The sequence below is a fragment of the Hevea brasiliensis genome, chromosome 11 (genome assembly GCF_030052815.1).
Source record: "Hevea brasiliensis isolate MT/VB/25A 57/8 chromosome 11, ASM3005281v1, whole genome shotgun sequence".
Classification (NCBI taxonomy): domain Eukaryota; kingdom Viridiplantae; phylum Streptophyta; class Magnoliopsida; order Malpighiales; family Euphorbiaceae; genus Hevea; species Hevea brasiliensis.
Window position 1 is genome coordinate 72,884,897 of NC_079503.1, and position 72,089 is coordinate 72,956,985.

Here is a 72,089-nt window from a genome sequence, read left to right on the forward strand (position 1 = left end):
TGAGATTGTGAGATTGCATGGAGTGCAGTATCTATTGTATCGCATGCAGATCCTAGGTTCACTTCTAGATTCTGGGGTAGTCTTCAGAGAGCCCTAGGAACTAGATTGAACTTCAGTACGGCATTCCACCCACAGACAGATGGCCAATCTGAGAGGGTAATTCAGATCTTGGAGGATATGCTACGGGCTTGTGTTATTGAGTTTGAGGGTAGTTGGGATACACACTTGCCTTTGATTGAGTTTGCTTACAACAACAGCTACCAATCAAGCATTGGGATGCCTCCATATGAAGCTTTGTATGGCAGAAAATGTAGAACCCCATTGTGTTGGGATGACGTGGGTGAAAGAAAGATGATTGGACCCGAAATTGTTCAACAAACTGAAGAGAAAATCAAGGTGATCCGAGATCGACTTAAGACTGCATCAGACCGTCAGAAGTCCTATATTGATTTAAAAAGAAGGGATATTGAGTATGCAGTGGGTGAGAAAGTTTTCCTCAAAGTTTCTCCTTGGAAGAGAATTATGAGATTCGGCAGAAAGGGGAAACTGAGTCCTCGTTTCATTGGGCCATATGAGGTTCTGGAAAGAGTGGGTCCTTTGGCATATCGGTTGGCACTACCTCCAGAGTTGGAAAAGATACATAATGTCTTCCATGTGTCTATGTTGAGGAGGTATCGATCAGACCCATCTCATGTACTACCAGTAGAAGAAATAGAAGTGAATCCAGACCTCACATATGAAGAAGAACCCATAAAGATTCTGGCTTATGAGGTGAAGCAGCTACGGAATAAGCAGATACCGTTGGTAAAAGTGCTGTGGAACCATCATTCGGGCCAAGAAGCTACTTGGGAACGAGAGGAGGACATGAGGAGACAACACCCACACTGCTGTTGAGATTGATACTGGTAAAATTTGAGACGAAATTTATTTAAGAGGGGGAGAATTGTAACACCCCCGTTATATAGCCTGGTATATTTCACTGTTCCGGAGACCGGTGTCGGTCCGGACAATTAATGGGATTAGGGCCACACTTAAGACAACTTGAGAAGCCATAAACACAAATAATTAGTAATGTTTAATTAGTTAACTATAAAGAAGAAAAACAAAACATAAGAGGTTAAACGAGCCGAGAGTCACAATGATGAGTGACCTCCTGAACGCATCACGAAGTCGTTTTAAACTCAAATTTTGAACCGTTACAAGTGACGCTGCGGTCCTTAGGACCCTTATGAACACAGTGGAAAAGAGAAAATCATGAAAAGAAGCATTAAGTCGGTCAAATAATTAGGTCGAGAGCGGAAGAAATATTGGATTATTTGCACCAGGGATGAGCAGGCGAGGGCAATTTGGTCAATTGACCCGAGAGTGACTCGACCTAATCACAAATAAAATCGGAGAAAAGAAAATTTGAATCGAGAATTAAATTAAAGAACTAATAGAAAAAAAAGAGAAAAAGAGATGAAAATGAAAAAGTCAAAAGTTATGACATCATGCATGATGTCATAACTAAAGTAATAAATTGAATTATTTAATTTGGGAATTAGGGTCTTCCATAAGCCAAAAAAAAAAAAGCGTGTAAAGGAAACCAAAGGAAAAAATTAGGATTTTCTTCTTCCTTGCCACCCCACTTTCCTCCCAAATTCCTCCATGAATGGTCCTCCATTTAAGCTTACATTTAAGCTTAATTTTCTTCACTTAATCCAAATAACTCTCTTAAAAACCACCCTAGAGCTTGTTATTGCAACTTAAGAAGGAGATTACAAGAAGAAAGAAGAATTAAAGATAGGGTTTTGAAGCTTTAACAAAAGGTTAGTATGTTAAATTGTTACTTTTCCATTCAAATGCATGTTTAGGTAATTAAGTGAGCTAATAACTTGATTTAAATGAAACAAATATGGGGAAAGAATTAAATTGAAATTTTGGGCAGCTTGAGAGGAGTGTGGTTTGCATGAATATGATGCAATTGAGTGAGTTTAGAAGCTTTACTTAGTGAAATGATTAACATTAAAATTATTAGAAGTAGTTAAATGCAAGAGTTAGTGAGATTAAGGTTTCAATGCTAGAATGGACCAAAATTTGGAGAAATGCATAAATGGCATGTTTAACCTATTGTGAAATGAAATAATGGTCAATTATGACCAAATAAGTTGTGTGGGAATGATAGGAATGAAAACTAAATTCGGAGGTTAATGGTCATGCTGCTGGCAGCATGACCAAACCCACTGAAGGACCAAAACTCAAATTTTACAAGCCCAATTGATATGCCACCAATTGGAGATGAAAATAGACATAAAAGAGCACAATTTTCATTAAGGAACCATGGCCAAAAACTGACCAAAACTTGGTGAAACAATTGACCAAAGTGAGTTGATTGCAGGCTGCCACTGCACAAAACTGACCAAATGAACAGTAACTGTTCATTTGGTCATAACTCGAGCTAGGTAGGTCAAATTGACCTGAAATTTTGCCAGCAATTAGATATGATATAGACCTAAAACTTTCATGAAGAACACCAACCCAAATTAGGCCATTAACTCATTCAAATCATTGAGCAAAGTTAAAATTACTGTACTGAAATTCTGCAGAATTTTCATTGAGCAGCAATGTTTGGAGGGCTATAACTCTCTCCAGAAAACTCGGATTTAGGCGATTCTTGAATCGATGGAAACCTAAGACATAGTACAACATTTCATATGAAGAAAGTGAGACCGAATTATGAACTTAACTTGATCAAACAATTGACCAAAGTTAGACCAAAAATCTGCCAGCACCTAAATTGCAGTATGAGCGATTGCACGTGAACAGTAAACTTATTTTGGCCATAACTTGAGCTACAAAACTCCGATTGAGGTGATCCAAAAATGAGAATACACTTAAGACAATAAGGAACATTTTCTATGAAGGAAGTTTTGTCAAATTCCAACAGTAGATCGACCAATGGAATAGTGCAACTTCGGAAAACCAATAACGAAATTTTGCAATTTTGCCAAAATGACCTAAGCTTTAAACAAATGACCAAAACCAACAAGTTTGGTGACCAAAATGTGGTATGTGGGTGAAGTTGGAGTTCCCATACCCATTAAGCCTTAGAAAGTCAATAATTTGACTTGAATAGTGCAGTGAATAGTAACCCGAAACACAAAATTTCGAGAACGTCGAATTTAACACGTTAGAGCTAGCTAAATGTGAAGTTAAGTTTATTTTGGATTTATTTTAAGTTCTAGTACTGAAACATTGTAAAATTGTGTGTTTCAGTTGAAAAGAATATCGGGAAGGAACCCGAGGAACCGAGTCGAGGCTAAAGGACGACTCGTTTGAGGTTTGTGCACAACATATACTTTTATAATCATCTTTTGCATATCATTTTGAATAATTTGAAATATGGGATTATGGCATTCTTATGATGTTTGATCTAAATTGTTGAAAGTTATTATGTATATTTGAAAAGAAAATGTTTAGCAAATTGTTAAGATAAGTTTTGAAACCACAGTGTTATGACCACATATTTGAACACCTCACTAGCACGACTAGTGGGGGTAATTAGTTTCGAATTTTGATTCCTTCTCTGGAGAAGTGTTGAGGTGTGCCAGTAGAAGAGGATGTGAATGGATATTCATATATTTGAGCTAGCTAGCCTTGTGATGTGATTTCTCTTTAGCCTCTGGCTATTGAGATTCTATTTGTTTCGAATGGCATGATTTAACTGTGGGTTTTATGAAATGTGTTTTGATACTTTGAAATAAACTTGGTTTACATGTAAAATCTTACAATGCATGATTGTATTTAATTTTCATGTTTAATCAAATTTTTGAATGAATGTGCTTTAAGTTTTGCTTAAAGATTATTTTAGTATATTGTGCACCACTGAGTCTTAGTACTCAGCGATAGCTTTATTCTTTGCCGCAGATACAGAGATTAGAGGAGCAGCAGACTGAGCTGCTGAGGTGTGTGAAGTCATTAGTTTGAAGCCTTCGGGTATAATTTATACCCTAACTGTAAATACTTCTTTTGATGTATATATTGCACATAAATGTATGGACATGTAAAAATTGGTCTTGAGCAGCTTGTACACAAATTTGTATGAAGTTTGTAATAAAGTTTAGTTTGTGTTTCTTTTGATATAAATTTGTAAGGTTATGTATAAATTATTTTGTTTTTAATGAAATATGAATGATATTGATTGACAGTATTTTGAGAATTATTGAACTTGTGAATTTTGATAAATTGATTGAGTTTGATTGTGAAACCGAAGTAGTGGTTGAGAAAATCTTTTAGAAGTGCTTTTTACAGGTATTCGAAGAACGGTTTTCTCAAAATACAGAGGAAACTCTGTCAAAATTTTTATCAAATTTGCGGAAAACTAAAATGGCCAAAAATATTAATTAGTTTTAATTTCAACTAAATGTTTTAAATACTCATTAGAAATGCTCACCACTTGTCAAAGATAAGAAAATTGTTTTAAAATCCCTTGTAGGGTACTTAATGAGTTATCGGTAGGTGAAGTTCGGTAGTTCATTAGGTATTCTACGGGATCATGTTATGCCTTACAGAGGGGTAAGGTGTGACATGTATTCCATCATTTTATATTTCCTTACTATCCTTTAAGTATAATTCCAGACATCCTAAATGTTCGGACAAACATTAGTCATCGAAACAGTAGAACGTACAGACCATCGACGGTGAAGGTGTTACAGTATGTTTGTAAGGCATTTCTGAACATGCATCACTACAGTTTCAAGTGTCAAACTACGAGAGGATCTGATTCTTCCTCAGGATAGCAAGGGGGATACGCAGGCAGTTTAGGACTACGATCCTAAATACAAACCCACAACATTTCATAACAGATTTTTTGGTAAGTCCTTAGACGTTGTTTAGGGCATATGGCATAGTTGTGTAAGGCGTAGAAGAACACGCATTAACATGTCACCTGTAGGTGTGCAAGGCATAGTAGAAGATGCATCACCATAGTTTCAAGTGTCGAACTACGAGTGGGTCTGATTCTTCCTCAAGATAGCAAGGGAGATGTATAGGCAGTTTAGGACCAAGATCCTAAATACGAATCTACAATGTTTCAAATCATAGAGACTAGAGTTGCCATTATCATGAGATGCAAAGTGTATCGACAGAGCAAGATGCACTCGATTTTCAAATGACACAGTTATCACTGTTATGAGACCGTAGCTAGTCTCATGACGCAGAGTGTATCAACAGAGCAAGATGCTCTCGATTTTCACATGACATAGTTATCACAGTTATGAGACCGTAGCTAGTCTCATAACATAGAGTATGCCGACCGAGTAAGATGTACTTGATCCTTATAGCCAATGTTTCATAGTTATTAGAAGATTGAGTTTCACTTTGATGAAACTTGAGCAATGCTTTCACATTGATTTCAACTTTCACCAAAGTGGAGGGTAAACTGTAGACCCTTATTTTGTGATGAGTATGTGGATTGAGGTCGTGGGAAACCCAATGATGAAAAATTATATGACTATAAGATATAATTGGAGGTATAGAACTGAATTATTAATTCCGTGGCATAATCTTGAAAAAAAAATAATATGTTTTATGGGAAATTAATTTAATTTAAATAAAATTTTGTTTTGTTTAAATTTAATATAGGTAGTTCTTAAATAGACCTAATTAAGTTTAATTGGGTGCCATGGGTCTAAGTAAGCCTAGTTAGAAATTTTCAATAGAACCCATTTAATTTATTTTCTAAAAATTAAAATAAGAAAATATATTTCTCTCTCTCTCTCTCTCTCTCTCTCTCTCCCCCATACAAACTCTCTCTCCCGCTTAGCCCCACTCTCTTCCTCACTTCCTATTGGTGCTGCCTCCTTTTCCTCTCTTTCTATTGGTTGAAATACCTCACCCATATCTAGGTCTCATCCAAATTCCTCAATCCCAGTTGTTTAAGTTATGTGAACCTTATCACCCTAGGACTTCAAATCCTACCTACTGGAGGAAGAAAAAAAGAGGGGAAGATAAAAAAAAAAAGAGAGGGAAAAAAAAAGGAAAGATTCAGAAAATTCAGAGCTATTTAGAGATATTTTAGAGCTATAGGAGATTTAAATAGATATTCAAAACTCTTTTGGTTCTTTTCTTTTTTTCAAGAAGATTTTCTTGCAAGATTTTTCTTGAAGGTTGGTTTTTGTCATTTTATTTTCAAGATCTATTCCCTGTAATATTTAATTCTATGCTCATTGTTGCATGTTCATGTAGATTATGTAATCATGTTTAATTTGAGGAGATACACAATTCTACACATACTCAGTTTTATATCTCTCATGTTTTTATTATTTTGTGTTATCTTCTAAATCTTTAAAAATTTTAGAAAAATTATATTCATAAATTTTATTAATTTTAGGATCAAGAATCACTGAAAAAGCTTTTGTATTTTATAAGTTATGGCTATTTGAATTTAGGGTTCCTGCAAAACTTAATTTGTAGAATACCCAATTTATAAAGCCTATATCTCTCTTGTTTGTTAATATTTTTGTGTGAATCTAGTGTCTAAAATTAAGTTCAAAATCTTATGAATCTTTTCAAATTGGTTTCGCATTCATATCTGTTATTGTTGATAAGTTATGAATTTTACAAAAAAAGAAGTGTGATTCTGTCACTGGAAAAAATTGTGATTTGTGTAGACCATTCGCCTAGGGTTTTGTTTGGTTTATAATTTTTATAATCTTGTATGATGTTTTGGCTGTCTTCTGTAATTTTTTCATGATTTTTTGGCATGTCTAACTATTTTTTAAAAATTAGATTTCTTACTACTATAAATCTGCCAAAATCTGAAAATTGTATATTTATGCAAGTTCTTGTGTGTTCTTGGGTTCTAATTGATATTTGACCTATTTTTCTGTGTTCTTTTTAATTCAAGAGGTGTTATGAAGTGTTTAGATCATGCTAGAAGACTTAGACTATTAGGTAGTTGTAACTGATTAGGAGTTTTAACCTATTTAGGAGACTAGAGTTAAAATTTAATGTAAATTGTTATTAATATTTTCTTATTTTCTTTCTTTTTTTATTTTTTTTATTACAAACAAAATTGGTAAGTAGCCCTAAAGTAAGTATCAAAGAGGGCATTTGCATGGAGCTTACATGGAGCTAAACGAGAGTAAGCTAGGGATATTATTGTCATACTAAAAGTAAAGGCCTTTTTTTAAGGGTAGCTTGACCTAATGGCAACTGCAATTATCAACAAACAAGTAGCCCTAAATTTCTAAAATAATTATTGGCATGAAAATATAGTAATAATAGAATTTTTATTTGGTAAATTAAAATTAGCTTTGTTTTCAATTTAACTGACTTTTTATATGTAATTAATTTAATTAAATACTTGATAAATTAAAATTAATCTTATTTGTAAATTAAACAAATCTTGGCATGTAAAATAAATATAATTTAATACTTAGTAATTGTAAAATAAATTTGTATATTAGAAATCTTTATTAGATTATGATTGTTTGGGCCTTATGTGATATTAGAATAAGTTACACATGTACATAATTAATTTAGTTTAATTATCCTTAGGGTAACTTGGTGAAAAATTAATTAATTAGGTTAAATAGAAACTTATGGTTATTTAAATTGAATTTGTTTGTAAATTAAATTCTTAATAATAAATTAATTTTAGTCATCTGGTAAATATCATTTAAATAATTAGCAATCCCGTATATAGAAATTACTTGTGCATGAAAATTATTAGTAAACAACAACCATTTTGTGAATTATTTGCGTGTGTAGGATTAGAATTACATTTTTATGATAAAATTTAATAACAGAGTAATAAACAAGATTTCTAGAAACATTAGTAGAGGACTGGCACTCGAATTAATGAGGTTAGACCAGGCGTAAGGGGTGCCTAACACATTTCTTTTACGTACCCACTATCTCGAACCTAGACATTAAGTTATGGTAATGACGATTGTGGAAACTCTACAATGAGTAAGTTGCCATTCATGACCCTAGGAAGAAATACTGAATATGTCCCCATTATTACTCGGGTGGTGACTCTGTCTATCTATGACTTCGTGGCATAAATCCTCATTACCGTAGTAGTGTTATGAGAATACGGTACTTACCAGTAGTTTGATTCTATTAGGATTATATGAAGTGCATGTCTTAAAAATGCTGTCTAAAGAGGTGGTACTTAAGTGAGACCATTGTAACTCCACCATTTTTCCTAGGCATTACCTGGTACATTTTGTATAATTCTAGTTAATGATATTTTGCCTCACACCTTACTACAACCCCCATATCCCACAGGCACCATTTCTATTTCCGAAAATCTCTAATTACAAGGGAAAATGGTTGTGACTGTAGCGAGGGGGACTCAATAACGTGTGGTTTGCAAATTTAGAAGGGGGTGGCTTGTAGGAAAGGAGGGGGGCTGGGCCGCAAGAACAAAGGGTAAGTAGAAAAATAGCTTAAAGTCTTTTTTTTTTTTTTAAATATGATAATTACAATTTTTTTTTAAAATTTTATATATTGTGTATGTATTAATTCAGTTTTTCGTGTATATTAACATATTTAACATCAATTTATTAGACACATCAATAATATTATACAATATTTTATATATATATATATATATATATATATATATATATATATTAATTTTAAGCTTTATATTCTTAATCCTATTTTTACTCTTTTTATTTTAAGTTTCAAGTTTTATTTTTCAAAAAAAATAAATTAAATTTCAAGTTTTTTTTTCTTCACTTTAAAATTTCAAGGTGTTTGTATTTTTTCAGGAAACTCTTTTTTAATTTTTGTATTCCATGGTGTTTCTTCACGCTAAAATTTTATATTGTTTTAAATTAAAATTATAGTTTGGTTATATAAATTATATTTTTATGATATTAGAATTTAGATTGAGTAGCGTTAAAATTTATAATATTATAATTTATAAATAATTTAAAGGATGAAGGGCATTTTTGTCAAATGTAATGTATCCCTATAGATTATATATTGAAAACCAATAAAGATTATAAAATATTTTCCTTATTTTTGGTTAATAATTTTTTGTTAAAATTGTAATTTTATATTTATAATATAATTATTTTAATTTATTATTTAATTAAAAATAATATTAATAAATTTAATAATACATTGTTTGTGTGTTTTAAAAAAAATATTTTATATATTTCTAATTTAATTAGAAAGATAAAATGCGGTCAAATTAATATCGTCTTTTTTATTTTTTTTTAAATGTAATTACAAAAATAATATATTATATAATTGTATTTCTAAACAAAGTTTAATATTAATAGAGTTAAAACTCTATTTATTTTATTTAAGAAGTCAAGTATAAGATATAAGTATTTTAAATTCAGGAATATTAATAGAGATCATTTGAGTTTAGGGGTTATTATGAGATGAAGAACAGTATAATATAGAATAAAATTTTATTTCAATTAAATATTAGTTATTAATTTAAAAGAAAATGTAACAATCAATTTGGTGATTTAACGTTTTAAAAATTATTATTAAAATAAACTTCAATCTATGATTTATATTTTAAAATTATCATGCACTAAATATTATAATAACTAAAAATTTTATTAATAATAAAATTATTGAAAGGGTTAAAATTTAGAATTTAAAATTAATATATTGTTGATAATAAATTTTATTTTTATTTTATGATTATTTGAGGATAATAATTAAAAAATAATAGTTAAAAAATTGCATAATTTTTTTATACACATTAATTAAATTCAAATTAAAATATAATAAAAATAATTAAATTTTCATATGAGTTACCGTAGTGGGTGAAGAAAATGAAGACCAATTTCAAATCATTGGCATTGTCTTTGCTTCCTTTCTTATGTTTCTATCGTTAATTAATGTCCTCTATGCCTAAATGATAGATTTATTAGAATATTTAGATATCTTCGATTATGGCCAACTACAAGAGGATGAATGCAAGCCATCTCCCTGTAGTGCTTCTTCTCTTATTTATAACTCCTCAAACGTAACTTATAATTTTTAAAAAAATAAATAAATAAAAAAACTAAAAAATAAGAGCAACAAAAAATAAAAAATTTATTTTCTATTATAAATCTATCTCAATTTAAAATTTAATATCATAAAAATATAATTTATATAATTTTAATTTATGTTTATAAAAAATACATAATTATAATATTATCAATTTTTAATTAGTAAAAGAAATTTTAGTATTTTTTTTTTACATAATTTTCTTTCTTTTAGAGTTCTATTCTATAATAATTAAAGTATTTTAGTATTTTAGTATAATTTCATTTCTTTTAGAATCCTATTCTGAGCCAATACATCATAATTATATTTTATCTATAATTTCATCATAATTGTCATGCCTTCCGATTTGTCCATATGATAGGCAAAATAAAACTTTTTAATACATAGAATTTTATTTAAATAAAAAAATCTAAAAAACAATGCTAAATCTCACTGCAACTCAGACAAAATTTTCTTCTTTCATATATATATTTTTTATTTATATTGCATTCTTATATGGCATAGTTTAATCCTATTTTAGTTTAAATTTGAGTTAAATTATATATCCTAATTCCATTTGAATTTGCATATCCCCAAACAACGAGCTGAGAATTGCAATGTATTCAAGCAGATTCTTGTAGAGGGCTACAAAGTTGAAATCTAAGCTGGAGAATAGCTAATTTGTCAAATGCTTTATATTATTTACTACCATATGTTTGATGCTTCTATAGTCATCGAAGATAGTATCCTTAGTCCTTATATTTCAGGTTTATTTTTACATTTTTATTAAATAATTGCATAAGATAAAAAATTTTAAGATAAAGGAAGCTATTGAAGCCCAATTATATGGTTCTGTAACACCCCAAAATTTTAAATTTTATGAGCATTTTTGGTATTTTAATTTTATTTAAATTTTAGGAATTTTTTTGAGATTTTTCGGATTTTAAAAATCGAGTTCGATTTTCCGAAAATATAAACTTTGATGATTGATTTGATGGGCCCAGGAGGGGCTGTGTGATATGATTGAGCTGTGGATATATGGATTGTAAATATAGAAGTGTGTTTTGAGCCATTTTGCAGGTTGGGTAGGTCCTAGGTATAGGGGAGACTCTGCCGGATTTTCGGCACGACTTAGGACGTATTGGTCTTTTTCTTTGTTTGTATTGAGTCAAATTTATTAAATGATTGTAATAAATTGTCAGGTGAGCCGGGACAGCCTTCTTCCTCCGCACAGCCGCCACAGTGATTGTCGTCAAGTCTGTGAGTAAAATATTAATTTTAATTGTAATTTCGATATTATTATATGTTCAGCCTGCCCATGCATCACTTATATGCATATATTTATGTAGTTAAACTCTAGGCACGATTTATGATGCATTGATAACTGTTAAAGTGCCATGATGTTGTTGTGGTAATTTGGAGCAGTGTGCGTGCGTTGGCGTGCGTGTGATGTGGTGTGGACTATGGATAGGACGGGTAGTCACGGCTTGAGTTCTTCGCTGGGACCCGATCCTTCGAGGGCTAGTCACGGCTTGAGTTCTTCGCTGGGACCCTCGATTTGGTTTATTAAGCGAAAGTCCGGCTTGAGTTCTTCGCTGGCACCAGGTTGGATTTAAGAGAGTTGTATAGGGGATCAGCTCCCATATGTTATGATTGATGCTACAGGGTGCGTGAGTGCTCCAAATTACCTTTTTGATGTTATAATGTGAAAATGTTGTTGATGTTGCATTTCACTCTACAGGGTACATTAGTTTTAAATAGTTATAGAGATTATGGTTAAAATTGATATTTTACTCTCTGAGTCGAACGCTCGCTCCTGTTCAATATTTTTTTCAGGCTACAGGAGGATTTTATTTTGGTTAACCTGCTTTTCTCCTTCGCAGGTTATTTATCAATATTTGTGTAATTTTATTTACTCATAGAATTTCCGCATGTGTTAGAAGTATTTATTTGATTATGGTCTGTAATATTATTATCATGTTGGACCTGTAAACGTATAATGATATGCATGTTTGATGGATTGGATGAGGGAGCTGAGCTCCCATTTATTTTTATGAGGATATGAGTATGTGGAGGGTGAGCTGAGCTCCCCAATTGAGTATTTATTATGTTTACAGGTCGGGTGAGTCGAAAACTCCCCGTTGGAAAGTCCATTTTATGGCCGGACTCTGTCCGTTTGTTTTCTTGATATTGAGCCCAAATGGGCCTTAGAGTTGGGTTAATGAACAGTTAGGCTTACTACGGGCCTCGGGGCTTTAGGTCGCCTGTGTCCTAGTCTTGGTCCTACCATAGGTTGGGTCGTGACAGGTTCATTTAAATATTTTAACATGAGTAAAGACTTCATTCTTATTTAAATATAAATCTCTATTTTTTTATAAAAAAAAAAAATTTATTTAATATTTATTCCCATAATCCTATTTAAACATAACTAATCCTCTATTTAGTGATATTTCCTAGATAATTTCTACTACTTCAACTCATGTTGATTTTTGTTATACAGAATATATACAATAAATAAAGAATTAAGAGCATATTCATAGATCATATATATTATTAGAATATAGAGCGATTGTATTTGTATATATATTTGTAGTCTTAATTTAAAATTGATGGCATATAAATGGCTATATTTCATAACCTTCAACAATTCACAAGAGATATCTTAATTTTTTATGTAATATATATTATTGAGACATTGAAAAAACAAATTTCCAAAATATTTTAAGATTTATTAGTTAATTACATATAAAAAAAATAAATCAAGAGTATGAATAATGAGTATAATGTGCAACGATATTACCAAAAAAAAAGTTTATTATATAGATGTACATATTAAGGCTAAAGCAAAGAGAAAATAATCCTATCTTTGTTTAGCATTCTATTCTTCTAATTTTTACAAATTTCAAATTTTGAATTTTTTTCCCTTTTTTTTAATTTTGATTGAACCAATTGAATTTTTTAAATTTAAAAATTAATATATATAAAATTAATTATGACATTAGAAATTTAAATATCTTAATTATTATATTTATCATATGTAACTATTTTTTTTATTTTATAGTTTTTAATATTATTAATTAATATCTAAATAAATAAATATATATATTTTTTATGGAATAAAAATATATTTTAACACTGAAGCAAAGAGAAACTCTTGTATATCTACAAGAGTCTCTACTTAAATAGCTTTTCTATTTTTCCTTTTTTAAAGAATTTTGAGCTTTATATTGAATTTTAAAATTTTTTAATTAATAAAACATAAAAAAATTGTAAAATTAATATCAATGCACGTCTTTAATACTAACAAAGAACTTACTCTACTTGCTTAAAAAAAAATTAAAAAAAAAAAAAAAAAAAAAAAAAAAAACCTTGCTTGCTCCATTGGTTACAGCTGTTTTGGTTAATGAACCCACCTCTTCAATTCTTTTTTTTTTTTTTTTTTTTTTGTAATCATAAATATAATACCATTAAAACTACGGTGCTGCAACATTGATGTGCAGCGAGAGATGTTTAAGCACTTGGGATGGCTTTTTTACATTACAAGAAGTGGACCAAATGCTATGGATGCCATTGAAGAGTTCATGCAGGTACATGTTGACCAAAAAGTATCCTTATGGATTATTTCAAGAGCAGGTGGTTACCATATATACAGGAGTGTTTCTTTTATGCTCGGCTTCATTCTCTTGGGATCACATAGCTTCCCTTTATTTGGTTGAAGAAACCTTTTTTTTTTTTTTTTTAAACTCATCTATTTTTGGCGATATCTTTCCAATTATAAAAAGATTTTCCTCATCCACTTGTGTATTATTCATAGCTGTTTGCGGTGTTCATATTGGAGTCACAATGCAAAGCAATGGTACATCCCCAGTTCACTGGCTTGAGCCTTTGCCTTTGCTAATAAATTAATGTTTGTTATGATCATTTTTTACACTTTCCTCTATTTTTTTTAAAATTTATTTCGTGCCTGTTATGATTGGACCTCATTTATAAAAGTTATTATTATTATTATTTAAATTTAATTATTCTTTGACATGTAATTTTGACATAATGAATCTCTTAGAAATGAAATATAAGTTTACCCAATAAAATTAATTTAATTAATAAATATAAGAGTTACCGAATAAAATTTTATTTTATTAGCAAGTGTTTTAAAATATACTAAAAAATGAAATGAAAATATCCTTAAAATATTAATGGATAAGACTTAATCTCGATGTATATAAATTGAATTCAACAATTGCAATTAAATAAATTGAATTCAACAATTACAATTAATTATTAATGATCAAATAATGGTCAATTATATTTATTAAATATTTTAAATTAGTTAATAGAAGTTTGAAAATAGCAATTAACTTTTAACCGTTGAATCAAATAAACATTAAGGATTTATTTAATTTAACTGTTAAATTTATGGAATAAGGTTCAAATTGCTCTCTGTATTTGTTTGGAAAGTTCAATTTAGTCAACTTTTAACTTTTGGTCCAATTTAACTCATAAGTTTTGATTTATGCTCAAATTAGTTCAATTAACAAAAAAGTGTAATTATTTAATTATTTAATTATTTTTTTAATATTAAAATATTATTTTTATGTTGTATAATTAATTAATAAAAATAAAAATATTATTTTTATTATTCAATATTATTAATTGGAATAGTAATAATTTTTAATTTTAATTTACTATTCCAATTAATAATATTGAATAATAAAAATAATATTTTTATTTTATTAATTATAAAATAGAAAAATAATATTTTAATATTAAAAAATAATTAAATATTAAATAATTTATTTAAATAAATTATTTGATATATAAACAAATTAATTAATTAATTATACAATATAATAATAATATTTTAATATTAACAAAAGTCATTTTTAAATATTATTTAAACAAAATAATTAAATATTTTAAAAATTATATTAAAATATTATTTTTATATTGTATAATTTGTATAATAAAAATATTAAATAAATTATTTTTATATTATATTTTAATATTAAAAAATAATATTTTTATTAATTGAACTAATTTGAGCATAAATCAAAACTTATGGATTAAATTGGACCAAAAGTTAAAATTGGGCTAAATTGAACATTTCCAATAAGTATAGGGGCCAAATTAAACCTTATTCCTTAAATTTATAGCTGATAACTGATAGCGGATAACTAATGCTAATAGCTAATAGCTGATTGTTGTTAATATATTTTAAATGTTTGATAAAATTATGTCTAACTGTTACAGTTACTTAAAAAATAACTAATAAGGTATACAGTATATTGTTTATTTTATTATTGAAATAGATATATAATTATTAATTTGTTATAAGACATATTAAAATATAATTATTTCTTAATATATATAAAAATGAACATTATAATTATTATATTTATAAAATTTTTATGTTTATTTATTATTTATTATAATTTTAAATAATCTATAGGCATAAAAAATTATTTTAACAAACACAAATTTTACGATTAATAAATTTTTTAAAAGGATAACGTGGTTAAAATAAAAAATAAAATCAAATAAGCTATCAATTGATAAGAAATGACTATTAAATTAAAGTTGATCCATACTGTAACTGATGTGTATTTTATCAGTCGTCTATCAGCTATAAGTCGTGTTTGCTAAATACCTTTATTCACCTGTTTGGGTATCCAAAACTATCAAATGCACCCAAAAGTTAATCAAACACTTACTAGATTCTGTTAATCAGGCTTCAACTATTTGCATAATTATATAACTTAATTAATTATATATAAATTTTATAGTAAATACTTAAAGAAAATTTATTTTTTGTCTTTAGATTATGCTAGAAATGACAATGTATAAAGTAATTATGAAAATCATCTTATCCGAATCTAATTAATATTTTAAATATTCAAATGCGTCTCAAATTTAATTATATTACTAAATAATACTCAAATTTATTTAAATTTATATATTTTAATTAACAATCTAAATAAATATATTTATAATTAATAATTTATATTTTCAAATTTAGTAATTTTATGAGAAATTTTTGAAAAAAAATTCGTACTTTTAATTTTTTTTTATAATTATGCTCTATACTTTTTAATTTTTCTAGATTATATCTTATCGTTGACTTGACGTGACACACGATGTAATGTGACATGATATTTCCGCTAATCAATTAACGAATTGAGTAACGGTGAAATACAATTATACAACTTTCTAAAACTTAAAGTTCAATTGATAATTAAAATTAAAATTGTGATATTACATTGCATTACTCCAAATTAAAATATACATAAAATTGGCATTCATTTAATTAATTTTTTTACCACTAAATATTGTTGGCACTATATATATATATAAAAATTATATATATATAAATAAAGAGGTTTAACGGATTATATATAACAATTATATTTTTTAATAAGATGTGTAAGATTTTATCCGTAACTTTAAAAAAAATTAAATGGGCAAAAAAGAATTGATCGGGTTTAGCTAATCCTCCTTGGATGGTATTATATCCCAATTCTATTGTAAGGCACTTAAAAGATTATGGATCGGATCATAGGCCTGTTTTGTTAAATTTGGATCCAAGAGTTAGGAAGCCTAAGAGAAAATTTTATTTTGACGGCCGGTGGGAAAATTCCTCAAAGGCAGGGACTGTTATTGATGATGCACGGAGAAATAACAATGTTGGGGTGGATATTCATAGCATTCATTCAAAGTTTGACAACTGCAGGAATGCTCTTTTGGAATGGAGTAAAAAATGTAATTTCAATCTCAATGCCGAATTCAAAAGCTCCAACATCAACTGCACATGATGAACCAAAATATGGTTGATTGGGATGGTGAGCTTATTCGAAGCCTGGAAAATGATTTAACTCAAGAGTTAACAAAGGCGGAGTTGCATTAGGCTCAAAAGGCTTGGCAAGAATGGCTTAAAGTAGGAGATAGGAACACTACCTTTTTCATGCTAAGGTGATTCAAAGAGGAAGGAGAAACTTTATTTCTTGGTTGCAAGACAAGGAGGGAAATGGAAGCACAAATTGGAATACACCCAAGATATTACTATGGACTATTTCCAATCTATATATACTTCCTCTTAGCTTGTTAGCTTTCGTAAAGTTATAGAAAGCCTTCTTCCCCGCACAACATTGAATATGAATGATGCATTGGTCAGGCCGATATTGAGAGAGGAAATTCATAAGACGGTCTTTTCCATTCACCCCTCTAAAGCTCTAGGCATTGATGGGCTTACTGGTTTATTCTTCCAGAAATATTGGAACACTATTGGAGATGATGTTTGTGCTGTTATTCAACAATTCTTTTCTGGTGAAGATATGCTAAGCAATTTCAACCACACATGCATCACCCTCATTCCAAAGGTCCAGCATGTAAAATCTATGAAAGATTTAAGACCTATTGGTTTATGCCCGGTGTTTTATAAAATCATTTCCAAGAAACTAACTGCCAAATTACAGCCAATTATGTCGTCTATTATTAGTAGTGAGTGGAATGCTTTGACTAAGGGAAGATTAATTTCTAATAACATCCTTATTTGCCATGAACTCATACATCACTTAAAAACTAGACAGAAGAGCAAGAGATATGGGATGGCTCTTAAATTGGATATCAGTGAAGCTTATAATTATGTGAAGTGGCCCTACCTAAGACATATGAATGGCTGCCTTGGTTTTCATGACCAATTGATTTCTTGGATTATGAAGTGCATTACCTCAGTTACCTATGCTCTACAAATTAATGGGCATAGAGTTGGTCGTATCCATCCATCCCAAGGGCTTAGGCAAGGGGATCCACTATCTCTATACCTGTTCCTACTATGTGCTGAAGGTCTCTCTCACATGCTATCTCACTCAAATCTCTAAGGCATCTCTATTGCTCGGCACGCTCCAGCGGTTACTCATTTACTTCTTGCTGATGATTCGGTGATTTTTTCTAAAGCATCTATTATGGAGGCAACTCGCATTAAAGGTATTCTCACAACATATGCTTAAGCTAGTGGCCAATTAGTCAATTATACCAAGTCATCCTTGTTCTTCAATAAAAATACCCCAGTAGATGTGAGAATGGCAGTTGTTCATACCTTGCAAATTTAGAATTTGGAAGGACAAGATAAATTTTTAGGTTTACCATCAGTGGTAGCTAAATCTAAGAGACAGACCTTTAAGATAATTCTAGACAAGATTAGGCGTAAGCTAGCTGGCTGGAAAGAGAAATTGTCATCCTATATGGGAAAAAAAGCCTTAATCAAATCTGTGGTAATGTGTATTCCCTGTATATGCTATGGAGAGTTTTAAACTTCCTTATGGGCTTTGCAAAGGCATTAATCGAATGATTGCTAATTTCTAGTGGGGCCAAAAAAGATGATGAAAAGAAGCAACATTGGGTGTCTTGGAGTAGTATGTGTTCTGGTAAACAAAAAGGGGGGGTTGGGTTTCGGAGATTTGACTTCTTTTAACCAAGCCCTTCTAGCCAAGCAAGGATGGAGAATCATAACAGATCCCTCCTCCCTTTTAGCTCATGTCTTGAAAGGCAAATACTTCCCATATTCTTTATTTCTCAAAGCAGCAGAGGGAGGAAACTCTTTTTGGGGTTGGAGAAGTCTTTTGTGGGGAAGGGAAGTGTTGAATCAAGGTTTGAGATGACAAGTCCAAGATGGGGCATTTATTTTATGTAAGGAAGAAAGGTGGATTCCAAGCTCATTCCCTTTAGTAAAAATGAACACTAATCACAATATCCATTGGGTGTTTCAACTCATTCATAGGAAGAGCCATACTTGGAACATTCGGGTTTTAAGGAAGTCTTTAATGAAAAGGAAATTCCTAATATCCTAGCCTTCACAATTAGTTTGATTCCAAGAGATTACAAGCTGGTTTGGCATCATACTCGAAATGGGGACTATAGTGTGAAATCAGGCTATCATATAGCCTTCCATTTGAAACAATTGGGTAGTTCTTTACAGGGGGATCCAGGATCAGCATCAGTAAGGAATAATAGTCTAGTTTGGAAGCGAGCATGGAAATTTCTCTTCCTTCGAAATTATCCATTTTTTTTTATGGAGAGCTCTAAAAGAAAGACTTCCTGGTAATAGTTTTATCAAAAGCAGATTTCATGATGCTTCTGAGGAATGTTTGGCCGGTGGTGCAAGGGAAACTCTAAAGCACATTTTCTTCCTCTGTCCAAAAATGGTTGAAATGTGGGTGCAATCTCTTTTTTGGGTTGAGATCATCCTTTCTGCAGGTCATTCAATGATGGATTGTTGGGTAGAAGTTTCAAATTTTCTATCTAACAATAATCAAAAAGAGAATTTAATTTCTTAGTTTGCCTTTCTTATGTGGCAAATATGGAAGAACAGGAACCTCACAAAATCAATCACATCCTCCTCAGCAAGTTATCTCAGTAGCTTTGGAAAATTTTGAGGAATTCAATCTATCCTAAGAAGTGCAGCACCGGTTTCAGCAATCAACCATCCAAACTCAACCTTGGTCAGCCCCTCCATCAAGATGTCTTAAACTCAATTTTGATGCAGTGACAAGGAGTCAATGTAACATTAGTGCAATAACAGCAATTGCTCGGGATTTTTGAGGCCTTCCTACCGGTTGAGTGTGTAAAAGAATCCCTGCCATTTGTAATCCTCTAGCTTGTAAAGAAACAATTCTTCTAGCTTGAAGTAAAGGATTCCTCCACATCATTATTGAAAGACATTCAAGGTATGATTCAAGATGTTTTAACTATTGTAACTGAGTTTGATAACTGTATTTTTCCTTTTGTTAGGAGATCAACCAACGAATGTGCTCATAGGTTATACAGGATTTTCTATTCAATCCCATAGCCCAAGTCTGATTTGTATCATCTTTGTTGCCTGATTAGGCTTTGAATGAATTCATTTTCCAAAAAAAAAAGAAGAGAAGTCAAAAGGTGAGAAACTTTTATATGCATTATTTTACTGTTTTATATTTGCAACTAGTCATGTAAGGTTCTTTTTCATTGGCTTTTTTTTTATTTATTTAAATAAAAGTTCTTTTCCTTGTTATAGGTTGCTTCTATTTTATAATTTATTAATAGAAACAAGAAACTCTAATTTATAGTTTTTTTTTTATTTTTAATATTAGTAATTTTATAATTAATAAATTTTAATTTAATAATATTAGAGTAATTCTTGTTCGAATCCCAATTAAAATATATTATACATATAAAAAATTGTTATGATATAAATGCTACTTGAAATTGTGTAAAATCATCACGAAATTTTAAATCGAAATTTCCTTTTAATTTATTTTAAGAGAAATGATAATTTTTAATTTAATTATATTGAAATTGTTCACTTCCTAAATTTTAATTAAAAACAAATAAAATAAAAATAAATAAATAAATTGATCAAATGAACTTTAACTTAATAATATTAAAATTATTTTTAAATTTATAAGTACTCTGATATTTCAATTGAAATCAAATCAACTAAAATTATAAAAAATAATTTAAAAAATTATTTTATTATTTTAATATTATTATTATTAAAATTTATTAAATTTAATTTTAAATTATTTTTTAATTAATATATTTAAAAAATATTTTTCCGTGCGTGTGCTATTAACCTTCCAAAAATACAAAACATTCTCTAAAAAAATAACTAAAAAAAAATTGGTCGGAACACTTTAGAGTTCCCAGTGTCAAGGAAGTCAAAACTCCGATCGAGGGGTATAAACGTAAAGACACAACAATTTTGAAAAGAAGACATAAGAGGCGGGAATGTAACACAAAAACATGGGCTTTGGGTGTGAAAAAGGAGACACTTGTTCTCTCTCAAGATCGCTCAAGAAAAAACTCAATTTCTTGGAACACCTCATCAGTTAAGGTATCAATTTTGTTATTTAACTCGTTATTCAATTCAATTTCTGTAACCCTATTCAATGTATACATGTGGCTTCACTGAATTTGATTCTGAATCTGCTACTTTTTGCTTCAAGAATGGAAGAATTAACTTCTTTATGGTAGATTTAGGGTTTTTGGAATTTTTTTGCCCCTTTTATTCTTAAGTGCCCTACTTGTGGTTCTTTCTGTATTTAGTTTTTTCCCCCCCTCAAATAGGAGTTGCGTTCTTCATCAATTTAATCAACCGGCCTTGGAGAAAGAACAAAAATTCACTTATGTTTTAAATTCGTATGTTACATAATACTCTTCCGTGGCTGCTATATGCAGATATTTTAATTCTGAAATTTTTGGTTTTCTTTGATTTTTGGTAAAGCAATTCGACTGAGCAAAGTTTTTCTAATAATGCAATCAGCTGCAAAGTAAAAAAGACACACCAGTAAGCAAAAAAATGGTGGCTGCCAAGGTAAATAAAAGCACCAAACTGTATTTATTTTCCCATTTATTGATTCATTTATTAATTTTCTTCATTTCTTTTTGTCAAACTTGTGTTTTCTTGTAAATTTTTAGGGGAAAGTTCAAATGGGCATCAATCGTGCTACTGAAGATTCCCGCTGTCATAGGACTGATAAAGGTTTCATCAATTTCCTTTCAATTAAGCTTATATTTTTACATTTCTGAATGTTTTCTGTTACCAATGCTATTTCTTTTAAAACTTGTTTTGATGCAGTTGTTAGCAATTTTAAAGTTTATACAGATAACGAAAAGGCTAAGGTTGATGTCGGTGGCATGTAAGTGTAGTTCTTTCACTTCTTTGTGGAAGTATTTTCAATTGACAATGGATAAGTAACAATAAAAATTTTATCTTCTTTTCCTGCAGATCTATTAGAGAGAGCATTGCGCCTGCAAGGTATGCAATGCTACAGTCTGCACTGTTAAATTGATAATTCATAAATACTTTTGAAATAGATGTAAAAGAAAAAGGAAATCTGTGTTTGTAGATTACATTTTTTTGGCTTACAAATTGCAAAAAAGACAAATTCCTCTTATTTAAACTAACTGTATAAGTTTCCATTTAATAGTGTCTTTTGCTTACTTTGGATCTATAGATAAAAAACAAAAAGAGTAGAATCATGTTGCTGGGATATTAAAATAATTAAAAGATATTAAATTTTGTATCTTAGTATTTTTATACATGGTATTGAATGCGGAAAAGATTATCATTCAATTAGACTCAATTTTGTTGAGGTTATTTCTTGATTTAATTACTGGAGATTAGGGAAAAAATTAATTATTTTCTTTTGGTCTTCTATATTTCCCTGATGTTATTATTGAATAAAATTCCATAGAACATCCGTACCAGTTAACAAAGGAGCTCTTTCAAATGCAACAAATGATTCAAAGGTAAATGTGTTTTCATTCTTTTATTGGTTCCTCCTAGTTTTATTGTCATGTGGGTGAGAATGCAAATAACTTCTTCAAAATTGCAGCACTTTTAATTGCTTACTCTTATAGTTGTATTTAACTTTTTATGTGAAGGGGGGTTCAAAATTTGCAAAGAATATCAAAGGCAAGTCTGTTAGTTCTGGTATGGTTTCACTTTAAGCCAAAAATTTCAGTACTGATTATTGAATCATGCATTCTTTTTTTTTTTTTTGTTTTTAACCATTCTTGCACTTCTATATTGGACCTTTTTAGTAAATCAAGATTTCAATGTCAGAAGAAAAGCACTAGCTGATGTGAGTAATGTCCAGAGCAGCTTCTCTAGGAATGTTACATGTGATGGCTCCAAAACAATGTGAGTGTCTTTATCTTTTCAGTGGTATGCTTACTTTCTTGTAATCTAAGAGTAGTTTATGCCCACTGTATGGTTGTGTATTGTTCACGAATTGCATAGGATGCTGGGATCCTTTTTTTGTTCTTTGTACAATTGCCCTAGAAGTTTTATTATCATATTTTATGAGATACATTATCAACTTGGAATAGTTGCTGATTATTCTTAAAAGTTTCCATAAGAGATTAATTTATGAAAGACAAACTGAGTCATTTAGCTATGCTTGCCTGCTGGACAAACCACTCTTCTTTCTCACTCTGAGTTTTGAGGAAAATGAATGAGAAAAAAGAAAAGGAAAGGCATAGTCTTCTTCCTATCTAGTGGATATGAAAACTAAAGTAATTATGAAGTGGATGTGATCATATAATTTCCTTTCTCTTTTTTCTTATCTAGTTGTCTTTACTTTTGAAACACAATTTCTTTTGAGCATTACTTGTTTTAACAATATTATCCCTTTCCAGTTTGATACATACAAATTATATAAGGACAACTAAAGTTAAGAATTGTTTCTATGTTCATTTGTCTTTCGACTGTTTTCTTGTATCTGATGTTAGTTAATGTTTGCGTGGTTCTTTGTTTATCATCTTTATAGGATTACAGGGTGTTCAAGATCAAGGACTGTGAATATGTCATCAAGAAAATGTTCAATGGTATGCAAAACCAAATTACAATGGATTTTTTTAATAAACAATTTCATTTTTATACTGCTTTTGTCTTTCTTTAGTAGTCTTTACCCAGCAATGACAAATAGTTCTGTTGGTTTATCCTTTCCTTTAAAGCAGCCTATTGTCAAAAGCATCTGGTGAGATCAGCCTATTTGAATGTACTTTGAGTTATAGTATTGATTAAGTGAGTTGGGTTTATTCATTTGGTTTTCCAAAAAGGTCTGTCTTACTCTATTGCACAATAACATCATTTGTATTTTTGGGTTTGCAAAAAGAAAATAGATCTCTTGTTGTACTTGTCTCTGGTTGTTTACTTCTCCACATCATGTTAGCTAATTGTTGACAAAAATTATTGGCTGGAAAATATCACAATTGTTCTTGTCCTTTTCATTTTTGTCCCTATAATTGTGAAATACTGATCATGTTTTTTATTTTTTTATTTTTTTATTTTATAATTTAGGGAAGAATGAATATAGGACAAAGAGTCACCAACTTTCATGCTACAAGGGAAGGTGAGTCACCATACATACATTGCCATGATTTTTCCGATTAAGCATTAAATTGGGTATTAACTGGTTCTGGCCTACAGGTGTTAAAGATTTAAGTGCCTTGTCAGATGATCAAAGGATGAACACGAAGAACCGTGGCTGTGAATCTGTTGTTATTGTTAATAACAGCAGGTATTTGTAAATTTTTCATTTTTCTTATCCATATTGAAATGTTGGCACTCCAGGGTAGGACCTCAAATTTGTTAGTACTATGACACTTTCTGCAAATCTCTTACGTGACCAAATGTTTACTGGAACTTTATTTTTTGAATATGTTTCTAAATTATGTTCTCTTATCAGGAGTGCAAGGAACTCACTTATGTCAATGAGGTTTGTGCATCTGTGCATTATTTAAAATTTCTGCTACAATAATGATATATTTCTCATTGATTTGAGATTTTGTTATCCATGTCTACTTGAAGGAAGTCTCTACCGGTGTTAATGACAGTGAACCAGACAGATACAAGTAAAATAAAGGTTGTTGTAATATCATTATATACATCCTTATTTTGAAGAAAAATATTGGCAATTGCCATTTAGAACTATCTTGATTTTTATCTTCTCATTGTGGGTTCATCTGATTGTTGGCCCTTTATGTTTTTCTTCTGATGCTTCTTTCTTTATTTTCAATTTAGAACAATGATGAAGGCTTGGGGAAAGCTAAGAGAAATAGTGGATTTTCTGGTAAGTGGCAGTGATTTACGTTTCTGTAGTTCCACTGGCAGTCAACTGACCAAAACGTGTGCACATTTGTTTTCCAATTTTTGTTTCTTCCTCCTCATTTTGGATACAGGTAAGGTGAAAGCAAGAAAGGATGTAGTGCCAAAAGTGAGCATTTGTAGGAGCCATCTACAGAAGAACAAAGTGAGTGATGGCTTCATAAGAACGTGAGTCACAATGACCTGAATTCTGTTAAATACAAATTATTATCTTGCAAATATTGCTACTGATTCTTTAGCATTTGTTTACATGTGCAAAACTGTAGCATTCAACTTTGAACTTAAATTAATTGAATGTTGCTATCGTTCTTATAGTATCAGAAACCAAAGCACAACATGATGATGACAATCACATACTGACTTGCCCTTTTTCTCTTAAATTGTGAGCAGTTCATCCTTAAATTCTTATTTGCCTTCAATAAATCAGATGCTAGGGTTGTCCTAATACTTTGAATCTATCATCTTAATATCACAATACAATCATTAATATCACAATGACTATCACATTTCTGACTTGCACGTGAATCTTAATTTGTGAGCAGTTCATCCTAAAGTCTTTTTCGCCTTCGATAAATCATATTTTATTGTGTTCCTAGTACTTTGAGTCTGACATCTTAATGTCACAACCATACCATGTTGAGAGTTTGAGACAATTACATAGAAATTACCTTTGATTAAAATCTCTTGAAATTCTGGGCACTTTATCCATATTTCAAGAAGTCATTAATGAATCATAGCTAAGAAACTTTCTTTGTTTTTGTGAGTTGTTGATTGTAAAATGCTTAGATTAATTGGTTTTCCATGTGAAACTTGGGTTTCCAGGGATCAAACTAATGTGAAGGCTCATGGCGGGTCCAGAAAATTCATCAAGGTATGTTGCATTTCTTATTTTTCTTCTCTGTTTCTTTTTTCCTTTTCTTGCGATCCAGTTTTGATTCATGTTTGCTGTTTTGCATAACTCCAGTGTTTGTGCTAATTGATTGAACAGCTTCTTGTAATAGCTCGAGACAAACAGTTTGGCCAAATTGTATTTAACCATACCCTTTATTTGTCTGTTTTAATTGTGTAATATCTTAATAATTTTTGCTCTTTGATGAATTTTTTCCATGTTCTCTTTCGTATTATACTATATTGGAATAAAGTGACTCAGATTGCTACTTCTGACTTCTTAGTGGTATGGAGGCTGATGGATTCTATGACCAAAAGTAGTAGTTAAAGCCATGCCAGGCAATAGCATCTTTTCTATTCCTGGACATGTCTTTGGCAAAGGTTTAACCATAAATAATGACTTTGGCTACCTTTAAAAGATGTGCACTGGCCTTGAGAATTACTTCTTATGTTCGTAAATCATTATTTATCTGTAGTTAAACAACTGGCTAAGCTAACACTTTATTGTGCTCTTAGAAATAGCAGGTGACTAAGAATCTCTCTTTCCCCGCTCATAGTTCTGAATAAAATCATTATAGGCTTAATGATCATGTGTCCTTGTTGTTAGTAATATTTACTGCTTTCTTGTATTTCATGATCCAGCCCGCAATAAAGGCTGCTATCAGTGTGCCCAATGCTCATAGGACTTTAAGATCCAAGGGTACATCAGCTATGAAAAAATCCATATCCATTGCTGCAGTCTTGCCTAATAGAAAGGATGAATCTGTGACATCTTCTCTTCTGGACAATATTCCTGTGGTGGTTTCCCATGAAGCTACTGAAGAACCGTCCTTTGAAAGTATTAGCAAGTCAACTGCAAACAAACCAGATGCCATTGTCCAGAGAAAATCTGATCGTCGTAGATCTTATACAACTTCATTAATGGCAAGATCAAAGGTTGGGCCTTACTTTAATATAGTAATGCATAACTCATTTCTTGTGAATTTATTTGACTACCTCCATTATTTTGCAGTTATTAGTGGAACATGGAGAAGTTATCGAGCAAGAAAAAGTGCCATGTATAGATGATAATTGTAATCAGCTTGAAGTTGCTGAATATGTTGATGACATCTATCAGTTTTATTGGGTTTCAGAGGTGATTGTTTATTTACTAAAGTTCATTGTTCTACACTTCTTTCTGATCATGCTTTACCTTATTGGCTAGATTGGGCTTCAATGTCTTCATTTATTATTTCTCTGGGTGCTGTAATGCATCTTTTGAGTAAAATGGTTTAATCCCATTCATGGTTTTTGATGAAACTATGGATGCCATCATAGTTATCAGTAATTTTTGTTGTCTACTAAGTTAAATGGAAATGATAGTAAGCATGGCCAGCTTGTGAGAATTTTAGCCATTAACAGGTAAAATTGCTGGGCCATATTAGTTCTATTAACATGGCATAAAGAAACTGAATGTTTAACTTGGCATCACATATTTCATTCTTTCCTAGTCAATGTTGCCGGGCATATTTGTTTGACAGCCAATTCATATTAAAAAGGCTGTTTTCAGTTAGTAGGCTATATCAAGTGTACTGGAAGAGAATTGAGTCTGTAGCCTTTTGGTTGCAATCAAATTTGATGTATATATTGAAAAAAAAAACTTCATAATTGGGTTGAGTAAAAAATGGGAAAATATTTGTGCTTCTGCAGGAAGTGTCATGCATTGGTGTGTTGCAGCAAAACCAGAGAACCACAATGGTTATCTCCGCAGACTGCTGCTATCATAATTTTTGTTTTGAGGATAACAGGAGTTATTTCATGCTTTTTCATATGAATAATGACTATTTCTACATTCTTGTAACATGCTATATTGGATATGGCTTATATGCATGTGAAATAGGAAAGGCTGGTATGTACCATCCTGTCCTGTGTACCCATAAAGACTAATTCATATCATATTGGGATCTCATATGAGAATATGGTATGATTCTAGGTGTTGTTCTAAAGAGTGTATAGAATGATAGAGCCCATGAACTAGCAACTCTTACTAACACTTATGGGAGATTTGTGTTATTACAGTTTGGTTAAGAGTTCAAATGCATTGACCAACTATCAAAATGGCCTCACAAGCAGAGCCTTGATATCATCACTTTAGGTCTCTTGTAAGTTAAAAAAAAAAAAAAAAAAAAATTAAAAAGAGAGAAATCAAATGCATCTTGTCCTATGACTAGAATCCATGCTGCACGCATTTGGTAAAGGCCAACACATGCTCTTGAGCTATGCATTACTTATTTTCTACTTCCTTTTTGATAAATGCTATATTGTTTGGGCGTCAATATTTATATTTTTGTTCTCTTTTATTATTTTAGGGGAGAAAAAGGATCAATATGGCCGACTCTAACTAGTTTGAGATTAAGACTTAGTTGAGTTGAGTATTAGCTTATGAGGATATTTGTCTAGCAATAAAGTATGTAATCCACAAGCACTACAAAACTCTTTATCTTTTCATTTCACCTTTTCCCTTTTCTTTTGAATGCTTTCAGTGTTGTCAAAAGCGCTAGGCGGCCTTAAGGCAAGAAGGTCCTCTATCGCCTGAGGCACTAGGTACTCGCCTAGGCGCTTGGTCAAGCGAAGTGAGGTGCTAATTTATTCGAAAATAATAAATAATTAAATATACAATGTAAAAACGTCTAACATATTACACAATCAATAAATTGCCTAATTTCATATTCATATTTCATATATATATATATATATATATATATGTTTTAAGTTTTAAGATCAAAAGCATTCCTCTAATAACACAAAATATTAAAGTAAAAACCATAAGGCACATAATATAATTTGAAATTCTAGATGCATTGTTCAATTGCATTCATTATGTCATGCAAATTCAAAATTCTAATTCTATAGTCATCGTGTGGATGTCAAAAGATGAAAACAAATAAGGTTAGCTTTTTTCTTTCTCAACTTATCTTTTTTTTTTTTTTTTTTTTTTTAACAAAAATTGCCTGCTGAAGCCTTGCTTGGGGGCCTAGGCAGCACCTAGTTGAAGGCGCCTGGCGTGGAGGCTTGCCTAGATTTTGCCTCACCTGGGCATCTAGGCGAGCGCTCGGGTGCCTCTTGACAACACTGAATACTTCATTTATTTATCTTTAGAAAAGGTTTTGTGAATAAAACATGTGTATCATATACATATTCATACATTACTTACTAATTAATTTATTATTTGTCTTCAAACTTGTACTATCTTTTACTTGTGCATATTTAGTTATGCCGTTGTTTGACCTGAGTTGGACCTTTGACTCTTAACCTTCTTCATATGATTAACTGGTTGGTTTTCAGAATGATTCTGTCTTCAGTGGTGTTGACATGTTTTGTAAGATCCAACTCATTTCTTCAATGTATACCTTTTTGAGAAAGATGATAAGACATTATCTTTAAGTCCTTTAATCAACTAGTATGACTTTTGCTTTGTTATCATATTTGGTTTTTATGGCACTGGGCATGCTAAGTGGTGTAGTTACTGTGCTATTCTTTCTTTAATTTTTTTTTGCAAGCTGCCTATGGTTTTGAACAGTTATTAAATAAAATATTTTTGTTATATTTTCCTATTTCTTCATTGCTTATTTAGCTCTTAACCCATCTGGCTTTTGATGAGATTTTGCATATAATAATGTGGTTTGTTATTGCAGGCACAAAATTTATCTTTGGCAAATTACATGTCAATTCTGACAGAAATTACACCTCAAATGCGGGGCATATTGATCAACTGGCTAATTGAAGTATACAACCATTGTTTTGAATTCATTTATCTGCATCTTTCCTTTCTTTCATTAGGTTTTTTCCTTTTTGATCCATTGTGGAACCAACTATGTTTATCTCATGTGCCGAATTGTTTTTCTCTTTTGGTTATAGGTACACTTCAAATTTGAATTAATGCAAGAAACACTGTATCTCATGGTCATATTGTTAGATCAATATCTGTCACAAGTCCAAATTAAAAAGAATCAAATGCAATTGGTGGGTCTTACAGCATTGTTGTTGGCATCAAAATATGAGGACTTCTGGCATCCTAGGGTAAAAAATGATATCTCAAGTTTGCACTGTTTTATGCGAGTCTTTTGATTTTTTCTTAAATTTGGTTTTTGTTAAATTTCATGCTCACCTATCATTTTCTGCATTTCTAATACAGATCAAAGATTTACTTAGCATCTCAGCTCAGTCATACACGAGAGATGAAATGCTTGCCATGGTATATCATATATGTTTGCTATTTGTCAAATTTTCTTAATTGAAATTGAGATTATAGTAAAAAGAAAAGGCTTTTATCATATATTATTAAATCAAACTAGTATTGAAGAGTTATTCTTCCGGTTTGTATTCTCTCTTTTTGCGTTGATGGCTGGTAGCTGGTAGTGGGGGGTGGAGGAGAGGAGTTGGAGTGTTAGAATTTATAGTCTGTTTAAGATGAAATTTCTCTACTTTTTCCCCCTTCTGTTGTATTATGAACTATATCTTTGTTATAATAGAACTTTGTACAAGGATCTTTTATTAAAGAAGCATCTAAACCGTTTCTGAAAGATGATGGTCTAAATTTTAGAAATGGCCTCATCTTAATATTGCTTGTTGGGTTCTGTTTTCAGGAAAAGCTTATTCTTAAGAAATTGAAGTTTCGTCTAAATACGCCTACCCCGTATGTCTTCATGTTGAGGTTTCTTAAGGCTGCTCAAACTGACCTGGAGGTATGTGGCGTCTTTCGAAAGGTTTAATAGCTGACTTTGGTTTTTTGATAAACTCTTAATGATAAAATCCCCTCAAGTTATACTAGTCCAAATAATTGAATTCATACTGGATTCCTGCATCTCAGAATGTAATGTAGGTACAATTATATTCATATTAATCAGATAGTGGATAATTTCAAGTGATGAATAATATTTTGATCACATACAATTGGAGATTTGTTCACTTGTAGAAAACATAACTTACTTTTTGGAAAACTTTTCCAAGAAACATAGGAAAAACAATTTCACGTTTAAATGTGATAGACTGATAGTTTTCCAAATTGAGAACCAAAAACCAAAATTTTTCTGGCCTTTTTATTAGCGGAAAATAGTTTTATGTTTACTATTTTTCGTTTTCAAACTTTTGTTGCCGTTTTAATTCTATGGAATACCCAGAAAACATGTTAATTTGCTAAAAATAGAAAATCTTTTCCCAAAAAATTAAAAAAAATCATATTATAATTGTTTCTATAGCCAAAGAGTTTAAAGTTTATAAGACATGCTAAAAAAGTTAGTTTTTCTTGTCTATTTTCTAATGCACAGTATCATTTAGTTTACAATTAAGTTATCTCTTCAGCCTTGGCACTTCTTCTTCTTCTTCTTTTTTTTTTTTTTTTTAAGGAAAAAATAGCTGAAGCACCAACTTTAGCAATAGGGAAAAAAATGAAAGGAAGAAAGAAAAGAAAAGAAAAATAAAGTGTTGAGACTGGGAGTTGAACCTCAGTCAACAACATCGAACAACAGGAAAATAAATCCTTTATGATAAAAGAAAATCATAGAAAACATCTTAAACCTCTTTTCTAAGGAAGGTTGTAAGTTTTGAAAACAGGAAAATTGATTTTCAACTCTATTTAAAAACACATCCAAATTTGAACATGAAATTCTATTTTAAAATTTTTATGGAAAAATTTTCCAGAAAACTAGTCTAGTTTTCTAGAAATAAACACTCCCTCCAATTTTCCATGGTTAAACCTTAATGCTCAACCTTTTGAAGTTGGTGAGCTATAAGAAAACAAATAACGCATGGAACTTTATTGCTTTATGGGGAAGCAGGCATCCTCCTTTATAAGGTGAGGTTTCTCCCTTAATTGCTACAATCTTTTCATGTGGGAAGTATCTCACAAGTATCTTCCAAATGACTTGTGGGATGCTTATCCCACTGCAATTTTGAATGTGGAAAGGAACAAGGCCTCCACCTTTATAAAAGGTCTTACCCCCTCTTAATGTAATATGCTCTTTTCCTTGGATGCACATAAGCCCGTTGTTGTAGTGATTCATCCTTTCAACTTGCTGGTGTATTTGGTTTACACCAGTTAACCAGAAAAGCCAAAACAAAATATTGAAACTGAGATGCTTGGTTTCTATATTTAAATGATTGATTTCAGTTAGAACAAATTTCAATCCAAGGAATTCGGTTTAGGTTAGTTTTATCTGTACAAAGTACAAACGTATTCATGCACGCCTATATTTACAGCTTACCTATGGAAACAAATTAAATCTGTTTACAATGGTTCTTCTTTGTGAACATGGCTTGTTTTTAAAATTTTAAGGGCCTTATACTTAAGTACGAAAACCCATGCAAGGACTTTGCGCTATTCACATTCTCCTTTTTTTTTTTTCCATTTTTTTCCCTAATTCATTCTTTTAGCTGCCATGGTTTGAGGTTCAGACCCCCCAACCTTGGCCATTTTGCTACTTTTCTTACCTTTTCATCTTATTTTATCTCATTTTATTTTATTTTAAATTTCTTTGTTTCTCACTTGTAAATTGAGTTGGTTATGTAGCTATTTCTTTTTAATTTCTTATATTTGTAAATGTGTTTGCCATTTATGTTTTCATTTTTTATTTTTATTTTATTTTTTTACCACTTTGCTATTTTGTGTCCATTACTGTTTAATATTCATATATTTTTTTTTTATTTTAAAAGTTAATTGTTTAGGGAAAAAAAACTAATTTTAAAGAGATGATAAGAGAGTGATGACATAATTGTAAATTAAGTGATCACATGTGAGAGAAAATATCACAGTATGACATATTTTCTGATTTTCCAAGTAAAAAATGGTTTTCTGTTCATAACATATGAACATTTTTCCAAATGGAAAATTACTTTTTTTAAGGAAATGAGCTCAATTTTCCAATGAAAACTGTAGAGAAAACAGAAAATTATTTTCCACAAGCAAACAGGCCTTAGTTTTGCTAATATTCTTGCTCTGAATTTCAGTCCCAACTTGGACATCTGTCATTCTACCTCATTGAGCTGAGCTTGGTTGAATATGAAGCTTTGAAGTTTAAGCCTTCGATGCTATGTGCATCAGCCATCTATGTTGCTCGATGTACATTGCAAGTAGATCCAGCTTGGACTCCTCTTCTTGCTAAACACACACGCTATGAAGTCTCCCAAATCAGGTATTATATGTTAAGATTCATTTCCATCAATATTCTTTTATCTATTTAGTTGCCAAAGGTAGTTGGGAGATGTGGATTCATAAAATAACAAGGTACAGCAAAAGAGTGGCTTCCAAATACAATTGCATTCGCAAGAAAGATGAAAAAAAGACTTCCAGCAGGAAACAACATCTGACAGAATTGTTCCAAACACAGTACCAACAATGCTTTGAGAATCTCCTTGATAACCCGCAAAATCCTTTAGACAAACAAAGATCTTATCCCTGATAATAGCCATATCCTCCATGTTTTAGCGTCTGTATTCCCATCCCATGATACAGCTTTAGCTTGTCGAATCAATAGGTCATCAGAATCATGAACCCCAAGTCCATTACTGCTAAAACCAAGACTAGAATTGATTGCTCCATCAAAGTTAATATTGAGGAACTGGGATGGTGGCAACTGCCAATCTTGATCAAGTTGTTGAACTTCTTGTGGTTCTTACATGTTGTATGTTGGCACCATCTTTTTTATTAATGATGAATATAATAGTCCATGCTCATTATTGCAGGAATTGTGCAGAGATGATATTAGGGTTTCAAAAAGCTGCAAGGACATCACATTTGAAAGTAACATATGAGAAGTACATGAGGCCTGATCTCAGTAGCGTTGCTACGTTAAAGCCCTTAGATAAGCTTCCGCTTTGATTTTGGCTTGGGAAGATGCATTCACCTATCATGTATTTTTTGTTTTTTCAAATTTCTTTGATAACTTTTAGTGATGGATTGGAAGAAACTTTCAGCTTTCTTGGTTTTGATGGTACTAACCTATGACTTGTGATTTTACATGATGATAAATATGTAGCAAGAAATCAAATCTTTGAGATTTCTGTTGCTGTTCATGTATTGTAACTGTTACTTGGAAGCTAATGACTGAGTGTTGTAAATCTTGTTTGTCTCCAGCCAAGCCAATACAAAAGTTACTAAACCCAGTTATTTATTATTATTATTATTATTTTTCAATTGAATTTGACCTCTAAATCTCGTATCCTTAGATTCAGTATTATTGATTGACTGCGTTTTGGCTCAAACTAGTAATGTCGCTAACATGCACATCAGGTTTGTTCTGCAATCTGCAGCTCACTAGGAATTGTTTTGAATATTAAACGTAACTCATAAGAATCATACAGCTTACAATTACATGCATACGTTGGAAGTTCCTCTTTATTCAATCAAGAATATTAAATAATGATATTTCTTCATTCAGGTTTAGGACTCGTTCAATTAAATACCTTTTAAGATAGATCCATTGCTAATAGATTCAACATTTACCATATTCATTTCACTTGAAAAGGCAATGCATTTTATACTTCACATCAAGTAATAAAATTAAATTCATGACAAAATCCTAAGAGTCAGATGTAGCTTAAAGAATATAAAAAATAATAAGACATGCAGATTGAGAAAATTATTTTCAATTAAAAAACACTTTGGACTAATTTTTCATTTAATTTATCATGAAGATTGAGACAACTCTCTTTAATGTGACAAGTTAATTCATGCATTCGCTGGGTCAAACAGGACCCCGAAGAAGAAATCAGTGAAGCAAACATTGTATTAAAAAAAAAAAAAAAGAAATGATGGCATGTTGGTATCGCATATAAGCTTTTCCAATCTAAACCAATATGTGCAGATATTGAATCAACCTTCTTTTGGGTTAATTTGGCTCCAATTGGGGGTTTGAACTTGACACTTCATAACCTTGAAGATGACTCTAATACAACTTTGGAAATCCATATTTCACAACAAAACTTGTACAATTGGTATTTGAACTTTACACTTGACGACTCTAATACATCAACTTTGTAAAACCATATTTCACAATAAAACAAGTAAAAGGAATATTGAGAAATAAATCATCCTTGGAAGAAGGGGATGATGATAGAGGATGGGGAGGGAGAGGGAAGGGGAGGCAAGACATTTATAATCAAAACAAATATCATATTATATGTAGTTATTAAAGGCACAATGCTGAAGGTGTGCCTTAGGCTCAAGGCTCACCAGGCTCTAATCTTAGAGCCTTTATAGGAGAGGGCAAACGACATTCACCAAACTCTCGCCTTATGCTCCTAGGAGTGAGCCTTGTTCCAAACGCAAGGCTCTAGAAAGGCGCACCTTCTTTATTTCCACCTTCAACGAGTATTTCCATGAACAAAAAATACTACCACTCAACTCAAAATTTGTCGATCTACCAGAATCTAATATTGACACACTAGAAAGTTTTTAAAATTAGTATTGTTGGTGATAACTAGTTACCAAAATCTCATCAAACCATCACAACCAAGATCACAAACCTCCCATATTACCATTTTCTATACTTATCTATGCCAAAAGAAAAAGGAAAAACATTATCCACTAACTTGAGAACTACATAATACTCCTTTAGTTCTTAAATATGAGGAAGATAATGAAGATATTGATTTTAAAGGAGAGTATCAAGAGGATGAAGGTATAGATGAAGATGAAGAAGATCATGATGCTACTCTTGATGAAAATTGAAGAGTAATTATTTTACAACTTTGTAAAGCCATATTTCACAACAAAACAAGTACAATTCGGATTTGAACTTTACACTTGACGACTCTAATACATCAACTTTGTAAAACCATATTTCACAACAAAACAAGTAAAAGGAATATTGGGGAATAATTCATCCTTTGAAGAAGGGGATGATGATAGAGGATGGGAAGGGAGGGGGAGGCAAGACATTTATAATGAAAACAAATATCATATTATATGTAGTTATTAAAGGCACAAAGTATAGTTACTAAATGTGCGCCTCATCCTCAAGGCTCACCAGGCTCCAATCCTAGTGCCTTTATAGGAGAAAGGCAAACAACATTCACCAAACCCTCACCTTTTGTGCCTAGGAGTGAGCCTTTTTCCAAACGCAAGGCTCTAAAAACACATGCCTTCTTTATTTCCACATTCGACAAGTATTTCCATTAACAAAAAATACTACCACTCAACTCAAAATTTGTCGATCTACTAGAATCTAATATTGAAACACTAGAAAGTTTTTAAAATTAGTATCGTTGGTGATAACTAGTTACCAAAATTTCATCGAACCACCACAACCGAGATCACAAACCTCCCATATTACCATTTTTTATACTTATCTATGCCAAAAGAAAAAGGAAAAACATCATCCACTAACTTGAGAATTAAATAATACTCCTTTAGTTGTTAAATATGAGGAATATGATGAAGATATTGATTTTAAAGATGAGTATCAAGAGAATGAAGGCATAGACGAAGATGAAGAAGATCATGATGCTACTCTTGATGAAAATTGAAGAGTAACTATTTTATAATTGCCTAATTTTAGTTTTGAGACATTAAAAGACTATTCAAGTGTTAATACATTAGCACTTAAATGCTTATTAGTTATTATTATTTTTAGTTTTATGTTATTTAAAGTTTGATAGAATATTCACATTTATTTAACTTTTATGAATTTTTCTTTTTGTACCTCAATTCACCCAAGTGCACACCTCCGCCTTGCGCCTAGGCTTCAGGATTCCTTGGCGCCTTAGTGTGTCTTAAGCCTTTAATAACTATGGCACAAAGTGCATTAGAATGCACATGAGTCTTGGACCCTAAGAGTGGGTGAGGTGCAAAAATAAAATAAGATGAAGTCCAAATAAAACAAAAACCATATTTCAAAAAAAAAAAAAAAAACCCAAAAAAGAGGGAAGTTGGGGAGAGAAAAGGGTGGCGCAAATAGAGTTGAATTAACAACCACATCAAAATAAATCTACAAAAGCTCATGACAACCATTATCATAGGAAATCTATAGAAGAAAGGACAGCTCAAGACATCCAAATCTTAGGAGTTGGTTAATCTCATTCCAAAAAAGTCAAAGGAGTTCCATTCTCTTAGAAAAAATACAAAGAGAAAAAAAGTGATATCTCTTTAAAATTACGCCAATGATAGCAGAGCTGTGCACCATGACAATAAGGTGCATCCCTCAACAAGGTTGCCCGCCTTTCAATGATTGAGGCGCTAGAAGTTGTGCTCCTTGTGCCTCAGGCATAGATTCAATAACACACTTAGTAAATTAGGTTGGACCTTTATTCTTATTTGGATGAGAAAAAGATCTAATATCAATCACAGCATGGCCTGTATTCAAATCAATTGTAGGAAGAACAAAAGTATTGACCACTAGCACAGAATTGAAGCTATAATCTGAGACAATGATAACACTCTTGCAGCAGCCAAAATGGCTCTTCAAATACACAATAACATATATTACAAGAACTATGAAGAGAAGCCCAACCAAACAAAATTGTATATAACATCACATGCCATGTAAAGTACTGAAATGCTTGAGTCAGATGAAACACATTACCCATGCCTCCCTTCATCTTCATTCATGCTGTATATAGTGATTAGCACTTAAAAATTACTTAAATTCTATAATAACCATTTTCTACAAACTTAAGAAAATGACAAGCTTAGAGATTTCATTAAAAAATAATTGCCAAGAATTATATATTACAACATCAACATGATATGAATGGACAATCTCTGAGAGAAAGGACTTATGTTCAAAAACAATGAAGGGCAGGCATAAACTGAACTTGTTGTCCCACTTCTATATGCAATTACAAGATTCTAACTTGGAACAAAATGGTTTGGAAAAAAAGAAGGAGCCCTATTATTGAAGTAATAACTGAAGATTTAGTATAAATACATATCTAACCTATATGAGCTTACCAAATATGTGTGAGCTTCTTCTCTGCCCCACTAACATCAAAAGTGCATTGGAGTCTTAGCATCTTTGTCTATGTACATATGTCTTTCAGCAAACTCAATAGTTGGAATCCTTTGATATACTGTTCATTTTATAATGCATTACTAATACATATTTGATAAATCAAAATTCTTCATGTACATCATGTTTCAAATACTTCACAAACTATGAGCAAGTAACAAAACCATCTTGCAGCAGTAATTGGCAACCTTCTTGATTCAAAGTCTCTCTAACCGCACGATAAAACTCCACCCAGGACGATGAATAAACCTCCACATTTCCAAATAAAAATGTAGGATTAGGACTGGCTGGGCAAGCAGCCACCAAATCCAATACAGAAGCAGCTGGTTTAAGTGGCTGAGGGAAATTAAAGGCCAAATTATCCACTTTATGTTCATAAATTTTTCCATTTCTATCCAATTTATACCTTGACGTGCCCTGAAATTGTCCCTTGGCCTCCCATGGAACCCTTGGCACACCCTTTAAGTTCCACCTAATCAATATTACATTCTCCGAGGGCTGCCAAATCCTATAAACCTCAAGTGAAATTTCTCTAAACAACATCTTCCCATGAAATCTCAATGCCCAAAAGATTAATTTGTACTTCTCAATGCCAGCGAATGTATTCAAAGGGTCAAGAAAAGTAATATCATCCCTGGAGAAAAATAAAAGAGTACCGAATCCATTGGAAATTTCAAAATTTTCTCCAAATCAAATACAATTCAAAGGAAATAAGAGATACCCAGAAAAGAAAAAATACCTGTAAATATCATAATTAAGGTCCTTGGTGAACAACAAAGGTAAATCCTCACGGAGTGTACGTACAGCTAGGCCAAGGTTGACATAGAAGTCATCTCTTTGGTGCTGCTGCTCGTCCTGGTAACCTAATGGGGTCTTAACCTGCGCACCCTGGGGTGGAGAAGGAGAAAGGGAGGTGTTAGTATTAGAGGGTTTTGTTTTAGTTGATGATATGGTTGTGGAAATAGCTGTTGTTGATTGAAAATGAGTAGAAAGTGTTTGGTTTTGGGCTTGGCAATTGATGGGTTTCTCTCTTTCTCTTGAAGAAGAGGATTTGGAGTTGAGGAGGAGAGAAGGAGAGAGGTTTGGTAGAAGAAAAGCCATTCTTTTCTCCTTCTTCTTCTTGAATTGGGTTTATTGATTATTTTTTAGCTTTTTTTCATTGAGAGAGATTTTTGATTTTGAGTGGCTTTGAACGTGGCCATGAAATTGTCTACGTTTTTGAGATTGAAAATGCACTAAACAAAAGGTTTTTAATTTTTGCATTATAACCCCACAATTTTTTGATAAATACTACCAAACTCTTTTAATTTCCTTTTTGCTACCTTTTCAAATTTCACTTTCTCATTTTTAATTATTTGTCTGAAAATATTTTAAATTTCCATAAATTTTCATAAATATTTTTTAAAATTTTACTATTATCATAATTTATTTTTTAAAAAATAGAAATAAAGTAAATTTCATTATAATTTATCCTAATAGTCATGCCAACATAAAAGTATGGATGTTATTCAAAATGAATACTTAAAAAATATCATATACTAATTGCTAAGTAAATAAAATACACAATATACATAATTTTTAATTATAATAATATATAGCAAATACATCATATTTGCTTTTTTGTTTTTTAAAAATGAGTTCCACCATTTAGAAAGAAAAAAAAAATTACTTATACATAAATCATATTCGATAATATTAGCTATTCTAACAGCTATTAGTTATTTTAAGTAGCCATCAGCTATTTTACTAACTCTTAGTTCCTAGATATTAATTGTTAGTGATTGACTGTTTATATAATGATCTAAAATAAAAGTATTTAATAAAATAGTGATATCATTTTATTTATCTTTATCAAAACTTTTTTTAAACATCTAAAAATTAGAGAGAATAATTTCTATAAATTATTCTCTCAAATATAAATATTATATTACTAAATAATATAAATAAAAAAGATAATATTTTAATTAGAATCAAAATACTAACCACTGGCTATTGATGAAAAGTAAACCATAAACATTTCATGTCAAAATTTAAAGAGATTCATGCTTACACAAAAAAATAATATCAAATCTCTTGATAGTTGTGGTCCAATTTATTGTGAATAATAATGGATAAAAATGAGAAATGATTTGATGATACATATTATTAGTTTAACAAATATAAGGTTAGTATTTCTTTTTTTTTTTTTTTTAAAACTACTAAAAAAAATTAAAATATTTAGTTATGTAAAAATGGGTAAATAAACTTTTCATAACCTTTTCATTCAAGAATTGTTGTTAATATATACTGTGTTCAGATTTATTTATGCTACAAAAGTTCACTTTTTATTTACCATTACACTAATTCAGTCTTATTTAATTCAATTTTTTTTTAATTTAATTTACTTTATCATTATAAATTTTAATTTATTAAATTTTTTTAAATCAAATAATTGAGTCAAACATTATAAGATAATTATAAAATTATAAATAAAATTGTTTTATGTTTTAAATACATTTTTTTCTTATTTTTTATTTTCTTAAACAACAAACAGAATGATGTGAGTTGCCCAATTTAATTTTATTCAATGACTGAAAATATATCATCACTAGTAAATATAAGTTGGAGTTCCTGCTCTTATAATTCCTTGCTAAAAGAAAAAAAAGAAAGATATAAATTATCTTTCTATTTCATTTAAAATATTTGATAATTATTTGATTTTGATAAGTAGGCATCTAAGGGCATTCTAAAAGGATATTCCCATCAACCCAAAAAAAAAAAAGTAGTACATTTCAGTGTATTCCAAAATTAAATAAATTTCATATGAAAAGAAAATTTTATTAGATAAATTCAAACCACAATATCTGAAGCAAACAATATGAAACCTTGCCTTAATTAAGGATTGAGGAATGACTTTTCAATTTTCACATTCTTTTGATTTATACTATAAAATTTTATTAAAGATAAAATTTTTAATTAATTATAATTTTATTTTATTGTTAATATGAAGTATCATTATTAAAATTACTAGATTTTAAGTATAATAAATGTTTCTAAAAATAGATTTTTAACTTATAAATGTTTTTTTAGAGAATAATTATTTATATACATATTAATATAATTTTAAAATAATAATTCACTCTTTTTCTAATCTAATAATAAATTTAATTAAAAAAAATTAAATTTTATAGATATATAATATGATCAACGAAGTATCATAATATTTGAAATTTGGATAAATATCACATGCGGTTATTCAACTTTATAAGTATTTTCATAAAAATTACTAAATTTTATTTTTTTTATAAAATTCACTGTTTTTTATTTCATAAAAGTTATTGTGATCAGAAATTAAAAATTTTTAAGTTAATCTGCTGACTTGTTAATCATTTTAATAATTCACTCTTTTTCTAATCTAATAACAAATTTAATTAAAAAAAATTAAATTTTATAGATATATAATATGATCAACGAAGTATCATAATGTTTGAAATTTGGATAAATATCACATGCGGTTATTCAACTTTATAAGTGTTTTCATAAAAATTACTAAATTTTATTTTTTTTATAAAATTCACTGTTTTTTATTTCATAAAAGTTATTGTGATCAGAAATTAAAAATTTTTAAGTTAATCATTGACTTGTTAATTATTTTAATAATTCACTCTTTTCTAATCTAATAACAAATTTAATTAAAAAAATAAATTTTATAGATATATAATATGATCAACGAAGTATCATAATGTTTGAAATTTGGATAAATATCACATGGTTATTCAACTTTATAAGTGTTTTCATAAAAATTACTAAATTTTATTTTTTTATAAAATTCACTGTTTTTATTTCATAAAAGTTATTGTGATCGAAATTAAAAATTTTTAAGTTAATCACGACTTGTTAATCATTTTAATAATTCACTCTTTTTCTAATCTAATAACAAATTTAATTAAAAAAAATTAAATTTTATAGATATATAATATGATCAACGAAGTATCATAATGTTTGAAATTTGGATAAATATCACATGCGGTTATTCAACTTTATAAGTGTTTTCATAAAAATTACTAAATTTTATTTTTTTTATAAAATTCACTGTTTTTTATTTCATAAAAGTTATTGTGATCAGAAAATAAAAATTTTTAAGTTAATCTGCTGACTTGTTAATCATTTTAATAATTCACTCTTTTCTAATCTAATAACAAATTTAATTAAAAAAAATTAAATTTTATAGATATATAATATGATCAACGAAGTATCATAATGTTTGAAATTTGGATAAATATCACATGCGGTTATTCAACTTTATAAGTGTTTTCATAAAAATTACTAAATTTTATTTTTTTTATAAAATTCACTGTTTTTTATTTCATAAAAGTTATTGTGATCAGAAATTAAAAATTTTTAAGTTAATCTGCTGACTTGTTAATCATTTTAATAATTCACTCTTTTCTAATCTAATAACAAATTTAATTAAAAAAAATTAAATTTTATAGAGATATAATATGATCAACTAAGTATCATAATGTTTGAAATTTGGATAAATATCACATGCGGTTATTCAACTTTATAAGTGTTTTCATAAAAATTACTAAATTTTATTTTTTTTATAAAATTCACTGTTTTTTATTTCATAAAAGTTATTGTGATCAGAAATTAAAAATTTTTAAGTTAATCATTGACTTGTTAATCATTTTAATAATTCACTCTTTTTCTAATCTAATAACAAATTTAATTAAAAAAAATTAAATTTTATAGATATATAATATGATCAACGAAGTATCATAATGTTTGAAATTTGGATAAATATCACATGCGGTTATTCAACTTTATAAGTGTTTTCATAAAAATTACTAAATTTTATTTTTTTTATAAAATTCACTATTTTTTATTTCATAAAAGTTATTGTGATCAGAAATTAAAAATTTTTAAGTTAATCTGACTTGTTAATCATTTTAATAATTCACTCTTTTTCTAATCTAATAACAAATTTAATTAAAAAAAATTAAATTTTATAGATATATAATATGATCAACGAAGTATCATAATGTTTGAAATTTGGATAAATATCACATGCGGTTATTCAACTTTATAAGTGTTTTCATAAAAATTACTAAATTTTATTTTTTTTATAAAATTCACTGTTTTTTATTTCATAAAAGTTATTGTGATCAGAAATTAAAAATTTTTAAGTTAATCATTGACTTGTTAATCATTTTAATAATTCACTCTTTTCTAATCTAATAACAAATTTAATTAAAAAAAATTAAATTTTATAGATATATAATATGATCAACGAAGTATCATAATGTTTGAAATTTGGATAAATATCACATGCGGTTATTCAACTTTATAAGTGTTTTCATAAAAATTACTAAATTTTATTTTTTTTATAAAATTCATCGCTTTTTATTTCATAAAAGTTATTGTGATCGTAAATTAAAAATTTTTAAGTTAATCATTGACTTGTTAATCATTTTAATAATTCACTCTTTTCTAATCTAATAACAAATTTAATTAAAAAAAATTAAATTTTATAGATATATAATATGATGAACGAAGTATCATAATGTTTGAAATTTGGATAAATATCACATGCGGTTATTCAACTTTATAAGTGTTTTCATAAAAATTACTAAATTTTATTTTATTTTTATAAAATTTATCGCTTTTTATTTCATAAAAGTTATTGTGATCGTAAATTAAAAATTTTTAAGTTAATCTGACTTGTTAATCATTTTAATAATTCACTCTTTTTCTAATCTAATAACAAATTTAATTAAAAAAAATTAAATTTTATAGATATATAATATGATCAACGAAGTATCATAATGTTTGAAATTTGGATAAATATCACATGCGTTATTCAACTTTATAAGTGTTTTCATAAAAATTACTAAATTTTATTTTTTTTATAAAATTCACTGTTTTTTATTTCATAAAAGTTATTGTGATCAGAAATTAAAAATTTTTAAGTTAATCTGCTGACTTGTTAATCATTTTAATAATTCACTCTTTTTCTAATCTAATAACAAATTTAATTAAAAAAAATTAAATTTTATAGATATATAATATGATCAACGAAGTATCATAATGTTTGAAATTTGGATAAATATCACATGCGGTTATTCAACTTTATAAGTGTTTTCATAAAAATTACTAAATTTTATTTTTTTTATAAAATTCACTATTTTTTATTTCATAAAAGTTATTGTGATCAGAAATTAAAAATTTTTAAGTTAATCTTCTGAATTGTTAATCATTTTAATAATTCACTCTTTTTCTAATCTAATAACAAATTTAATTAAAAAAAATTAAATTTTATAGATATATAATATGATCAACGAAGTATCATAATGTTTGAAATTTGGATAAATATCACATGCGGTTATTCAACTTTATAAGTGTTTTCATAAAAATTACTAAATTTTATTTTTTTTATAAAATTCACTGTTTTTATTTCATAAAAGTTATTGTGATCGAAATTAAAAATTTTTAAGTTAATCTGTGACTTGTTAATCATTTTAATAATTCACTCTTTTCTAATCTAATAACAAATTTAATTAAAAAAAATTAAATTTTATAGATATATAATATGATCAACGAAGTATCATAATGTTTGAAATTTGGATAAATATCACATGCGGTTATTCAACTTTATAAGTGTTTTCATAAAAATTACTAAATTTTATTTTTTTTATAAAATTCACTGTTTTTTATTTCATAAAAGTTATTGTGATCAGAAATTAAAAATTTTTAAGTTAATCTGCTGACTTGTTAATCATTTTAATAATTCACTCTTTTTCTAATCTAATAACAAATTTAATTAAAAAAAATTAAATTTTATAGATATATAATATGATGAACGAAGTATCATAATGTTTGAAATTTGGATAAATATCACATGCGGTTATTCAACTTTATAAGTGTTTTCATAAAAATTACTAAATTTTATTTTTTTTATAAAATTTACTGTTTTTTATTTCATAAAAGTTATTGTGATCAGAAATTAAAAATTTTTAAGTTAATCTGCTGACTTGTTAATCATTTTAATAATTCACTCTTTTTCTAATCTAATAACAAATTTAATTAAAAAAAATTAAATTTTATAGATATATAATATGATCAACGAAGTATCATAATGTTTGAAATTTGGATAAATATCACATGCGGTTATTCAACTTTATAAGTGTTTTCATAAAAATTACTAAATTTTAATTCCTTTTATAAAATTTATTGTTTTTTATTTTATAAAAATTATTGTGATCAGAAATTAAAAATTTTTAATTTAATCTGCTGACTTATTAATTATTTTATAAACAAAATTACCTTATTTTATAAGTTCCTGAAAAAAAGAAAATATAGTATATAAAACGTATTCAACTATTCTTTTTGCCATCAAACTTCTCTTTTTTCTCTATTTTGTATCCACCAATAATCATTATTTAGGTAATTTTATTTATAAAAATTTATATATCAACAAGTTAATTTAAAAACCTTTAATTTTATATTTCAATAATTTTTATGAAATAAAATTAAAATTTAATTAATCATATAAAAGAAATTAAAATTTAATAATTTTTATAAAAATAGTGCCCGGATATGATACTTATCCTTAAAATTATAAACTTAAAAATTTTAAAATTTTTAAAAAATACAATAAAAGGAATTTTAAATATTTTTTTTATGAATATATATATATATATATATATATATATATATATATATAATTTAATTATGTATGGAATAAATTACTTTTTCATCTCTGAATTATGTCATACTAATACTTTTGTCTTTTTATTTTAAAAAGTCAATGATTTCATCATTGAGTCTTAATTAGATCAAACAAAAGGTCATTCGGTCAAAAAATACCATTAATAAAATATCAAATGATCATATTACTCTTTATTAAATTAAAAATATTTTAATTAAAGCTCAATCCCTAATAGCAGTTCATTAGGTAGCAGTGGAATCTACTTTGATTAAACTTTAAACATTTTTTCACTATCCATAATATAATCACTTTCTGTATACTACTTCAATAGCATTCACATCAGTATACCACTTCAGCTTAGTAGATACTCTAGAAAGCCTCATCAAGATCAAACACAATAGCCAGACACCACAAATTGAGCAACATAGACTACAAAAAACACAAGAAAATAAAACCATTAATTATCTTTATCTTTTAGATGCAAACATGGTATACAAATGCATTTAGTAACAACTCCCAGGAAAAGGAGAAGGAAATGAAAGGAGGAAGCGAAAGAGTCAATTTTGAGTCATAAGAAAATTCCAAACCATGTTCCTTACTAAAATTATATAAAAATAAAAAACCACAAGGGTCATGGTAATTTTTGAAGTATCATCATTAAAATTATTAGATTTAAATATAAGAAATACTTTTTAAATAATTTTTTAAATTTTAGAAATAGTTTTTAGCAAATAATTATTTATTTACATATGAATATAATTTTAAAATAATAATTCACCTTTTTTTTAAAAAATAATAATTCACATTTGTGAATAAAAAGAAAATAAATTCTTAAAGCAAGATAAATTTTACCGACAGTCACAATGTTGGTATCCCTTACTGATATTAAATCAGTTGGTAAGTAATTTAAAATTAAATTATTTTTTAAAGTACGATAATATTATTATCGGTATTCTGTTGGCTCAAGTATAATATATTGGCACATGGTTTCAGAATTAGTTTGATTTTTATAAAATCAGTAATATACTTATTATTGACAAACCGATTGTTACAAAATCGATAATGTAACTTTTCTCCTCTCACTGTCGACTCACACACATGGCTCGCCCGCAGCTAACTTCTTTACTTAGCCAAGTATAAAAGAAAAAATTAAATTAAAATTAAATTAAGTTACTAATAAATAAAATTAATATAAATTCATTTAAATAAAAATAATATAAACTAAATTGACTCCGTATAACTTAGCTAGCTAAGTATAGAGAAATAAAATTAATATAAATTCATTTAAATAAAATTGATATAAACTAAATTGACTCCGTATAACTTAGCTAGCTAAGTATAGAGAAATAAAATTAATATAATTTAATAATAAATAAAATTAATATAATTGGGTAAATAATATATTTAAATATAGTTAGTAAATCTTTAATTAATATAACTCAATAAGTAATATATTTATATTAATATATTTAGGTTAATATTTACAATAATATCTTGATAATAATATTTAGATTAATATATTTAGTAATTTAATATAAAAAGCGTATGATATAAGTAAATCAATTGCATTTTATAAATTTAATAAATTAATCTATAACTTATTTAATGTATTTGTTTAGAAATTATTATTATTATTATTATTATTATTATTATTATTATTATTATTATTATGTTGTTGTTGTTGTTGTTGTAAAAAAAAATAAAATTAAAATAACAAACATAAATATTAATTATCAACACAAGAACAATGAATTTATAATGTGCTTTAAATTAGTTAGATAAAAAAATATATACGACTATAATGATGACACAAATGTCTTCCAGTGTTGCATGTAGGATGCCTCCTCTTCTTTGTTTGTCAGGTATTGTATCGCCTCAACCCACCTCTGTTAGGCCCACTGTCTTCAGCTTGGATAGTTTCTGTTGATGTCGTCATCATTGAATTAGTTTTAGAGGGTAGGTTTTGACCCTTGATGATTCCCTAACAAGACTGGATATTACATAATCATCATTGATAGAAAAAAGTTTGTGGCCATATGGGATAGATCCAAGATTAGAGTAATGGGGACTAGAAAGGAATTATGAAGGAGAAAGGAATTGTGAAGCATCTCTAGAAAATAGATTAGTTCTTGAACTAGAAGAGATATCTACAGAATGCTTGCCAAATGCTTGGAACATTTCATCGTTAGGCATTTGGGATTGTAAAGTTTCCATAAACCCATACGAAGTCCCCGTGAGTCCATGGCCTGGAGTCTGATCGAAAACCCATGGCATAGAGGAAGATGACTGAAAAGGCATTGAAGAGCTAGGAGTCCAACTAAAGAACTGCGTTTGTACATCGCCTCCCACATGAGGAATAGAGGATGATTGACCTCGTTCAGTGTATGTGCCAAATGGATGGTAGCAGACCTGTGGTGACACTGGGTAAATTTCAGAGGCATTGGAAGGTATGGGAACCTCTCATCTACATTGTGTCCTTGACATTTGGAGATGCAGTTGAGAGGCACTCGATTCTGCAGAAGCATCATCTATATCATCATGAATTTGAGTATTTGGAGGAGGAGGTTATGGTGGTGGAAATTGTGTAAACCTCCTCTCTTCATTGAGAGCATATAAAATGGCCCTTGCATCTAGCTGAACTTCACTGGCCAATGCATTCTAAAACTATGCAACTTTAATAATTATGTCCTTAGCCGCGTCCCTCTAAAAGCAAAGTTAGAAGCACGTAAGATTATGCTCAAGTAATTAAAAAAATAGAAATGTTTTGGTCATTTCTGCAACACTAATAGCTGTGCCTCTATGCGATATCCACCTGCGAGAGATGTTCCTATATCACTCCATGTATTGTGAAAGGTATTATAGTGACTCCAATAAATTTTTCCTTGAACAACCTTGTTTGCGTGACAATACCAGATTTGGATCCAATGTGCATTCATCTACTTCAATTTGTATCAGAGTTTCGTAAAGACGTGTAATGAAGATCATCATCTTCAAGTGAGTCATGCAGTATAGGTTGCTCATGACCAAATTGATGCATGACTCTGTCCGATTTTTGCCACTCAACAATATGAGAACAAATGAGTGGCACGATTGGTCTCCACACGTTCTGTCCTTGCAAACAGTAAGCTAGGAGACCCTGTACTTCATTGCCCGAGTATGGTTCCCAAACTATCTGTAATTGGCAAAAAGAGATGAACACATGTTGTATATATTAGTTAAATAAAATGAAAATTATAGGCAATAATTAACAATAAAAAATATTTACCTTTGAGCCCATCCTATCTATCTTAAATCTGATATCCACTAGCACATATGTTACGATATCAGTTATTTATTGTGCTTGACTCCACATATAATGTTATTAGCGTACTTACAATTTTTTAACTATATGAATATTTTTAAATCATATATAATATAATAATCCACCATATGGTACCTATAGGTGCATCTTTAAATGGCCTTCTATTAGTGATGGTGGGAGCGAGTGATGTAAATCAATCCCAAGCCCATATTTGTAGAATACGTAGAGCGCCACCAATTTGTGACACATCTGGATCAGTCTCATGAAATAGCTCTCTGTATAACCATACAAGGCATGCACCACCCCAGCTTTACTCTCCTGCTCTTTGTTGATCAGCAAGCAGCATTAGGAACATCAAGTTTATTACTGATTCATTCTTATCGGGAAATAATACACCACCGATAATTCTAAGTATATAAGCTTTAGCATTCATTTTCACATCAATATCATTAGCATTATGTGGCAAATTGCCCACTCAATAAGTGCTAGTTTGATCAATTTCACCACTGACACGTCACAACAGTCACACTAGGCCAGGCCAATTTTTTAAAGCCACATCATACCGATAGTTATAATATCGGTATGCTTTTCTGCCACTACCAAGAATACACGCTTTTGTATTATTTCTTATCACATATATTAATTTATTAAATCTAACATAATATATTTTTATTTACTTATAGCATAGATTTTTATTATTAAATTATTAAATATATTAATCTAAATATTATTATAAATACATTATTCTAAATATTAATATAAATATATTACCTATTAAATTAAATTAATTAAAGATTTACTAACTGTACTTAAATATATTATTTACCTATTTATATTAATTTTTGTTCATATAATTAAAATTAAAATTAAAATTAAAATTTATATTAATTTAATTTATAATAATTTTATTTAAATGATTTATATTAATTTTATTATTATAAATTAATTTACATTAATTTTTTTTATCTATACTTCTATAGCTAAAAAAAAAAAAGCTATATGCAGGCTAATAAAAGGTTATATGTAGGGTAATGCATTACTGATTTTGTAACAATCGGTTTGTCAGTGAGAAGTACATCACTAGTTTGGACTTATTCGCGTTATAGGTGTGGCCTACTTTCTATTACACATTATTTGATTGGTTAAATACATCCTCAAATATTTGTACTATTCATTTTTACCTATTAGACACTTAAACTATTTTCATGACCCATCACACATCTCAACTTAAGAAAAAAAAAAAATAGCACATAAGCACAAAATTACAAAGCCAACATGAGAGTGATATACACGAGTTAAGAAGCAAGTGAAGAGTAGTTTCTTTCCTTACTTGGCACCTCAGTTGCATAAAAAATGACATTCGTTTGGCCAAAATCTCCATATTGAAATATCTTTATGCATTTCCTAGTAAACCCTGCTGACTATTCCCATAAGATCTGTGTATTTGATAAGCCTATTCCCATCAATGAAGTGAAATACCACTAAGAGATAGTTAGCGTAGGTGGTGTAGAGATCAACAACAATAAGGCATATGACACACCATGTCCAACCTAGAGGCACCAACGTTAGATTTCAAAAACTTGGTATGTACCCATAATTGAAGCTTGTAACCGTAATCAACCCCACTTGTTGCCATGAATAAGCAAATTTATAGATGTATATTCAATTCTTCAATAAACATAAGGGAAAAAGATCAATCAAAGGCCACACTCCTGATGAAACCTAGCTACTACTAGATGAACATCATATGATCAGGTAAAGGAATAAAAGTGCATACAGAACACAACCATCAAAACCTACCTTAGTCAATAATATGGGTAGAAATGACCCATGGCCATGATCTTGATCGCCATTTATTTCATCTAGTTTAACACTTAAAGCCTCCCTATTGCTTGTTTTCCTATCTATTTTCATTGCTTTAATTTCTACGGAGAACACTAATAGAGATCTTAGAAGTTATGGCTGGTTTATTAAAGAGTTTACTGATTATTTTGTGTCCTTATGATGGATTATTAAAGCAGTTTGTTGGTTGGTTTCAGTCTATTCTAGTTTGGTCTCTTTGTTACTGGTTGGTTTTGGTTTATTTTACCTTGGTCTCTTTATTATTGTGTTTTGTTTTAAGGCTCTGCTTGTAAAGCCTACTTGTTGGTTGAATTTGTCTCATTGTGCTTTTAAAAGGCACCTGATAGGCTTAAATATGCCACTTTAAGGAAACATGCATCCCATCTCATACTCTTGGTATTGGTTCAAAGTGGGGATTGGTGGCATTTAATCCATATAAACAAAATCCAAATGTAATATTCCCTAATGCATCTCATCTTAGCCCACTAATTTTTGCTCATGTGATACAAAGTAAACTAAATACATGAGTTTGCTGTAATTTTATTCTCATTTTCTAATTTTCATGTTTGTAATCTTGTATGCATTGTAATTTATATCCCATGGTTAAACTTCTTCTCTCTCTGTCCTTTGTCTTTAAGCTCTAAAACAGAGTATAATAGATAAGAGTAGGCACCATGATTATTCTCTAGTAGATACCATAAGCTCACCTCATACAATAACATCATGCATACAACATGAAATAATCCAAACACACATGAATGATGAATTTATAAAGCCCAACAATAGTGGCAAATGTATAAAAATTTTATTCTAGGGCCAATATGTCAAAAATAAGTAATAAAATATTATTAAAAAATTTTAAATATAATATTAATATGTCAAAAGGTGTAAAAAGAAAAGTTTTCTAGAAAACTAGCTAGTTTTCACAAATAAACAGGCCCATAGCTCCTCCCAATCTAAACCATGCATCACAACTATTGAAATAAGAATTGTTTTAATGATTTTGCTTGTCTGACATTTCATTTTGGGTATTTTGTTTTCCTTGCTATTTAATTGTGTCCTTGTTGAATATATACATAGGTTTGATGCAATGACACAAGGTGATGCAAGGGCATTGGGTTTTTGTAAGGTTCAATGTTGACCAACTTTTATTCGAGTATAGCTGGTTGTTTAGGAAGCCTGTGGTGCAGAGATAAATAGGGAAAAAAAATCAATAATAAAAAGGGAAAAAAAAACAATTTTGCGACTGTTAATATAAATATTTTAACAAAAGTGGTTTGTATATCTAATTGATGATTTATTTAGATAATTTTCAAGTTATAATTAAATATTGTTGATTCAGTTAATATTAGTTGTTTTGCATGCTCGTTGTGCAAATTATTAATTATTTTATTTTTGTAATATAATTTAATATTTATTTTTTATACTTTACACTTTCAAAATTATACTGTATACTTTTGTGAAGGATAAAATGCTTAATTAATTATGTTAAATGCAATTTAAATTTATATTAAATTTTAAAATAATTATATGCCTATCAAAATTAGATTAAACTTTTTTTAAATGGTTGCTAATCGTTTTCCTATAAGTATTCTTTTATAAGAATCTAATAATATAATATCACTATACTATAATTGTAATTCAAAAAAAAAGATCGTGTATGATTAAAATATTATAGCAAATATAATAATAATTATGTTCAAAGATATTATCTTAAATATTATGCTAATATTCAATAAATAATAATATAAAATACAAAAGTCAAAACCATTGAAATTTTAATAAATAATTTTTTTTTTAAAGAAAGTTGGAAAAAAGAAGGAGATTTTAATGATCTCTACATCCAATATTCCAAGGGAAGTGAGTAATGAATTTGATTTCAAGTGTTTAATAGTTACTGATGTAATTTTTAATGTTGATTAATATGCCATATGATGATTTTTTAAGTTAGTTAATATAATAGATTGTATTTTTTAATAGCAGTTAATATAATTTTATAACAACTGCTAACATAATTTTATAATGGTAGTTGATATAATTTTAAATCTAATATAACTTTTTAATAATGGCGCATTTAATTTTTTAATAGCAACTGATATAATTGTATCCTTATATTTTTTTTTTCTGAGTTGATTAATGTGCCACATATTAAATACAACTGATATAATTTTATATAACAACTAATATAATTTCGTATTTGATTTAATAATAAATTATAATTTTTTTAACAGCATCTAATATAATTTTGTTTTTGATAAAGGATATAAAGGTATATATCATTTAATTTTAAAATTTGAAATGAATTGATTAATGGATTGTAATTTTGAAAGATACCTATTAAGTTAGATGCCACACTTTTGCAAGCCATTTTTCAAGGTGTGTGTGTGTGTGAGCGCGCTTTGTATGTAGCTATTAATAATCTTAATAAATAAATAATTTTTAAACTCTTTAAACTCTCTCTCTCTCTTCTCCCACCTTCTTTTTCCCTCTGAACTTTTTTAGGTGGATGCCATTAGGTATTTTAAGCATAGTCACTTTCTATCATATCCTCAGTTTATTCTTATCGATAAATTTGAGTTTTATGGCCTCATTTGGGAGGATTTGGTGTCTACTCTTCTTTGAGGATTTGGTATTTCCTTCTTTATGAGAATTTGCTATTTTCTCTACTGCGAGAATCTTTTTTTTCTTTTTATCATGGAGTTATTATTAGGTGTTTTATTTGTTATTTGAGTAGGAGTAAAATGATAGAAAGTACAAATTATCTATTCATGAGCATATTAATGTTTGATAGTTTCCAATCGAGCTCATAAAAAGATCATAAAGTCGAATAGTAGTAGATTATTACTGGGTGAAGCATACTTTCCGCCGAATGGCCTAGTCAAATGCTCTATCAACACGATCAGATCCTTCAAATAAAGACAATTGCAATTATATTTTACTTAAGTAATTTATTTTTAATTTTCTTATATAAAATTGTAATAATAAGAAATTTTATATTTTAGAATTGTACTCTGTCTCTATTTAACGAAAGCTCTAACTTTTATTTTCTAAAAAAAATAATTTTAATATATGAAAATAAAATAATATTTTAAATTTATTGTAAATTACTAAGTATTTTATTTTCATTAATTTTTATGTAAACTAAACTTTTTCGCTCACAATTCTTTCTCATCATATTGTATAAAAAATATTTATAAAAAAATAAAAAATAAGAATACAAATTAAAATATGGAATAATCTAATATTGATTAAATTATATGATCATTTTCATCATTTTAAAATATAATTTTTTTTTATATCCTCTTAATATATTAAAAAATATATAAACTTTATTTTTATTAATATTATTCTAAAAAATATATTAATAATATGAAAAGCATAATGATAATAAAAAAAGAAAAATGAAAAAAAATATATATATTTGTACCATATGAAGGTTAGGAGTATGAAATATATGTTAACATTGATTAATAAATAGTATTAAAAGCTAGGTTAATTGGCTACCATCATATCCATAATTATTTCTATCATAATAACTAGTATTTATATGCTTTCCCAAATAAATACAACTAAAATAATAATTAAATAAAATACTTTTTATTTCAAATAGATAAATAATTGTATATATTAAATTGATTAATTATATTTAGCTCCTATATTATTATTTTTATTCAAAATTATAAGTAATAATGAAGAAATTTATGAAAAAAAAAAGTATGATATAATTACGCTCATAATTATAAAAAATGGTGTGAATACATTATAATCCTATGTGGCACAAATAAACTATATATTTCAAATAAATAGTCTTTGGATATAAATTTGTAGCACAAATAAACTATATATTTCAAATAAATAGTCTTTGGATATAAATTTGTAATCCTTTGTGGCAGTATTATGTGAAAATATATCTATTTTATATATTGTATAATTTATTTATAATTTTATAAAATAATTTTATAATATATTATGTATGAAATTTTATAATAGAATATCTATTTTATAATTTTGATGGTTTTAATTAAAATAGTTTCAATATAGACTCTTAAATTTTGATATGATCCTTTCTCACTACACTTTTTTTTTTTGGGTAAGAATTTCCCATGATTGTTTAAGTCATATGTGTTAAATAAAATTTAGAGTTTGAAAGTATTGTTGCTTGCTCAAAATAAATTATTAAACACCAAGAAAAAGTATGGAAATAATTATGAAAAAAATGAAAATCGATACAAGAATGGTATTAACAATGCTTTACAAGACAATATTAATTATATAGAAAAAATTATCTTTAATAAGAAATAATTATTAATTAGCATATTAATCTTGACATTAATTAGTAAATTAATCTTTTCATAGAAAGAGCGATGAGGCAATATTAGGAGAAAATTTGCTACATGTCCACATCAGAAAAAATGGATAAAAACTTAAACTTTGATTTCATAATTTCTCATGAGATTTTTTTTTTTCAAGAATTTCTCATGAGACTTTAAGTCATGGGTATTCTAAATTTTTGAGACAAAATTTACATATGATAGGAGTGATAGAATAAAATTTAAAGCTTGCAAGTGTTGTTGCTTGCTTAAAATAAATTATTAAATAGCAAGTAAAAGTATGAAAATAATTATTCAAAAAATGAAAATTGATACAAAAATGGTATTAATAATGCTTTGCAAGGCACTAATAATTGTATAGAAAAACTTATCATTTAATAAGAAATAATTATTAATTTACATATTAATCTATTAATTAATTAGAAAATTATTCTTTTTTATTGAAAGTACCATTTAAAAATATTAGGAGAAAATATGCCACATGGCAAAACCAGAAAGTATTACTTGTTTTATATATATAGATAAAATACATTATTTTATTTTACGTAGGTCGCAAATAGGTACAGTCAGATAATTTTAAATTATTTTGGATTGTTAATTATTTAGGGCTCAATGATTTTTTGGTATATTAAGATCGAGTCATTTTGATTTATTCATATGGTCACGATACATAAAAGATGGTGAATTAAATCAAGTATATTTGTGAATTGTAAACCATTAAAATGTTAATATTTTTCAAGGAATTTTTTTTCGAATTAATCGATTCAGTTCAAATAATCCATTTTCAAGTTAGTTGTTAGGTTGACGCAATTTTGCATGTCATTCAAGCTCATATCATTTTGGATTTTGTGTATATTGGAGTTACAAGTCGCTTTGGATCAAGTTCAAGTTAATCATAATTTTTTTTTTGTTAATAGACAAAATATAAACATACACAAATTAGCGATAAAAATAGATCATTGTTAAAATTATGATCAAATTTAATAGAGTCTTTGTTTCTATGTAACCTACATATACACACACTTTACATCCGATATGGGATTCCAAAGAATCAACCCTTGGGCGCGCTCAACTTTTTTCAATTTTTGTCCAAAACATAAATTGTTGTATGTACTTTCACTGAAAAATCTTATGACAGCCTAAATTTTTATTTTGACTTATTAAATACCTCAACTTCTAGTTTTTATATCTATTAAACACAAATTCATTTGATTAATGGATCATGTCAATGCATGCCAATAAAGGAAAGTAAAAAAAAAATTGTAATAATAGATATAGCCTTTTTACCAAAAATAATGTGGATAAAAATATTATTTAAAAGTGAAAGAGATGTGAGAGTTATGTTAAAAAATAAGTTAAAAGTTGAACAAAAATAAAAGTGATTTCAATATTTTTATTGTGTCAACATACATGTGACAAATGAATCGAAAATTTATTCAACCAATGGTCTATTAATTCTAAAATAAAAGTATAATGGTCAAATATGTCATAATAAAATTTGAGGGTGTCCCTAGACTTTTTTTTTTGGGTTAAATTCAAAGTTCTAATTTATGTTGAACCTTTTTGTTTAACAAGTAATCCTCTTCACTTAAAACTAAACATAGAATCTAAGTACAAAAAATGTGTTGTTGATGCCATTTATTCTTGCACCTAGAGAAACACTTTTTTGGTTAAACAATTATCATGTTAGTTGTGTGGATATTGAGATGGACTCAAAGGGTGTTGTTGATGCTATTTATTCTTTGCAGGAGGACCTCTTTGATTTTGGTCAAATTATTTTTTATTATAAATAGTTATTATCACATGGGTTTGATTGGACCTTGACTTGGATTCGAAGACAAGCTAATGTCACCACTCACTCTCTTGCTAGGATAGCTAAGTTATATGCTAGTTTCTCTTATTGGTCTGAGCATCTGAGCTTATTATGTAATGTTCTTTTTTTAAATATTGTTCTACCCTTTTCCACTTAATGTTTTGGGTTTTAGATTGAGTATACTTGGGAGACCTGCTGGCCTAAGTTTAGAATGAACCTAATATGTTAAGCTTTTCCTAGATTTTATTAATAAAATATTATATATTTAAAAAAAAAAGAGCTAAACATAGAATCTAAGTACAAAAGGGTCTTTAGGTTGTCTGAAGGATTTTACAATATAGTTTGAAAAACAAAGACCTACTCAAAGAGATCTTTGCTTGCCAATCAGCTACTAGCTCTATGGGAAAATATTAAATTGAAATTTATATTGCTAAAAAAAATTGTTTCTAAAGGAGTTGATAGCATCTTATGTCACCCCTTACCCCTCCGTAAGATGTGGCATGATCCCGTAGTATATCTAATAAATTATCAAACTTCGTCTACCAATAATCTATTAAATATACTATAAGGGATTTTGGTAAAACAATTTCACTTTAGAGTTTAGCGTGGTGATAAAAATTTAATTTAAGTGTTTTCAATTTAAGTATGTGTCATAAAACTTATTTAGAAATAATTAGGCATTTTTAAAATTTTTGCGAAAAATCCGCATGGTGATGGCTAAAACTAGGTAAAAATAGTTCTTTAAGTCTGTTGAAAAATAATTTACAAAAATATATCATACTCAACTAGAACTCAATAAACTCAAATCATCTCATTTTATTCTCAACAAATCTCATTAATAAGAAAATAATTCATTATTTAGAAGACTCAGAAAGAAATTTAAATATTTGCATTCATTGAGGTATAAAATTAATATTACAAAAGTTTACATGTAAATAAAATCTTAAAATAATGTTACAATAGTTACAATCTCAAAATTTTATTACAAAACTTTTTATACAACTGCACAATATTTGTACAAACATACATATAGCTACAAAATACATTAAAAAGAAATTATCAAGGACACACCTATAATATACCCGCAGCTAATCAAACCAAAATCTCAACACGACTTCAATTCACAGCTTCAAGAAATCTCACTCAACTGCTCTATCTTTTTTTTCACCAGCGACAACATATAAAGCTATCGCTGAGCGGTGAACTCAGTGGTGCACAACTAATAATTTAAAATTCAATACAAAATATACTTTGACAAATCATATCAAAGAGCTTGAAATATATAAATTATTCATAATTCATAAAATCAAGATCAATATTTTTCATCATACAAATCATTTATTTGATTGATATTTTTATCAAGTAATCACAATGCACCAAATCCAAATAAAGCATTTAAAATGATCATATTTTTCTTGATCCAAGACAATAATATAATATATTCAATCATTTGCAGGCATTTGTTTCAATCACCTTTTTATCAAAATATGCACAGTTTAAGGGTGTTGATAACATTCATACAGTTCAGAGCATGATACAAAATTTTAAATCAATGTCAGGTTGTATACCATGACAAAGCCAATACATCCCAATAACCAAAGGCTAAAGGGGAACACAAGGGCTAGCTAGCGTATATGAGTACTCATCCAATACGTCCTCAACTAGCAACACACCTCTCCAGTCAGAGAGGAAAAACTCAACCCCATGAATGGAGGAGATAAAAACCAATACATCTCACCAGGAAAGCTAATGAGGAATACAAATTATGTTGCTATGCTAACTATGGTTTCAAAACAATTTCAAATAATTTCCATTCAAAGAGTCGCATTGCAAATCAAGTAATACATTTCATAATTCACAATCTTCAAAACAATGCATTAAATTCAAGTGCACAAAAGTAATCATATTTAAATCATACAAATTCAATTCACAATTACAAAGAAAAAAAAAACGTAATTCATTCAAATCAATTCCAAATTTAAAACATAGAAAAGAATAGTTGTGCACAAACCTTCTTTGACTTTTCTTTTCTTGGCTTAATCCTTTCCTTCCTTGGAAGTTTCTTTGTCCACTGAAATCACACAATTACTAAGCTTCAATACTCATTCCAATTATCTTCAATAGCTAATCAACTAAATGCTTAATGCATGCTTAAGTAGATTTTGAAATTTCAATGTATTTTGGGTCCAGGGCAGTTTTTGACCCTGATTTTACAACTCCATTTTAACCTAGTTCTAGTCATAATTTTGTAAAGTGTCATTCATGAAAATTGTTCCTCTATGTCTTAGTTTTATTTTCCAATTTGAATTACTCAATTTGGAGTTTTGAATCTCAAGTTATGGCCAAAACATTAAACACTGATCTAGGTGCTATATCTTGAAATTTCAGGTTTTCCATATTTGTACCTTAACTTTGCATTTTATATCCAAGCATCTTAAGCTCATAATTTGGCCCTAGTCCCTAAAACAATTGTAGACACCATATTTTGGCCGATCTTTAAAGGCATAACTCGTATAATTAATATACACCTTTTAATAAGGATTGTAATTTAGTCGATCTCCCTTGAAGGTGTTCATCCGATCTCAACTAGTTACCTGGCCATAGGTCATTTTTCCTGGATTGGTAACCTCACAGATAAATAATAAATTACAAGTTTATTTGACCTCATGAACATTCAAATCAAAATTTCCCCGATCTCTCCGTTTATTCAGCCTATTCAGATTAGCATCGGATCTTCAGAACACTTAATCTTACATTTTGTTGATTTCCCAATCTCTTTGTGTCCAAAATCCCAAATTGTAGATAAATTCATGACCAGGCATCTTGCTTGAATTGTTTAAGTATTTAACCAAGTTAATGTTTTATACGATCCCTAAATAAGTGGTCTTGAACTTAACAAATTTAGACTAGGATCTGTTCTCAAATCATTCTTAAATGTTTCCAAGTTTTAATCGATTTGCGGTCACAAAATTCTCCGATCTCTTTAGGCAGTCATATTTTATGATCAATAACCGATCTTAGGTTCTGTGCTCGAGCTCATCCAATTAATTGGGAGTTGATTCAGTATTCATCCATGCTTAGTTTGATATTTTTTGATCTCATCAAGAATTGATTACGAAAACTCTAAAATTCATTTCAAGAGATAAATATACAAGTCATTCAGCAGGAGGGTTTTCCCTAGCCTGCTCTTCAATTACATTTTCAATATTCTCCTCCTCCTCCTCTCTCTCTTGCTCCTCTTCACTCTCGGCCTCAACTCCCAGGGCAAGCTTTTCCAGCTAGGTGAAGTCTTCTTCAGGGTAGCACTTCACCCGCTCAGCTAAGAGATTGTTGTGAGCATTCACATAAGCGCCAGCCTCTTTCAGCAGAGCCTCTTCCTCCTTGGCCTTGATCTCGTTAGAAAATTGAGCTAGATCGGTAGCTTGAAAAGCTCGAGTGTCTGCAAGTTTTCGCTCCAGTTGAGCTGTCCTTTCCTCATAAGACCTCACCTGGCCTTCTAGGCAGTGATCTGATCATTGGCCACTGAGAGCTGAGTCTTTACAGCTGCTGCATCCTAGACCACCTTAATGATCTCCCTCCTTAAGAGATGTCCCTTCTTTTTGATCAATTGCTGGTTCACAATCGCCTCTAGGCCCAAACTCATTGTCTAAGTCAGGAGATCCTCGATGCTATACTGGGCCATCTGAGTTTGATCTTCTCGAAAGCAGATTGAGGCGCCCAAGACCTTAGCCAAATCAGGATTTCCCCGAACTAAGTGGTTCCTCTCGAACGATTGAACTAGGACTTGAGCACCCCAGGAAAGCGGTCGAGCAGCCTGGATGACTAACCCAGAAGGACCGCCCCCTGCATCTGAAGAGACTGGAGGTAGAGGAGGAGGTTTAGAAGGGTGAATAGGAGGCTCCGAGGTGACGACCTCTACCTTTGAAGTCGGCCGTTCTTGAGGTCGAAATGGAGAGCTCTGCACTTCCACCACGGCCTGTCTCTGAGCAGCAGCAGCGGCCTCTTTCATCTCCAACACTTTTTGGGCGAGCTCCTTTTTCTGCTTGCGACTCTCCTTAGCGGATTCGCCCCCAGCCATACCTGCACATAAAATAAGTTAGTGAGTTCACTAAGACTCGAATACCTAAGGTTTAGGTTTTACCGGGGCCAAAGTTAGAGAGTTGCAGTTGGTAGTCTTCACGGGCGATCACTTGCATCATTCACCATTTTAATTCGGCCATAATTACATCCGAACATGAATATTTGTGAGTGATCGCCTAGTTCTTCAGTCCTTCACCATGGCATCCTTGTCATTATTCAGAGTGATCTTTTTTGGTGCTTTGGGGACCAAATAATTCTAGTTACGCGGGACACCCTCGAAGCTATTAGGATCTTTACTCCTCAGTATGAAAAACCAATCTTTCAAATTCTTTAGAGAGGAAGGGAGATCGGTGAAGAGCTCGTAGTTCAGCTTGGCTTGGAAAAACCAATATTCATTGTCTTTTCGCCTAGCAAGCCTATGTAGTTCAGCAAAAACCTTCATTGTGGGCTCAAGTCCCTTAACTAGGCAAAGACCTCTGAAGGCCACCATAGTCCATTAAGAATTCAGGTGCACTTAAGCTACACTGACTCGGTGGAAATTCAGAACGTCTTTATAAAATTCATCAAAGGGAAACTAAAGCCCGACTTTTAATTGATCTTCATACACCATGATCTGATCAGTTTTATCAAAGAAGTGATCAGCTCGAAGACCTTCATGGCATCTAATTTGCTCGAAAGAGTGGATCCGGAGGTTATATTCTTGGCTAATGGATTGGAGTTTAGCTTCCTCGAGTACTGATGATAGTTCATCCATAAGTAGATTTTCTTTCCTCGGGGTCGAAGCTTGTGCTTGTTTCAACCCGGCTGGCTGACTAGAGATCGGGATGATGTCCATTACAGGTTCAGATCGTCCACTTGGCCCAATCGCATTGCCTTCTTCCGAGGTCCATGAAAAGTGAATGGAAGAGGGGCTCACAACTCTCTGATCTTCGGTGCCACTCAATTTAGAACAACAACAACAAATTTGACCGGAAAAAGATCAAGACCCTTACCAGCGTATAAATCAGTGCCAAAAAATGTAGAAATTGAGAGAGAGTGTCGGATTGATTGGAAAAATCGAAAATAACATAAGTGTGCAAATGGTTACCCCCCCTCCTATTTATACTAGTCCGAGCATTAAATGCTCGCGAGACCCTAGGTGATGCATTGGTTAGCGAGAACCCAGTTACTTCAATTTTGCATCAAAGGAAAATTCCAGAAGCAGAAAGATCGGGCAAGTAAGGTGGTTGCAAAGAGTGACCATAGAACAAATAGTAACAGAGCTCAGATGGAGGATTCGATTAGGGATCAGATCGAATACAGTTAATAGAGATCGGAAAAATAATCAACGCAATGATAAAATAAAAACAGAATAAATGAAGTCAATATTTAATAAGTAAAAGTACATTTCATTTCCAAAAGATCATATTACACCATTTGGGCGATCTCTAAAAATTAGTAATTACAAATATCCCTTACTCTACCTTACATTCTACCTATCTTGCTCCCACAGTTCGGGCTTCTCCCGATCTCAAGATGCCATTCAAGAGATACGAGGAGATCAAGAGGGTACCTCTCGTTAACTATGGTAAAGACTACGGGAAGCTCAGCATCATCATCGATGTCATCGACCAAAACTGAGCTACAGTCGGGACCCCTAACATGGTTAGGAGCCAAATGAACTTCAAGAGACAGTCACCGATATCAAGATTGAAATTAGCAGTCCCCTTATTCGAGATCGGTCCGCGGCTCAGACCGGCAAGCCGATCAAAAGCTAAATCGGTACTCATTTTGGATCCTGATCGGTCAATTAGTCTGATTCTCTCACTGTTATCAGAGGACGCTCACGTAGTTCTCCTGTCACCGGTATCATCCATTTTCAGGTGATGGGCAAAGAAGGCTATAAAAAAAAAATCAAGGTGGTTGTCATGATTAGAAATCTCACCGAAAAAAGTAAGGATCAGAAAAGAAGCACATCGAAAATTCATTGGAGAAGGAGGAGTGTGGGTGTGAGAATGACAGAATTCGCTCCCACATATATATAGGCCTTGGCATTTAATGCATGCAGAACTCAAAGCGGCTCATTGATAATTGAAAATTAGTGCTTCCTTGTTAAGAGTTTGCCGATACAGGTCGGATATAAAGAAGAGACAAGAAGAGATCAGAAAATAAGAAGAGATCGGATGACGAAAGAGTCAAATTAAGAGATTGAAATAAGAGGTCTCAGAACTGACGACCATGATGAGAGATCGGGTGGACCAAGGAATAACCAATAGAGATTGGAAGGCTTGGGGAATCGAATCACTTTCCATCATGACCCTTAATCCATAAGACTAATTCTCCTACCGTCAGATCAGAAGTTGGTTTAAGCATTTGGGATACAATCTAATCCCCACCATCCATCCCATTTGTAAGGATGAACTCCTCACCATCGAATCTCAAACAGTTAAAGCATCCCAGTACATCTCAATTTACACCGCTAATCGCACTTGTAAGGATGAGTTTGGGACCTTTGGATTAAAAAAGAATAACCAATTCGACACTTTTCATTCTCCGCCCTTGGATCTATTTTGTAAGGCAAGACCCCTGACCATTGGATTAGAGAATGAAGGACAAAAATTTTGAAATAAATCTCAACCTTCGATTTTGATTCTCTTTAATTCCAAGATGTCAGATTATGTCCTTTTGAATCCAGACTCTCCACCTCATCTTACTGAAATCCTGACCCTCTATTTTGAGTACCCATTTCCTATAAATACCTGCATGCAATACTGTAGAATGAAATGGTTATGATCGGGGGGAAAATCTCTAAATTTCGTTGTAGCTTTATTGACTTTCATTCTGAAGCTCTTAAGGTTTTTAGAGACTTTAGAAACAAGTTTTCTAAAGGATCTTATCACCAGAGCTATAGCTCTTGCAATCCATATCCTTAGCAATCGTGCACCATCTTGAAAGTCTAATCTCAGTTCATCATCAAAATCTCTCTTTCATCATCTTAGGCAGCTCAAAGTCACTTTGTCATCTCAGCTTTAGCAGCTCCAGATTCGCAGGGCATTAGTATTGGCTCATCCATTAATTTAGCTCTTTACAGGTAAGCGTTTAACTTATCACTCTCTAAGTATCACTAGCTTGTGTTAATGACGTAAGTATTTTTAAGGTATCATGTTGCACCGAATTTTAAGAATAGGGTTGCATCAAGTTTAACTTATCTCACAAATATTGTCTTTGGCTTTCTATCGTGACGTTTGTGAGTTTTATTTTTATCATTACTTTATTCTTAATTTTTATTTTATTTCGTATGAGAATAAAAGTTTAGGTCACTGACATTCCGTAAATACCATAAGCAGTATGGATAGAAGTGACGATATTGAGATTCCCGATCTAAATAAAGGAAAAATAATTAGGAAAATAGATGTATTCCAGATCGATGTAAAAGGTTCAGATGAGTTGTGAGGTCGAAAACATAGACTAGCTCGGACAAATAAGGTATGAAATCAGAAACCTAGATTAGCTTAAGTAAATAAATTACGAGATCGGAAAACGAAGAGAACTCGAACCATGAGTTATGAGATAGGAAATTAAGAAAGTTTGGATAATAAAAGGATCAAGAAATTACGCCCGCGATATACTACTTTAGTTCTCTAGAAGAAGGTCGACGAAGAGTTCAGTTCAACATCTGCGACTTTTTTAACTCACTTTCTAAATTAAGGGGATCAGGAGAGAGTCCTTTCCTGAAACTTCCCGCGTCATTAATAATTTTCTTTGATATTAAATTATAGGGATCGGGAGAGAGTCCTTTCCTGGATCTTCTTGGTCTAAAATTCTAATAAAACCGTTTTGTGTAAAATTGAGGGAGATCGAGAGAGAGTCCTTTCCTTGTTAGCCTTGGCATTTTTATTATAAAATTTATCACATGCTCTAATAATGGGTTCGCGAGAGAGTTCTTCCAAGAAGCCTGAATCTTATATTGAGGTCCGATGGAGAGTCCTCCTCAAGGTCCTCATACTTATATTATTAAGGGAGAGTCCTCCCTTCAGTTCGGCTTAGTCAAATAAAATACCATTATTAAAAAAAAAATTAAACAATTTAATAAAAAATGGTATAAGTAAAGATTTTATGAATAATTATGCTAATGATGAGATTGCCCTTGATTAACTGAGAGTCCTCATTAACGAAAGGAATTCTCTAAGTTTCAATTAATACATCCCTTTTGAATTAGAGTCCTAATTAAAAGGACATGAAAATCTATACCCATATCGGTTCTTGTAAATCCATTGCACACACCACACCCTCAATTATTTGAATGCCAATGATAAGGTACATAACATGTGAGCCGAGAGTCTTCCTCACTTGTTATGAATCTTTAGGGATCGAATAACACCTCTTCTAAATTAGAGTTCTAATTCGAGGAGGGAGGAACCTAACAAATATGTAATAAATTAAACAAACATAACATCAATTTACTGCAGGGTCAATCCCATATACTCATGTTCTTGGGTAACCCAAAATGGTGAAATATTGAGCGTTCCTTTTATCAATATAAAGGACCAACATCATGGACTTGACCCCAAAATTATCAATCTTAAATTATGAAGAGCACATCGTTAAACCTGCTTACCCTCATTGAGGGATGAGGTGGGGTGCCTGACACCTTCCCCACCGGTACATGGATCCCGAACCTAGAATCTCTGTTTTTGAAGTGGTTTTTATAATTTTTTTTTTACAAATGGTTTTCTTTAATTTCTCTTAAAATTAAAGTGGCGACTCCTCACTCTTTCCACTTCCTTGAGAATCGTTTGACAACCGCAAAACCCTTACGACAGCTTGGCGACTCCACTGGGGATGACTAAATTAACCCCGGTTCAGAAGTCTAAAAGCAGATTTAATCTTATGCTCTTGTAAATTAAAATCGATAATTATGGGGTTTAACTTACGAAATTGATAGTCTTAACATTTAGATTATCACTATTCTTTTTGACTTTTGATTTGATTTGCTGCAGCAAACATCGCTTAAATTGCCCTGAACAAGGAAGAGGTAAATATGTCCCTTCACACACTAGACACTTACACAATGTCCTCACACACTTTAGCCCTATAACCGGGCTTTCTTACCCCTTAGGAAATAGGAGGGAGTCATGTAGCAGTACCCGTGGGTTCTACCCTGTTAGTATCCGTGAAGGCTTCTACTCAGATTGGAAATTGTCCCACTTATTGTGATGCCCGTGGATTTTTTTCGTTAGTATCATAATAATGGGATGAGGCTCTACTGTTTACAGTAGGAACAATTTGGGGACCTTTGAACTTTAGAAAGTTAGAACTCAAGCTAAACCTTTACATTAGTTAAAGGCCATAGTAAGCCACCCCTAAGGGTAGAACTATGCAATTAGATAATACTTGCCCAGTATTACCGCTTCCCTGTTTTAGGGTAAAAGGGACATACTTATTTTCACCTTACTCTATTTTTATCTTTTGGTTTTCTTTTCATAATATGAGGGTAATTTCGAATTATACTGTCAGGATAATCTAAACGCCTTCCTACTTTGATAGGTGTACAGACACTATCACTCTAGCAGTATAATTCAAAATTACCCAAATCATGCATCTATTTTTTTGATCTATTTTCGTCCAGGTGTCATAAATCAGGTGTCTACAGAGGGTAAGGAAAACTTTGAAATGGCATCTTCGAGTCAGTCAGCCGGAGAGGTTTCAAAACAGAAATAGAATGCTCAACAATGGTCCAGATTAATCCATGACTCAAAATCTTTACAGATTGAGGAAGTAGAAGCAGAGGTCTGCCCATTGCCTCCATTCGATCCTAACAAAATTGAAATCAGAATGGTCAGTCTTGATGATTTGCTGAACGATTAGAAATCACTGCCTAACCATGCCCAAGCAAAGTTTGAGGAAAAGTATGGGAACATTGCCACCTTGACGTAGGTCAAAGTATAAACTTTTGCACTAAAGGCCATATTATCCACTTGGAACCCCAGTTATAGAGTCTTCTCCTTTAACGATATTGATATGTCACCAACAGTAGAGGAGTATCAGGCGTTACTGAAGATCCCCTATGTGGCTTAGAATCGCATTTATCTTCATCTTGATCATAGACAGACGTGGAAATGGTTTGCGCACATAATAAGAGTCCCAGTAGAAGAAGCAAAAGCAAAAGAAACTATTAAGGGCAATTCGCATGGGTGGCCATGAACTTACATTAAGAAACATCTAGGCCAACATATTCAGGATGAGAAATGGGAAAAGGCCTTGTCAACATTAGCTCTAGGCATTTATGGATTGATCTTGATTCTTAGACCTCCAGGGGTTGTAACTCAAAGCGTGGCAGAGTTGTTTTGGGCAGTGGAAAAACAAAATATCAATCCAATACCTGCCGTCCTCGCCGAAACCTTTTTGACTCTAACATATTGCTGATGTCACACCTTACCCCTCTGTAAGGCGCAATATGATCCCATAGTATACCTAATGAATTATCGAACTTCGCCTGCCGATAACTCATTAAATATGCTACAAGGGATTTTGAACAATTTCAATTCATTTTAAAATTGTAAAGTAATGTTAAAGCATTATTTAAAAGCCTTTAGTTGGAGTTTATGTCATAAACAAATATTTTAGTAAATATGATTTTTCGTAAATTTTATAAAAATTTCGGCAGAGTATTGGCTATACTTTGAGAAAACAGTTCTTTAAAACCTGAAAAGAAAGCACTTCCAATAAAGTTTTTCCCAATCTCAACTTTAATATTCCTTAATTCAACACAATCTCAATACATTTTCAATATCCATCAATACTTAATTCAACACATTTTATGATAAATATCAATTTTATTTAATATATTCAATATTGACACAAAAGTCTAAATTTTATAGAAAAGAAAACAAAAATAATATCATTACAAATTATACTGTACAACTGTTCAACTAATACAAAAGATACATATAAACAAAAATATTTACATCAAACTAAATGATAAGGGTATAACTAATATACCCATACAAAAATCCTCAAACAGTGCTCTCCTATCACTATAGCAGCTCACTCTACTGCTTTGTCTTTTCTCTTATTTGCGACAGCAATAAAAAGCCATTGCTGAGCAAACAATCAGTAGTGCACAATAAAATTTTAAAATAGTTAAACATAAAAAGCATACATCGATAAACACATTTTTAAATCCTTTCACAATCACATCTCATGAAATTGATGTCAACTTTTACAATACCATTTTATCAAAATAAATTATAAATCACAGAGTTGCCAATCAATACACTTCTTAGGTCATGACACAAAATTTCCAATCAATGCTGTGTTGTACACCACGACAAAGCAATCTCAACCCCACTAATTGAAATAAATGAGGGAGGTGGCTAGCTAGCTATATGAGTACTCATCCAATCTCAACCTCAAACTGGCATGCCAGAGAGGGAGGAATATAACCAATCTCAACTCCATAAATGGAGGAGGAACATAGTGATATTGTCATGCCAAGTGTGAATCCAAAACCAAATTCAAAATCATAGTGTTCAAACATTTCATACAAAATACTAATAAATTTTCATTTCAAATTTCCATTTACAAAATAGGCAACACCACATTTTTCAAAGCTATAATAAATATAAATTGCTCATAATACATGTTCAAATAAATTTTTAAGTAGAAAATGCGAAAGCAAAAATTATTGTGCACAAACCTCTAATGAGTCGCCTCTCTGCCTTGACTCACTTATTCCCTATCCTTTCCAGTATCTTTTTCTACTGAAATACATAATTTAAAGCGTTTCAATATTCATTCAACTCATTTCCCATAATTGATTCAATAATTAAATTTATGCACACTAAATTTTCCTTATAAGTTTCCTCTAATGATTAAATTCTTTGTATGTGGTATGTTTATGGTTACTATTTATTTGACAAATTGGTCAAAATGTTGACTTTTTCATACTAAATAGTTATACTAATTTTAATTGCACCCACATACTATATTTTGGGCTACAATTGTGTTGGTATTAATTTCCAATTGAAATTCTAAACTCCTTAAGTGAAATTCCAAAATTTCAGTTTTGGGTCACTTGGTTCTACTATTCCATTGGATCTTCTACAGTAGAAATTTGGCTAACTTTCCTTCATCAAAATTGTTCCTTAATGTCTTAGATTTAATTTCCTTTTTGAATCACTTCATTTGGAGTTTTGTAGCTCAAGTTATGCTACTTATTCTAAGGCTGGCCGGATTGGTTAATTCCAAAATTCTGGGCAAATTTAGGTCCTAGCAGATTTGGGGAGCCAAATTTGATTGGCAATTTGACTAGGTTATGATCAGAATTTTGGTTTGTGTTCTTCATGAACGTTGTTGTGCTATGTCTAAGCGTTCCAATGGTATAAAAATCAGGTTATTTGGACCTTTATACACAAAGTTATGACCATTTGAACAAGTACTGTTCATATGATCAATTCTATATAGTTGCAAGGCACCTAATCCGGATTCAACCCAAATTTTCACTAACTTGTGGTTAGTTTTATGGCAAGGTTTCTACATGAAAATTGTAACTTTGAGTTTTTATCTTCAATTGGCCTCACACCAATTGGAGCAACAGAATTTCAGTTATACTCATTTGAATGGGCATGGGTCAAGCTGCCAGAATTGACCCTTACACATACACCATTCAATCTTAGTTTCAGTCATTCAATCACAATCCAATGCACACCAATTAACCAATTTAAGCCTCAATTAGGTCAGTTTGCATCAATTCACCGAATTCCCAAATTTTTTCCTAATTTTCCATTGGTCAAGAACCCTAATTATGCAATTGACACAGTTTATGAAATCAAAGTGTGTACAATACATTTACATACTAAATTAAGCTTGAATACACTTTTAATTCCAAACAAATTCCATCAAACCCTAAGCATACTCAAGGTGGCCGAATTTCATGGGGTCCCTTAACATGTTATTTTTTTTTTTTCATTTTAAACAATTTCCAACTTGTTTAAAGTGCCTAAGCATAGATTTAGAGAGAAATTAGAAGGATTACTACTAACCTTTTTGATGAGCCTTTGAAACTTCAATTCCCTTCAACTTTCTTCAAATTTTCTCCTTCCAATCTTTTTCTTGAAGTTCAATTTGAGGTTTTCTATAAGTTTTATAAGGGGTTGAGGGTGTAATTTAGAGTTTAGAAAGCTTGGGGTGAGCTTTCATGGAGGAATTGGAAGAGAAATGAGAGAAAATGGTGAGAGAGATAAGAGAGAGAATTGGGGTGACAAGGAAGAAGATAAAATGAGGATTTTTACCTTTTTTTTTAATTATCTTGTTATACTTATCACAAAATAATTAAATTAAATTAAAATTCTTTATTACCTCATGCTTGTGTAAGGATGATATCATAATTCTTTTCCTTTTTGAATTTTTTTTTCATTTTTTTTTCCTTTTCTTTCACTCACCTCTTCTCTTTTAATCTAATTTTCAATATTTTAATTTCCTAGATTTTATTGGACATTTAGGCAAAAGTCACCTCTAAGGGTGAATTGATCAAATTGCCCTTTACCGGTCTGATCCATTTTTCCAATAACATTGGATTATTTCTTAAATCCTGATTCAATTATTTGAGCTTATTCTCAATTCCTTTATGTGGTTTTCACATTTCCCCTAACTTCGTAATTATCTCTAGGCCTGGGGTGTCACAGCGTCCCATATAAAATTTGGGTAGCAACTGAGCTCACAATCGCTTCCCGGTTCGGTCACCTATCGCAATGGCCTTGGCTCATTTAACCCATTATACCTTGTTTTCTTCATTTGCATTTAACATTTGTCACACTTTACCCCTCTGTAAGGCATAACATGATCCCGTAGAATACCTAATGAACTACCACACTTCACCTACCGATAACTCATTAAGTACCCTACAAGGGATTTTAAAACAATTTTCTTATTTTTGATAAGTGGTGAGCATTTTCTAATAGGTACTTAAAACATTTAATTGAAGTTAAAAACTAGTTAAAACTTTTGGCCTATTTTATTTTTCTGTAAATTTTATAAAAATTTTGATAGAGTTCTATTTGTATTTTGAGAAACCAGTTCTTCAAATACCTGTAAAAAGCACTTCTAAAAAATTTTCTCAACAACTACTTCAATTTCACAATCAACTCAATCAATTTCTCAAGTTCAAAATTCAATAATCCTCAAAATACTAGCAATACATTTCATTCAAATTAAATAAAATAGTTTCACTTATATTTCATCAAAGACAAAATAATTTATATACATCCTTACAAAATTTACATCAATAGAAATACAAACTAAACTTTATTACAAACTTCATACAAATTTTGTACAAGCTGCTCAAGACCATTTTACATGTCCATACATTTATGTGCAATACATACATCAAAAGAAATATTTACAGTTAGGGTATAAATTATACCCGAAGACTTCAAGCTGATAGCTCTTCACACCTCAGCAACTCAGTCTGCTGCTCCTCTAGTCTCTAAATTTGCGACAGCAATAGAAGCTATTGCTGAGTACTAGGACTCAGTGGTGCACAACATATTAAAATAATCTTTATGCAGAAATAAAATCACATTTATTCAAAATTTGAACTGAGCATGCGAGTTAAACACAAAATATAATTTATGAAATTTTAATCCTAAACAATTTCATTTTGAAGTGTCAAATCACATTTCATAAAACCCACAGTTAGATCATGCCATTTGAAACAAATAGAATTTCAATAGCCAGAGGCTAAAGAGAAATCACATCACAAGGCTAGCTAGCTCAAATATATGGATATCCATTCACATCCTCTTCTACTGGCACACCTCAACACTTCTCCAGAGAAGGAATCAAAATTCGTGTAACACCCCCATTTGTATAGCCTGGTATATTTTACTGTTCCGGTGACCGGTGTCGATCCGGATAATTAAGGGGATTAGAACCACATCTAAGATAACTAAATAAGCCATAAACACAAATAATTAGCAATTGTCAATTAGTTAAGTATAAATAAGAGAAACATAACATAAGAAGTTAAATGAGCTGAGAGTCACAGCGATTGGTGACTTTCTCGGAAACGACTGCGAAGTCAATTTAAACTCAAATTTCGAACCATAAAATGTGACGCTGCGGTCCTTAGGAACCTTATAAACACAGTGGAAAAGAGAAAATCATGAAAAATAACTGTTAAGTCAGTCAAATAATTAGGTCAGAGAGCCGGAAGAAATATGAATTAATTGCAAACCAGGATGAACCGGCGAGGGGCAATTTGGTCAATTGACCTCGAGAGCTGACTCCTGACCTAACTGTCAAATAAAATCGGAGAAAAAAAAATTTCGGAATTGAAAATTAAATTAAAGAACTAATAGAAAAAAAAGAAAAAAAAAGGAAAATGAAAAAGGTGTAGGGAAATGACATCATGCATGACATCATGCATGATGCCACAAATCCCATAATTAATAATTAGATTAAATGGATTTTTGGGTCTTCCATAAGACAAAAGACATAAAGAAAGAAAAGAAAAAAAAAAAACACAAAGTCTTCTTCTTCAAAACGTCA

The 72,089-nt window shown here is 30.1% G+C and overlaps 2 protein-coding genes and 1 long non-coding RNA gene across 5 annotated transcripts; 2 read left to right on the forward strand and 1 right to left on the reverse strand.

Moving 5' to 3' along the window:
• The first annotated feature begins 1,599 nt into the window (after positions 1–1,599).
• LOC131170447 (uncharacterized) lies at positions 1,600–3,954 on the forward strand. Its single transcript, XR_009141192.1, has 3 exons — positions 1,600–1,808; positions 3,256–3,319; positions 3,907–3,954. It is a non-coding gene; the product is annotated as an uncharacterized LOC131170447 (long non-coding RNA).
• A 16,710-nt stretch (positions 3,955–20,664) lies between these two features.
• LOC110658488 (putative cyclin-B3-1) lies at positions 20,665–33,628 on the forward strand. 3 transcript variants are annotated; one of them, XM_058130135.1, is made up of 25 exons: positions 20,748–20,851; positions 21,085–21,156; positions 21,281–21,331; positions 21,436–21,499; positions 21,596–21,656; positions 21,746–21,775; positions 22,215–22,269; positions 22,405–22,453; positions 22,564–22,663; positions 23,292–23,349; positions 23,825–23,876; positions 23,954–24,044; positions 24,213–24,242; positions 24,335–24,389; positions 24,548–24,596; positions 24,706–24,799; positions 25,454–25,502; positions 26,162–26,455; positions 26,532–26,654; positions 29,194–29,283; positions 29,417–29,578; positions 29,694–29,753; positions 30,145–30,243; positions 32,504–32,688; positions 33,239–33,628. In XM_058130135.1, exons 3-25 carry the CDS (start codon positions 21,317–21,319, stop codon positions 33,372–33,374), a joined length of 2,001 nt encoding a protein of 666 aa, XP_057986118.1. In that variant the 5' UTR covers positions 20,748–20,851; positions 21,085–21,156; positions 21,281–21,316; the 3' UTR covers positions 33,375–33,628. The 3 variants fall into 3 exon arrangements, with proteins under 3 accessions (XP_057986117.1, XP_021671817.2, XP_057986118.1); XM_058130134.1 differs by lacking the exon at positions 21,085–21,156 and having other exon boundaries at positions 20,665–20,851; XM_021816125.2 differs by lacking the exon at positions 21,085–21,156 and having other exon boundaries at positions 20,724–20,851; positions 21,242–21,331.
• A 3,734-nt stretch (positions 33,629–37,362) lies between these two features.
• Positions 37,363–38,709, reverse strand: LOC110658489 (uncharacterized). The gene is made up of 2 exons (XM_021816126.2): positions 38,243–38,709; positions 37,363–38,137 (listed from the first exon to the last, which is right to left on the reverse strand). The coding sequence occupies exons 1-2, from the start codon at positions 38,602–38,604 to the stop codon at positions 37,648–37,650; spliced, it is 852 nt and encodes a 283-aa protein (XP_021671818.2). The 5' UTR covers positions 38,605–38,709; the 3' UTR covers positions 37,363–37,647.
• Between the last annotated feature and the right edge of the window lie 33,380 nt (positions 38,710–72,089).

Excerpts from the sequence above, each read along its gene's own strand:
- LOC110658489 (XM_021816126.2), bottom strand. The coding sequence starts at position 38,604 with ATGGCTTTTCTTCTACCAAACCTCTCTCCTTCTCTCCTCCTCAACTCC. Across the intron at positions 38,138-38,242 it reads CTTAATTATGATATTTACAG|GGATGATATTACTTTTCTTG; the intron begins GTATTTTTTCTT and ends ATTTTTCTCCAG.
- LOC110658488 (XM_058130134.1), top strand. Across the intron at positions 22,664-23,291 it reads TGTGATGGCTCCAAAACAAT|GATTACAGGGTGTTCAAGAT; the intron begins GTGAGTGTCTTT and ends TCATCTTTATAG. Across the intron at positions 32,689-33,238 it reads TATGAAGTCTCCCAAATCAG|GAATTGTGCAGAGATGATAT; the intron begins GTATTATATGTT and ends TCATTATTGCAG.